Below are 72089 nucleotides of genomic sequence, written 5' to 3' on the forward strand. Positions count from 1 at the left end.
GAAGGAGACCCTTATCATTACACAAAATACATATATGATGATGTGAGGGAAAAAATGTGTCACATTAGATTGGGTAGAGAAGTGATGGGAGGGGAGAGGAGGGGAAGGGGGAAAGACAGCAGAATAAAATAGACATTATTATTGCTGTGTGTATATACGTGACTGGATAACCAATGTGATTCTGCAACCTGTACACTCAGAAAAATGAGAAATTATATCCCATCTGATTCAAATGTATTATATGTCAAGACCATTGCACTGTCATGTGTAACTAATTAAAACAAATTAATTTTTTTTTTTAAAGCACCTCAGGCCAGTGCTAGGTTTGGGCAGCTCATGGTTGAGCACATGACCTTATATAAGATTTAGAGGTTGCTCTTATTATAGATTGCTCCTGTCTGATATTTTCCATATTATTTCCAAGATTCTTTTTCACAGTCTTTGGGCTAGTAAGCTGAAGTGTCCCATACTGCCAAAAATTCCTGTGACGGTCTACATAGCAGCAAAGTAGTGAGAGAAAAGAAGAAAAATTACTGGAATTTTTCACACTTTTTGCACCACAGTAATGTCTTTTCCAAGTTCTTCTGATCAGAGAAGGATTTTATCTCATGGTTTTAGGTACCAATATGGCTACCACTGCTATCATTCCTATCCAAGTACAACTTCATTTCTGGAGCCTGCATTGGGTTGGGCTGGCAAAATTTTTTTTTAATTGAATATTTTCTGCACAACTATTCTAAATGCCCCTTTTATAAATATATATTTTTCCCCTTGGACATTTTTCTGTTCACACTGATTTGTGCTACCCTAAAACCTAAGGTGAGAGATATGGGAGAACAAAAGAGAAAATTCAAGACTACTGGTTATTCTTCATTTTTTAACTTCCTTACCAAATATGCTATTATTTACTTTTCAGTGTTTTCACTAGCAGCATTATGAATTTTTTTCTGGGGATTTTAGTTGTTACAAGTGGGAGAAAAAGGATGAAGTAAGTGTACTTCAATTTTATTGAAACTTCAGTCTCAAAGTGTTTAGGAGTTTTCCTAAATCTCACAAAAATATTGAGTATTAAATCATTACTGAGAAATTAGGGTCATGACTTTTAAGAAAATAAACAACAACAACAAAAAAACAGCAAGGAATAATTAATAGTCTTTCTTATTAGATTATTTCTACTTGGATGGCTGTGAATTATCCTGTAGTTTGAGTTCTTGTCATGCATTAAATAACTTCACTACTCCCTGACATAACAAGGACTTTTAAGTGTTCTGCCTGATGGATGATTCATTTAACCTATTTATGAATAAATGCAATTGTTTGGCATTTCTACTACAAAGTGTAAGGATCTCTTAGTTTTTCTTCCTAAGTGAAATGACTCTTTAAATGTTAAAGGATTTTTAGTCTTGTTAGAATTATTTCCTAGCAAAGTTTTAACACATTTCATAAATTATACAATGCCATCTGCATGCTCTTATGCACAACTTGTGAATTCTAACATGTTACAAGAAAACTGACTACAACACTATGATGCACTTAAAATAGTTCTTATAATGAAATCTAATTAAAAAAAAAAACAACTTTTCTCTATTCTGCCTGTCATTCCTGACCAAGTTATTTCACCTCTGTTGCAGCACATATTATAAAATTGGAATAGTCCTGCTACTTTACATGATTGTTGCTACGATTAAGTGAGGATAAAGTATCTGTAAAATTGACAGGCATACTAATTTGTAATTTTTAGAGCTTAAAAGGTATTATCTCTCCACACTATCACAACATCTTCTCATCAGCAAACTCATCTACTGTCAGTAGATGATATCTGAATTACTCTTTATATCCAGGGCTGCAAGAGGATCCATGTGGGTCCTATCAAGTAGGTGTTCTTTTAAGAATCCTCATGTGTTCTCTCTTTAAAATGTTACTGACACACTGTGTCAGTATCTAGTAACTGTGTTTTTTTTTTTAAGCTATAATGACAAGTTTTGTATTGGTATTATGAGGCTAAAATTAGTTAAAGGAACAAAAAGTTACTATTCAGGGATACAAAAAGAATTTTTGAAGAATTCAATATATATTTTCTGAAATCAAACTGTATTTAGAAATTAGACTAAGATCTACAAATCAAAAGGGGAAAAAATACCTATCCCCAAATTTGTGAAGTCAGAATTTCCTGAACTAGATTGTCAATCTTTCAGAATACTTTGTCCATTCGTCTTAAAATTCTCATATTTTTAATCTAACATATAAGGTAGCAAGTACCTCTATTCAATGAATGCATGAACCAACAATTATAATACAGTTCTAACAGTGTTATAACTGCATAATCTAATAAATCACCAAACTCACCTGTCAATCAAGACCAATTTATGAAATCTCTTCAAAGAAAATGCTCTGTGCTGGTGTGATGGCAAGTGCTTGTAATCCCAGCGGCTAGGGAGCACGAGGCAGGAGAATTGAAAGTTCAAAGCCAGCCTCAGCATCTTAATGAGGCATTAAACAAATTAGTAAGATCCTATTGCTAAATAAAATACAAATAAGGCTGGAGATGTGGCTCAGTGGTTGAGTGCTTCAGAGTTCAGGACCCGTGACCCCCTCCGGGCCATCCCCCCAAAATAGCTGTACCTCTGTGGTTTTAAATTTTTTTTGTTGTACATAACACAATGCCTTAATTTATTTATTTATATGGTGCTGAGGGATCAAACCCACCCAGTGCCTCATACATGCAAGGCAAGCCCTCTACCACGGAGCCACAACCCCAGCCTCTATCTTTGTGATTTTTCAGCCCTTTTTGCATTTATTGATATATGCATTCAATGCATTTATATATTAATTACTATAATGTATTACAAGTATTTGTTCCCTTTCTTCTCTAAGACATACCCTTCCCACTCTTGTACCCTAATCTCCAATAGAGAAAGGTCAGTCACAGTCTCCTTTAAAGTGCTAACACAATTGACAATAGGTGGCAATTCATAAGACCTACATAGATATAGAATAAATTAAAATTTTGAGTTTACACTTAAAGGAGACAGTGACTGTCCTTTCTCTATTGGAGATTAGGGTACAGGAGTGGGAAGGGTATGTATTGGAGAATACATATTATTATCAATAGTTGGCAAATCGTAAGACCTATATAGATACAGAATAAATTAAAATTTTGAGTTAACTTTCATGACTACTTTTTACTTTTAGTAACATCATCTTTAGAACACCCTGCACCACACTCCAATTATCTAAATAGAAAGCCATCATTCCCATGGATTTCTCTCATGACTAGAGTAACAACCAATATCTGGTCCATTTCCATTTTTGTTGGCACTGTAAGACAGGAAAAAAAACCAGACACACAGGTGGACTATATACTATACCAATCTAGTCTAAAGTAGTATTTTTAACTTTCAAACTTTATTTGAATATTTTTAGGGTCATACATTTCCTACAAACTATTCTGGTGATAGCATAAAACACCTCTGGTAGGAGCCAGAAACTCATGTCACCTGGCTCTTCTCAACCCCATAGGACATAATTTTGAAGTCTCACTGCTTGCAGCTGTGATGACTATCCTGATGAACAAAGTATCTTTTCTTCAGTGCCTTTCATTTTCTTAGGTAAAAATGTCATCAGAACATGCTGTTACTTTACCCAACAAAAATCACAAACCTTATTTGCTACACTATGGTTAAAAGCAGTGAGTTTGGTGTGGCACAAGAATTAATGATCCTACCTGCCTTAAAAGCAGCTGTACTCCTAGTAGATGTTACAAAATGTCATCTATTATGGGGGTGGGTGAGTACTTCTTTGGAAAATTTGCTTAAACCTGAAGGACAATAATGGATTCTGTTTAAGTAAGATGTTGTAAACCTAGTCACATCTATTCTCTTTTATAGCTCAAAGTTCTCCCCTGTATGCAATTCATACAAAGACAAAAATATAGAGACAAAGTATGCCCCATTGTGTAAGCAGGCAAACAATGAGTTTGAAATAGTATGGATTAAGAATATTTAGCATATTTAAAAGATTTAATCATTTTAATCTCTCTGACCAACACTACAGAACCACTGAAGTAGGCAAAACCCCATAGTTTAGGAGTCAATTGCTTAGGCCGAGTTCATTTACCATCATCATCTGTGCTTGTCCTTTAGTTCAGTAGTTAGGAAAGACAGTACATTTTCTATTATCATTTAAATGTTCCACAGCTGCATCATGGCAATCCAGCCAGGATCAATTAGGTCAAAGGTGCTAAAACATTAAACAGCTTGTGCCTCCAAATTTTCTCTCCCATCTATAATCTTCTAACTTTTGCTTAAGTACCCAGAGCTTTAAGTACCACATAGTTGTTTTTTGGTTATTTTGCCCATAATCTCTTATTATCTGTTGATGTGTTGGCTTAATAGATCACTACACCATATTGGAAGAGGAATTTTAAAGTCTTGCTTTGCATTTGCTGTTAGCTTCCCTGAAATATACTAAAATGGCAGCAATAAGAATTGCTTTCTTTAAATGTCTCAAGTTCTTGAAAATATTTACATATTTTTACATATTGCTCACACAGGGATATCTAGGTCTGAACAATAAATGTAAATGTTCAAGATGTCAACAAAGTCAAGCATCCTAAACTTAAAAATCTAAAACCTTTTGAGAACTAAGTGATTCTCAAAAAAATTCAGATTTTGAGCTGGGGTTGTGATTTAGTGGTACAGTGTTTGCTTGGCATATGTGTGGGAATGGGATTGATTCTCAGCACCACATATAAATAAAGATTAATTGACAACTAAGTATATTATTAAAAAAAAATTCAGATTTTGTAACATTTTGGATTTGGGGACTAAGGATGCTTAACCAGTAGTCTATGAAATACTCCAAAATCAGAAACACTTCTGGTACAAAGCATTTCAGATAAGGGATACTCAAATAGTATATCCACAGGTTTTGGGAACTAACTGCCACATCCACACTTTGGCTCTGCCTCTTATTGTTATCACCATGAGCAAGTTCAACTTTTCTCAATTATATAATACTGAGAACAGTTTTTATCTCACTGTTATTATGAATAAATATGAAAATATATACAAATGAAGTGTTTGATCAATTGTAGTTGTACAAAATAAATGTCCCCATTTCCCTTAATGTCTTCCCTCTAATTAAAGAACAACATTACTCACAAAAATTTAATATATTTGAGAATCTTCATAGTGAGAATATTTACAAGACAAAAACCAGGAAAGTACACAAGCAGAAAATTGTACCACAGGAAAGGAAAATCAGTACATAATGGCAAAATATTCAACCCCATGTTATTGTTAAAATGCTAGCTAAAATAGCAATCAGGTACCATTTTATAATTGCTTAATCAGAAATATTAAAATAAATAATACTGACTAATTTTGCTGGTATACTTTTTGGTGATAGTGGGAATGGATACTGCTATTTTGGTCAACAGATTAGAATACTTTTGTGAAAGGAAACAAACTCTAGGTCTGTTACCTGTGATACTGGACCTTCTGTAACTCAGTATTTATAGCTTTATCTCCTTTCCCTTCCACAGTAGACAGAACTCTCTCTAGATCAAATCCTTTCCAATCTGTCCCCAAATATCAATTATTTGGATATTATTAAAGCATCTGAGATATGTATAGAGAATGAAAAATGAGCAATGTTAAATCCGGGGTCAGGAAATATGAGCCTATTATCAGGGAAAGGATGATAATAACTAAAGAATTAAGGCTCAAGTATCAGGAAAGGATATGGCCCCAAATAATTCATCCACAATAAGATTAGATCACATCAAAATATGTAGGATTCATAGTAGAGACACTGTTTAGGCATTGTACAAAGACATAATAAAAAATATAGATAGTAGTCTTATAGTGTGTAATAACTTTCTTTTTCCAATTCTAAAGGAATTTAGCCTCACCTCTCTGAAATGGAAAGCAAAAGGCAACAAGAATTATGATAATCATCAAGCTCTTGAGTAATTTAGTAGGAGAGATAGATCTATTTATTCATAGTTATCAGACTCAAGAGAAAGATCAATTTGATTTAGTCCACTGGGTCTTAAACTCTCATTCACCAACAGGTCCTTGATTAGAATATTAAAGAGTACCAATAATCTCTGAAAATACATTGGGAGACTGCACATAAACCCACAGAAAGCACCATACAACGCACCTCTTTCCAAACTCCATTTAAATACTCATAAAGCTTAAAAAAAATCTACTATGATTGCAGAAACCAATTATTGTACATACAAAAACATGATATTTCAACATCATTAAAATGAGAAATCATTTCAAGATCTGTCTCCTATCCCAGGATCTGGCCTTGTGTCCATAAGAGACTATCCTCAAATAGCTTGGTGCATGCATAATAGCTTTGTGTTCCTTTTGTTGTTCAGCTACTTGCTTTACAATTTTTCCTTACCTAAATGATTTTTATCAGCAATAGAAAATACACTAATACTGCTTTAGTAATTAAACTAATTAAAAGCTGACTGTCAGCTATATTTATCCTGTAATTTAACTTCATCTTTTTCTTTATATTTTTGCTTTTACATATAGTATTTACTACCAACTAGGTACTCTCAGGCTCCCTAATACAAACATATTAAAAAAACTTGCACTAAGAACAAGCATTTGTTGATAGATATAAAATCACAACCACACTAATTGGACCAAAGTTATGTTAATTGTGAAAAAGAGAAATCTGCTCATTTATAAGTGATAATAAAAAGGAAGAAAAAATATGAGTTAAGTAACAAAATAACATTATATAAACAAATTATATCCCAAGTTCTTAAAAGATTATGTTTGAAAAAACAGGTCAAGGTGCAGGTTTGCATTTTAAACTTCCATCATATGCTCATTTGGGTCCTTTTGCTTTCGATTTTGTTTCCTTGGGAATCCTTCCATTTTGACTTTGAGTAAATCTGGCTACTGTAGAAACACCATCCACAAACTTGGTTTTGAAAAGAACATTTGCATTGTTGAACATACCTTCTTTTAGGGACACTACAATGAACTTAAGGGAAAAAGAAAAAAAAAGCCAGCATTAAAAAATATTCCTGAAAGAGTTCATCCCAATACTTGACTCCAAGAAAATGCATGCTCTTACATGCCAAGAAAAAAATATTGATATTAGACTAGTTTCCACATTTGATTTTAGAAGTCTCAATGTTATCCTGAGTACTTCGCTGCTCAACTTTACTACTTCCTGATGGTTGACAGCTTGTTGCTGCTTTTGTTCTGCTCCTAGATCTAACTGCCTTAGTAAAATTTTATTATATATACTTTAATAATAACAAGGCTACAAGTTTCCACAGCCCCATCTCTAACCCAAATGTAAACTGTATATAATTAAGAAAAGACACCAGTTTTATGTCCCAAAAATGCCACCATAAATAATCTATGACAAACAATGATAAATGAAGCCCCCAGAGTTGTACAATGCATAATTTATGCAACTGTATTTGGCAGACACACTTCCTATAGCAATAATACAATAAAAATAAACTATTCTTAGCTTCAAGGGACTTTTCTTCAGATTTCAGGCAGAAAAAAACAAAGTTACCCCACTGAATACCACACAATTTTCTGATTTTCCTGTTAAGGGTATACTAAGAGTTCTGTTCAGATTGTGTATCCTCTGTCAGCTAGAAACAGATAATAATTACATCAAGAATCAATTCTAAATTCCTTTATGCTACAATCAACAATTTTAATGTCTGGTTCTTTCTTTACAGGGACCCCAAAACTTTTTTCCTTCCATGACCATTGAACTCAAGCTTATTTAAACAGACATATAATACTTCAGTATCCTTCAAACTTAAACATCTCACTAACATTGGATACTTATTAAAGAATTTAGAAAACCAAATACTCAAACTATTATTGAGACTTTTTTTTTCCCTGATTGTTACCTGAGAATGTGTGAAATGAGTACGGAGCATCTGTCCAATATTCTGGGTATGAGAAAGATCCAAGGCTGCATCTACCTCATCCAAGATATAAATTGGAGCGGGTTTGAAGAGGAGCATAGACAATATTAATGATAAAGCCACTAAAGACCTAAGAGAAGATTGGCAGAAGAAAAGACAAACATTTGACCACTTTTTAGCAAAAAAGAAAGAAATCTGCAATCTAGTAATAGTAATATAGATTTATCTGAAAAGTCATACAAAAAAATCTTTAAGATTCAAATGCAACATTTTTTATTTCTTTTTTAAATTTTTTTCACTCAAATTCGTTACATATGACAGAATGCATTACAATTCATATTACACATACAGAGCACAATTTTTCATCTTTGATTGTATACAAAGTATATTCACACCATACGTGTCTTCATACATGTACTTAGGGTAATGATGTCCATCTCATTCCACCGTCTTTTTTACTCCCTTTCCCCCTTCCTTCCCCTCTCCTTTCCCCTGACTAGAGTTCCTCTAATCCTCCCATGCAGTTTCTATCAGTATGCTGATCTTCTGAGTCACTGTTAAGTTCAGAGAAACTTCCTTCAATTCCACATTTCATCTTTTCCCCAATATCTTCATTACTTTATGTAGACAGAAGGCACCATCTAATATCACTTTCCTTTTGCCCAAGAACTTCTGATAAGCATTAGCATAGTTTGCTGTACCAAATTATTTCAGCTTTTGTCTGAAAAAGTATTTAAATTGTCTTCAGTGTGAAGAATTTTTCTTTTATAATAATTATATAGGTTGGCATTTTCTTTCAGCACTTCATAGATGTTCTAAATTTCTGTTTTGCATAGTTTTAGAAATCTAAAATCATTGTATCCTTATCTTTATTATTCACAAATAATATGTCTTCTCCACTGGCTGCTTATAAATTTTTCTCCTAATCATGAGTTTTCAGCAACTTTATATATGCTTTGCTGTGCCACTGTGTGTATGGCTCTGTGTTCACAGATGTGTGGCTTTCAGAATTTATCACATATGGAAGCCTTGGGGCCTTAATTTCTTCATATATATCACACACACACAGGTTTCCGTCTTCATTTCTTTTTAAATTTCAGTTATATGTACATCAGGCATCTCTCCACAGGACACTGTTTTTTCCCTTTTGATTTGTTTATCTTTTTACAGTGCAAAGGATCAAATCTAGGGCCTTGCCTATGCCAGGCAAACACTATATTACTGAGTCATATCCTAGTCCTTTCTTTCAGTTTTTTAAAATTTCTTAGTTAGGTTGAATAAATTCTGTTGTTATGTCTTCAGGTTTGCTTATCTTTCTTTTATAGTGTCTAATCTGCTGTTAATCCCATGCAGTGAATTTTTCATTTCAGGTATGTTTGTATATACAGATATTTATCTTGATTCCTTTTAATAGCTTCCTTCTGTTTCTCAAGAACATAAGAAAAAAAATAATAATCTAACTTGTCTCATAGATACATACTTTCTGTCATTCCTGGGTCTGTTTCTACTGATGATTTTTCTCTAGGTTAGCATCACATTTCCTTGATTTTCAAGGAAACCTTGAGGTTGAATAGTGAGTTAATTTTATCGTCTTCCTATAAATGAGAACTGGACTTTGTTCTGACAAACAAATAACATGCAGATCCGATTGATCCTTTCAAGGTCGTTGTCAAGTTTTTTAGGGTCTGTCTATAGTGGCCTTCGTTTCAGGGACAGTCTAGACTTAATACTAAGGTGTATTCTCTTGGACTTCCCAAAATTCTAATTGATATCTCCTCAATTTAGTAAGAATACTGAGCTCTACTGGGTTCCCCTCCTTGCTTCTGATACCCAGAAACTGCCACCAAGGAGAAAGTCAGGGTAAGCACAAGGCTCAGTACTACAGCTTCTTCTTTCATATTTCATAGTCCTTAACTATTTATTCATTTTTCCCATGTTTGAAAAGTTGTTTTTCATATGTTATTTAGTTTTCTAGTTGCCTATTCTTTCTTCTCCTTTACTGCCTACTAATTTAATCAATCAGTCCAACCAAATTAATAATCTTATGTTAAGCTTCTTAAGTTCTCTATATAAAGGTAGTTAAGCAAATCAAAATTCAAATAAAATTGGAAGGTAATGAAATGAAGGATTACAATGAAATAAAGAGAATGGGCTATTATAATATTGTAAAGGGTTACTCACCTCTGACCACCACTAAGCTCAGTTAGGTTTTCTTTCCAGGTATTTCCTAAAGCAACCTTGAACTCGAGACCATCCAAAACAGTTTGTCCCTCTGGTGGTGCAAGCATAGCATTTGCACCAGGCAAAAGAGTAGAAAAAATAGACCCAAAGTCTTTGTTTACCTGGATTAAAAAAGTCATATTAAAACATCAGAATGCTTTCTAAGAAGGATTAATTACTTGTATATGTACATGATATTCATCAGGTCCATTTTGTTATATGTTATTTTAATTTAGAGGTTGGCTAACTATCTCACGTGACATCTGCCCATGTCCATTTATTTAGAAACTGTCTATGGTTGTTAGCACTATGGCAGAGACTGGCTGGCCCATAAAGACAGAAATATCTGGACCTGAACTAAAACAATTTACTAAGACATACCGTAACTTTCAGGGAGGAAATTATAGGCTACATTTCTACTTCTATTCCAAAGTTTTCATGCTTTTATAGAACACATTACAAGAATCCTCAAGAAAAACACAATTATTTCACATGGGGGAAAAACACAAAAGTTGGAGAAGCAAACACACAACAAAAAAATATTCCCTTGTAAATTTTTCCTCCTGTTGATTAATAGGGTAAGATGGGTCAAGGGTCACCAACTAAATACCTATGTAAAGCAAGATGAGGTCTTGGAGAAAAGAAGAAATAAAATTGAAGGACCAGATCAGTTGAAGATGTTAAAGGATTCTTTTCTATATCCCTCATCTCATAGTCAAAAAGGATAGGTGTGATGGGCCAGGAATAGCACTATATTCCAAAAGAAAAAACAGATGAGAAAACTACTTGGTATTCCCTTATCTTGCTACAGTAAGATACTATATACAGGAATTTAGAGACAGAATTCTAGTTTGTAACAGGAAAATTTTGTGCATACATACCTAATCAATGATTTGGGAATTTGGCCACCTGTCTTCAAAGACGTGATTTAATAACTGTTAAAGCAAATTTGAGGGTATACATACATACAAACCCATATTCCCCTCCTGCAAAAATAAATCTTCAGATTTTGACAGTCATGTTCTCTAGGGAGATCTCCAAATTCAACTATATGTACACAAAATTGAAATGTAAATATAATTAGGAATCTCTTGGTGACAAGCAGCACTTCTGAATACAGCCTTAACTAAGGAACAACATTTAAAGAGCAACTGCTCATCTAAGTAACATCCTACACAGTAGAAGTTGATAGTAGAAAGAGGCCACTTGTGAAACAGGCAGCTGCCCTTACCAATCCTGCAAACCAGTCAGATTACCCAACATCCTTCAGTCCCAGGAAAAAGATGCACAGGTTGCCACCCAGATTCCCTATAAAGTCAGCCATGCAGCCAACGGACACTGAAGGGTCCCCCATCTGGACCCACCAGTATGAGCTACTGAAAAGTGTCCTATTTGCTGTTGGGCATACTGTACTTCACCAACCTATGCCCACCTCATTGATCCTCAGAAAATGACAGGTGCCACATCTCTGATGCTGTACCAGCTGTGCCTTGACTAAAACTGCCCACCAGAGCAACCCTAAACATCCTGCAGAAACTGATGCTTATACCTACGGCAGGACACACTGTGCCCAGTCACCAGAAAAATCTATCTTACCTAGATGGGTTGCATCCCAGTAGTGAATGCAATCCCACAACTCCTGTAGCTTAGGTTACTGGACACCGACAGACAACACTTACACTGACTTCAACTGAAGAAAGTACACAAACAACAGACCAAGACACTCATGTGAAACCAAATTCAATACACCCTATCCTACTGACTTCCTAGAAACATTGCTAGGATAAAGTCTGACACTGTGAAATCTGCCCAATAAACTGGTATAGGCAATTAATTGATCCACCAGATGCACAAATATCAATGTACAGACACAGAAAGCATAAGAAAGCATAAGCTAGCATGATGGCCCCAAAGGAACATAATAACTGTCCAGCAATGGATCCAAAAGAAAAGGAAATCCAAGAACTAGTTGAAAAAGGCTTCAAAATGATTTTTAAGAAAATTTAATGAGATACTACAGAATACAGACAATACAACAAAATTAGGAAGATAATTCATTAAACAAATAGAAAATTTCAGTAAAAAGATCATAAAAGAAGCATAAAATAAACCTTGGAGAACTCAATAAATACAACATGTAGTTTAGAGTATAAAAAGCAGGCTAGACCAAGCAGAAAAAAAAATTTCTGAGCTTAAAGATAGGTCTCGTCAAAGAACCTAGTAAGACAAAAAAGAAGAAACTTTATGAGATTTATAGGACACCATCAAGTGAGCTACCATTCACCGTATAGGTGTTCCCATAGGAAAAAAGAAAGGAAAAGACACTGAAAACCTGCTTAACAGAATAGCTGCTGAAACATTCCAAGACAGGGACATCCAAAACCAGTAAGCTCAAAGGACTACTAATAGATTTCACCAGAATAGGTCCTCTTAAAAGCATAAGATAAAGAGAGAACTCTAAAACCAGTAAGAGGAAAAAATCAAGTCATTGAATGAAGAGCAGATTTCTCTGTTGAAAAAAAAAAAAAAAAAAAAAAAAACCTTATACACCTGAAGAGAATGAGATGATTTATTCAAAGTCCTGAAAGAAAAATTTGTCAACCAAGGACATTATACCCAACAAAGCTACTCAACAGAAATGAAGGTTATAATAGAAATAATACTTTTCGAGACAAAACAGAGGAAATTCATCACCAAATCAGACCTACAAGAAATGCTTTAGAGTTCAAAACTGGAAGTGAAAGAATGGGAAGTACAATCATGAAAACACAAAATTTTAAAACTTAACAGAGTAGATAATGTGATTAAAAAAACAAAAACAAAAATCTTACCAAACAGAAAACCACCGAACCACAAAGATGAACAATAAATTAACAGAGGATATACAAATGAACATAAAAATATTAACAGGAGTATAATGTCATTTATCAATAATACCTTGAATTTTTAAATGAATTTCCCAATTAAAATACTGACTGGCTGATGGATTAAAAAACAAAAACAAAACTAGACCCAATAATATGATGCCTTGAAGAAACTTACTTCACCAGTAAAGACACACAGATTGAAAATAGAGGGAAGGAAAAGGATATACCATACAAATCAAAACAAAAAGTAAGTGGGAATAGGTATACTTCTAACAGAAAACATAGACTTCAAATCAAAAACTGTAAAGAGAGACAAGGTTACTATATAATGACAAGGGAATCAATTTCACATGAGGAAATAACAATTAAATATACAAGCACTCCACACTGGAGCACCCAATTATATAAGGCAACACTTATTGATTGGATCTAAAACAGAGACTAATATAATAATAGATGGGGACTTCCACACTGTACTTTCATCAATGTACCAATCATCCAGACCAAAAAAAAAAAAAAAAAAAAATCAACAAAGAAACATCAGAGTTAAATCATACCAGAGACTGATTGAACCTAACAGAGAGTTATAGAAATTTCATCCAATAACTGCAGAAAACATATTCTTTTCATCATTATAAAGAACATTCTCCAGGACAGACCATATGTTAGGTCACAAAACAAGTCTTAGCGTGCTGTGATTTTTGGATTTGTTATCTTCTCTAACCATATACAATAAAACTAGAAATCAATGACTGAGGAAACTTTAGAAATAGTACAAATACAAATGAAAGAATTTCATGAATGATTAATGGGTCAATGAAGAAATTAAAGGAATACACCCCCAAAAAAATTCTTAAGAAAACTGAAAAATATAAACACATACCAATAACTAAAAGCAGTATTCAGAAGGAAGTTTACACAGGAAGTACCTACATCAAAAACAAACAAATACAAATTCCAACAACATAATGATGTGCTGTAAGGAACCAGAAATGCAAGAACAAACAAAACCCCAAATTAGTATAGGAAAGAAATAACAAAAATGGCAGCTTCTAAAAATAAAAAAGAAACTAAAAAACAAAAAAAACCAAAAAAAAAACCCAAAAATCAATAAACAAAATTGATAAACTTTTAGGTAGAAATCAACCAAGGTATGTATTGATGAATAAATGGAATATTAATTCAGCCATTAAAAAGGAATAAAATCCTGTCATCTAAGGAATAGGAGGACATATGTTAAGTGAAATGAAATAGGCCCAGAAAGACAAATATAGTTCTGGCTTTTATATGAAAGCTAAATCTGATCTCAGAGAAGGAAAGACTAGAATAGTGGTTACTAGAAACCTAGAAGGATATGGGTAAGGAGGGATGAAGAGAAGATTGTTAATGGGTATAAGGAGTACAGCAGGATGGAATTAATTCTAACATTCTATATACAGCAGGATAACTATGATTGACAGCAGTTATTTTAAAATTGCTAGTTTATAGGATTTTGAATGTTCCAACAAAAAGAAATATTAAATGTCAGAGGTAATGGATATGTCAATTACCTGGATCTGATCACTACATATTGTAATTATGTCAACTGAAAATATATTTTTAAAAAAACTGCTATGGAAACGTTTAAGAACTAATATTTGACTTGTTAAGTCTGAACAAGAGAAGCTGAAGTTGGTAGAATTGGAAACATCCTTGGAAAATTTCTGGTTTCAATAAGTAGAGCTGGGGCTGGGGATGTGGCTCAAGCGGTAGCGCGCTCGCCTGGCATGCCTGCGGCCCGGGTTCGATCCTCAGCACCACATGCCAAAAAAGATGTTGTGTCCGCCGAGAACTAAAAAATAAATATTAAAAATTCTCTCTCTCTCTCTCTCTCTCTCTCCTCTCTCACTCTCTTTAAAAAAAAAAAATAAGTAGAGCTTCGACCATGTGAAATAGATATTGACTATTTCTAGTTTCAAGCAGAAGCTGAGTGGAGTACAACAGAAATTGAATAGCATCCAAGGTTTCCTCCATGTGTTAAAAGCCTACAGACTCCTAAGAAGTAAAGAAAATGAATAGAATCTCCTTCAAAAGTAATACTGTCCTGGTAAATGAAGATAATAGTAAGAAATAGAGAAAGCTAGAAAATCAGGATTTAATACAGCTTAAGAACCATAGTACACGACTTGATGGAGTGACAAAAACAGTCAAGTTCAAAAAGATAAAATGCATTTAAAGTCTATTAAGTTTAAATTAAGGTGTAAGCATAGGCCTCATTTAAACACAATTAGTCATATCAAATTCCTCTTAGAATATATACCCAGTGATGACCCTTGACTCATACAGAATGAAAGAAAACATTTTAGGGCTCAAATACCTTTTGCCAAGCAATATTTAGAGCTTGGTTTTTCTTTTGGTCAAGGTCTTCTATAGTTGCAAGGATTTTGGATTTGTCATTTTCTACAATTCTCTTCTTCTTCATCAAGTCATTATACTGTGAGATTAAAAAGCATAATTTTTAAGCATATTTGGTAAATACAAAGTTTCCTCCATATTCTGAAATTCACTCAGGAATAAGAGGTTTCATTATTTTAAATATAATACATACAATCCTATTTACCAAAAGGTACAATGTACTAAGAATTATAATGCAAACCAAATTATGAGTAAAGTAAATATATCACCCAAATGTTTATAGTAAAATTCAATTATTAGAAGTGAGAATTTTTAGGAATATTTCTCAAAATATTTTAACCATTATTATTATATTATCTTCCTAGCAATCAAAGCAAAAAGGAAAATGTGTCATATGTAAACTCAAGTAAATGTTCTGAATAAAAAGGAAAAGTCTTAGAAATAACATAAGTAAAATTTTAATTCTTCACAATAATAGAATTTGGCTATTATTTATCTCTGATTTTAAAGCATCAGACTCTTCCCCAGAGTCTAGCAATATGTTTATTTATTTATTTTTTTCAGCTTCTTGAACATGATAAACTTATTCTCTTCATTGTTTTTGTTTTTTTTCCTAGAATGCTCTTTCCTGTATCTACATTATGGGTGCCTTGACTTGTAATTCAAACATCATCTCTTCCTTTGAGGGAGGCTGCAGTGGAATAGTTATATCATGAACAGCCTTAAAACATTCTAAAATGCTTCCTAACTCATTTTTCCTCTAAGCTGCACATTTCAAGGAAACTCCATATTCTCTGTTAGTAACTCCAGCCAGTCTTGTTCTTTCTCACTGTCCCAGTCCTTACCGGCCAACCTCCTCTTTGTATTTTTGTATCTTTTTTTTTTTTTTTTTTTTTTTGCATATGTCCATGTAATTTCTTACATGAACAGACCAAAAAACCACAAGAAAAAAAAAAAAAGCCATCTGCTGATCAACAAGAGAGTCTTCATCTCTGATAAGGAGAAAAGACCTGATGAATTCTTACAAAAAAAAAAAAAAGGCCTAGGTATAATTGTTCTCAAAAAGTATGTAAATTCTACAATAGTGTGCAGCTCATATTTAGATAAAATATTTCCTTCCACAAATATGCCACACTTTTAAAGCTATAATGTAAAAAAATGAAAACCAGCATTTTATAGAGAAGATCACAGCACCTGCACTATCATCCTGTTTGGTATGTAAAATAACAGATTGCTTGTATACAGAAATGTCACTAATATATTTTTTTAAAGACATATAACAAAATTTCTTAGGAGTAACCATCTCATACACACTATCACTTCTGCAGATCTCTCAATTTACTTTAATATACAATTTAAACAGAATTTTGTAGAATTAAGGAAAGTATGAGACATTAACACAAAATTTCTAAGATTGCCTCTTCCTACAGTGACCCAAAGAGTGGGGACTGTGGTTCCCACAGGGTTTTTCTCGTGGCAAGACTTTCCAAGTTCATTACTAGGAGACATTAAATTTCCTTTCTAGAGTTTTATCAGGAGTAGGAGAAATGGATAACTATTAAGTAATCAAGAGCATTACGACCTAGAAGATGCTGCTCGATTTAGAGAGTAGTAAAATAGTGGTTATGCCAGAACTAAGGAATTAATGGGATCTGTAAGTGTTTTTTACTTACATGTTTACAGCAAAGAGCAAAAAACAATGGAAATATCATGCAAGGTATAGCAGAACAGAAAAACAACTGGTAAAAAAATAAAGTCATCAGAAAAGAACAAAAGGGGGAAAAAGGGAAATAGAAAACAAAGTACCTAGGGCATTAAGCAAAAGTTGGATGAAATAACTTCATAGAGGTCATACAGAGCCATCAATGCTACTTCATTCTAATATGCTCAGATATCCATAGGAAATTGACTTACTCGCTCTTCAGCTTCTGTCAGTACATTCAAAGCTCTCATATTGACATTTCTTCCTAGTTTTTCCTTCATTTCTTGCAACTTCTGAAGTCTCTGACCAGCTTCTTTGGGGTTATTAGTTTTGAAATCATAGGCACTAGTAGGTTGGCCAAAGAGGTGTTTCTCTGCATTAATCCAGTCATAATCTTTCAACATTTTGGATACCTAGCCACATATGAAAACAGAAAGATCTATGATTGTTTAAAAAACATTTATAAACCAGTTTCATAAATATTTACTAACTTAAAATCAAATATTCGGGAGAAAAAAATACAATAATCATCTGAAAAATTGAGGTTCACCATTGACAGAAATAAGAATGAATATCTTTACCTAGAGCACAGGGTCAAGAAACAACAGATCTTATAGAAAGAGATCTTCCTATTACTTTAGCATTAGAAGAGGAGTCAACTCACAGAAATTTTTACAAGGTACAGATTAAGTATCACTTATCCAAAATGCTTAAGACCAGAAGTGCTTTTGAGTTTTTAAAAATAATTTGGAATATTTTTATATATACACAATGAGATATTTTGGGGAAGGAACCCCAGTCTTTAAAAAAAAAAATTCATTTATGTTCCATACATACCTTATATAATCCGAAAGTTAATTTTATGTATTTTTAATGTGCCTTTGTTTTGACTATGACATATTACATAAGATGTGGAATAATGTCAGATTTTGGATTTTGAAGCAATTAAGATTTTTGGATTAAGATCCTTAAAGTACATACACAGAATATCTCCATTAAAACAAAAGGTAAGTTAGATCAGGATCCTTTAGAGAGACTCTTTCAGATTTTACCAAACTGAATCTATTGCTTCAAAAAACAACTTGTGATGAGCTAAAATTCCTGCAAAATGCTTAAGTCACAGGTTTAGTAAAATCATGGAAGACTAATTCTGACTATGTAATAATTTTATCAAGATTAAAGTCTGAGGAAAAAAAAAAAAAGCCCTAATGTTGACTCTCTATTATTCCTGCTAGCTTCAGTATAATACTTCACAGTATTAATACCTCTTCATATAATACAATGAAAACATTTTCAAATTATAGTTATTAAAGGCTTTCTTCTATAAGAATTAAGATTCATGCTAAATGATAGAATCTAATCCTTATCAACTTGTCAACCATCACTAATTTCATGGGTATATGCTTATCCTTAGGCCCTAAAGCAAAATTATCATTTACAAAAGTCTATCATCTGTGCTGACTTTTAAGTCCTGTGAAAGTATTCCATAGGTGTTACTCATTCTTATATCTTCAGTGCCCAGTATAGTAGCTGTTATTAACAGGCATGCCTAAATGTTTTTCAAAGAAAATATGTTTCAAAGATTTTAGCAGCTCCACTGGCAAATACCTCCTTTTATCCCCTAAATAGCAAAACAGAAACAAAACAACAACCAAAACAAACAAAAAAAACCCAGCAATCACAAATACTAACATTTTCAATTACCAAAAACAATTAGTAGTAATACTGGTATTGGTAATATCTCAGTGATTTCAATACCACTAACTATTATGCTAAAAAGAAATCAACAGTAATGAAGTGGAAGATTATGATTTTTTTTAAGCCAAGAAGTGAACTTATATGGGCATCTATAATTCTTTCAGAAGGTGGAAAGACTATTTTGTATGTTCTTGATGATTCTTTTGAAGTTAAAGTTTTTGTACTTTCAGGATGCTTAAAAAGATCCCACGTGTGAAAAAAGCAGCAGGGTATTATACACTCATAGGAAAATATAATGGATGAATAGTTAAGACCATATGGATGTAGCCTTTCAACTAAACAAATTTCTGCAAAATTTTGTTTTCTTCTTTAAGGTACTGTAACACAGAAAGAAAGTTTTAAAAGTGACCAAAAACCTGTGGAATAATCTCAAAATAACTGTTTTTGTAAAACATCAGATTTTTTAATAAAACTGAAAAAAAACTGATCCTTTTATAAGACCATGTGAAAGGCAATTAATTCTTTTAACAATGCCTATATATGTGTCCGTGTGTGTGTATATATACATACATACATATATATACATATATACATACTTATTTCACTGAATTTTTTTAAGTTGAATTTGAAATAAAGTTAATGAAATATTTATCATTCCAGTACATTAATAGTTAGTTCTATCAATATTTAGGGATAAAAGCAGTTATTCACATGGGAAACCATTAAACATTAAATAAATACATCTTACTGATGGGAACTAATATCTGAAAATAAATTTAAAAATAAAACATCTGTGACATTTGTTGAAAGTAAGTACTGTTGAGAAGCAGTTAAAATAGTGTGTGCTCAAATTATGTTAGGCTATTGTTCTGCCTTTTATATAAAGGTTTTCACTGAGCAGTGTACTAGAATTTTTTCAATGACCCAGAAACAAAAACTTGATTATTAATGATAAAAATAAACACAAACATGCCTTTGCTGCAGCATCTTCTGCTTCCCTTTTATGTTTGCTGATATTATGGTCTAATTCCTTAATTTTAAGGTGAGAATCATTGTTTTGCTCCTTATGTTTTGCCACCTCTGCATATTTAGCTTTAATTACATGGTCTTGAGCTGTTATCACCTCTTTTTGCTTGGTCAACTCTTCTTGAGCTTTATTTACTGACTCCTAAAAGAAAGAAAAAATGTAAATGTTTTTATTTTACTAAAAGCTTGTCTGACAGACTTCTAGCAAGAAGTCAATGTGATTACAATCAGATGGTCACCTAATATTCTACATTTTATATCCCCATTAAGATGATAATGAATTGACACACAGGACAAAGGGATGATTACCACTGGAAGTAAAACAGGCTGGGGAACAATGTTCATACAGAAAATAATAGTTTTTGATGAATATAGTGTAGATGGAATTAATTGGGTAGAAGGAGGGACTACTGGAAGCTGACCTGTGAGGTCTCTCAAAAAAGTAATATTCTGGGTAGTTAACAAGAAGATAATGTAACAGACTCCCAGATGACAGGAAGGGCAAAGATCAGAGAAAAGAGAGGGAGGCTGGGTCTTGCTCCTTCTCTATTCTGTAATATAAAGCATCTGGATCTTACCAAAGGTAACAGAAAGTCACAGCATTTGATTCTAACGCAGGGGTCAAAACAGAGAAATGGAAGAGAAAGCAAAGCTGCTTTGGAAGGAAGAGACCTATGGCACAAAGAAAAAAATTTTTTTTTTATACTATTTATTGAACTCAGGAGCATTTTACCACTGAGCCACATCCCCAGCCCTTTTTTTTTTGTATTTTATTTAGAGACAAAGGGTCTCACTGAGTTGTGAGGCTGACTTTGAACTCAGGATCCTGCTGCTTCAGCATCCCAAGTCGATGGGATTATAGGCGTGGGCCACCCACACCCAGGGAAAAAATTTCTTGACCTGACTTTCACTACTATCATGCTTCCCAAAGTTGGGGCTGCTTAGCTTCTGAAATGCTAACTGTCCTTGGGATTTACTGTACCAATATTCACAAACACCTTTGCTTCCTCCTAGATCTTGAATATCCTTTTGGGTAAAGATATAATTCCAAAATCACACAAATGTGTATTTGAAACAACAAGAAAACAAAACACAACACCAACAGCAGAAAACTCCTAGTTCAATTTATATTTAGGTTGGAGGAAAAACAAAGGGCAAAAACAAATAAATAGAACGAACTGCCAAAAAACTCTAAGGAAGAACAGACCTCCTTAAAGTAGTTTACAAACACCAGTAAAAGTTCAGGTATTTTTTAGGCATACTTATCAGAAAACCAGATAATTTTAAGCAACAAAAAATGCTCCATGTCAGGCTCTTAAATGGTCCCAGTATGATTTAATTTCCTGCCTAAATTGTACCATTAGAGGTCTTTCACAGGAAGGCAAATTCTGGCATTCACCTTAAAACCTCAAAAGATATTTTAGCCGGCTGGGGTTGTGGTTCAGAGGTAGAGCACTTGCCTACCATGCATGAGGCACTGGGTTCGATCCTCAGCACCACATAAAAATAAAGATATTGTGTTTATCTATAACTAAAAAAAAGTAAATAAAAAAAAGATATTTTAGCTTTTTAAAAACATTTCAAGAACAAAAAAAGGAAGTGAATAAAACTCTGCTAACTAAAAGAAATAAAGACAAAGGGTTATTAACTAAAACTACACTTGACAAAAACATGTTTACAAAGATTATCTTTTATCTGGAGTGTAAAGAATATACAGCAGATTTGACTGCCAATCTTTTTTACAATGGCAGAAAAATATGAAGGAAATCTATCACTTAAGACTGAACAGAAATAAAGTTTCAGTCTTGTTTATCTCAATATGATTAATTAGTAGGTAGGTAGTTTTTGTTTTTTTAGCTTCCGACAAGTGTGATTATTTACTCCTATCAGCAAAAGGAAATAATTTATAATGCAGAACCTGAATGAACAACCTTTAAAAACTAAGTGAGAACATTTTATAGTTTTCTGTTAAAAAGAAACAAATACCCTCTTAATGGAATTATGTTCACATTTTGATTTTGGTTTTTAGATTAAGAAAGGAGGGGATTATTTTCACATTTCTCTTTGAAAACTAATACATCCTTTTTAAAAATTCTACAACATGATGCTGATGAAATGTTAGCAGAAAATATGGAGGGACAGAATGAGATAAAAAAATAAAATCAAAAAGTTTACTTTGAAAGCAAAAAAGAAAACTGAATAGAAATGGAAAAACATTAATCACTAACAAAACAAAGTGAGATGAATTGTGATTTTATAATCAAAAAGTGTAGTTAAAATTGTTATTCTATTGTTCTATTTATGCAATAAATGTGTTAAAAACAAAAAAGACATTGAATGTAGCCAAGACTAAAACCAAGAGGAAAATGCATTTTCCAAAACAATCATCTCAAGGGGAAAAACGTAAAAAATATAGAAGCATCTGACAAAAGGGAAAGTGTTTGTAAATGAACCAAAGTCCCCTGTTGACTGCCATGTACATTTAGTTCACATGAAACTCAAATGAGATATACTACTTATAAAAAATAATATCTATAGCTGATGAAAGAAACCTTGATAATGAAAGTGGTATTACAAAAAGGAAAGTACAAACGGAAATCAACAGAATTAAATATTCCACAAAAAGTGATAGAGCATATTCATTATTCATGAAGGGCAGTCTCTAATACAGACTGTTGTAATACTGACTTCCAGGTAACAGTATGTCTTTATAACATTTGAAATCCTCTCAACTCAAAATCTACCCTTCATTATCCTGCTTCTGAGAATGGAACATTTCTCCCTTCCCATCTGCAACCATACTAAGCCTCATCAGTAAATGTTACCATAAGGACAGTGTAGGAAGAAGGGACTCTGTGCTGGTTCCAGCATGCTTTTAACAAAAGCAGTTGCGTCTGGCCTCATAGCACGAGGCTTCACAAGTCTCCAGGATGGACACCATCTTGTGGCCAGTGTTCTAGAAACCCATTTCCAAGTAGGTACCTCATACATGCAGCACTTCACTGTGGACAGCTTCTGCTGACATCTCAGAAAACATCACCACAAGTGGGCCACAGCTATGCCTTCTGCAACTAGATCTGGTCCACAGCCCTCTGAGTGGAATGGGGCTCTTTATCAAATATGTTCCTCAGCCCTAGGGGCTATTTCCTCTTTTTGTTGTTTCTTCATTTTTTAAGAATTCTCTTAACACCTTAGTGATCAATTTCCACCATCCCAAACTTCTACTACAGTTAATAAGTTTTTTCTTTAAACTCTGCTTGTCCAAACTAGTGTGTATTTTGTATTCGGAGTAGACTGAGACTTGAACAATTATTGATGTTATTTCAGGGTTCTTTCTGGATCTATAATCGCCATTTTTTGCCGTATGCTCAAACCGTGACAAGAGTGAAAAGACAGAAAAACTAACGTGTATCTCAGTTTCTCCAATTTGATAAATCTTACCTTATTTTTAGCTACCTCAGCTGCCATTAATTCAATTTGACCTTCATAGGATTTGATAGCTTCATTTACAGCTTCAAGCTGTTGTTTACAGGATGCATGCTCTCTCTTGAGCTCTTCCAGCTCCAAAGTGATAGCTTCAACTTCCTAAACAAACACAATATATAGGTATTCACACAAGTAATTAACTGTTGACAAATAAATATAGGGCTAAAAATTAACAGTAGTCTCATTGTCAATTAACCCACAGCTTAGTTATCAACGACTCAACTACCAAAAGCACATGTTAAATTGCCTCCCCAGAAAAAGGGGAAAATGGAAGTATAATTTCATGTTTAAAAGATGAGGAACAAATTATAATTTTTATTTAAATTATAAATCCCTAATTTTTATGAATTTAAATAACTGTATTGATTCCTTTGTCTTTTTATTCATATAAGGAAAATAATACAAAATTCTACTTAACAGATGAATTAGTTTTTTTTAAACAAAATTATCTTAATTTTCTTTTTACCATTATAAACTTTCAATTCACTAGAAAATACTTTGTGCTGCTATTTAATAACAGAATCTTAAGTTAGGTTAAGAAAAATTGAAAGGTAGAGATGGATGGAAATGATAGGAAAGATTTAGTATTAGGAGACAAAAAGAGAGGTTCAAATTCCAGCTCTGATACTAATTCAAAAACTGTGAAGTACCACAAGTCTACAATTCAATGTAAACGCAGCACACTTTGTTTTCATTCATGTAATTACTTATGAAACAGAAACATCAACTTGCTGAATCTCTGATATGATACAGCTCCACTGTATCATAAACTCCTGAAAGAAGCAATTACTAAGAGGCTACTTTGTTCTTTACCTAAAATTTGTAAGTTAATGCACCCCAAACTCACATGAGACACTCAATTACAGGGTTTTCTTTGGCTTACAAATTCCTAAATAACACAACTCACTTTTAGATTTTGGGATCAATATTAATGAATAATGTCAATCCATGATGTTCTACCATTTTCTGCTTTATGTTGACTTTAAAAGATTGGTTCCATTTCAAGAAAGCTTACCTGTTGTTTTTCTTTCATTTTCTTACTAGATGCATCTGCCTTTGTTTTTGCACAATTCAGTTTTTTCTGAGCATCTTTTAGTTCTCTCTCTCTTTCAGCTTCTGCATTTTTCATTTTATTCTCCAACACTTCATATTTTTCTTCTGCTTTTTTTTGAATTTCTTTGGTGTTTTTTAAGGTCTCCTCACTTTCCTCTGGATCATAAAGTAGTTAAATTAACAATTATTGACAGACTTATAAATTCAACTTTTAATATAATAAATGGCCTGAAAAATGAGAAGCTAGAGTTTAAAAAAATTAACTATTATAACCATATTCTAAAGATTGTATAGTGAAACAAATACTATAAGAGCCATATTTCAATTATCTAAAGATCTATGAAATTATTTCTAATCAGTAACATCAACTTTACCTACAACTTACCTACTTTTAAGTTTTTGAGTAACTTACCAAAAAGATCACAATTCATATATACATACATATACACATGTGTATATGTGTACATTTACGTATCTATGCATACATATACATATAATTTACATATACAAACGTGTGTGTGTGTGTGTGTGTGTGTGTGTGTGTGTGTGTGTGTGTAGGGCCTCATACATGAAAAACACACATCCTAACACTAAGCTATGTCCTAGTCCCACAGTTCATATTTTTAATATACCTAATTCCTAAAACCAGAACTAATAGGACAGCCATGGTATTTTTCAGTGATTTTAAATGCCCACTTATACACATTCAAGGAACCTCTCATTAGAGAAACACTGTGAGAACATATCTAGGATAAAGTATGAAAAAAATATTAAAAAAATAAAAGAGCAAGATGGGCTTGGTGGCATATGCTTGTAATCCCATGGCTCAAGTGGCTGAGGCAGGAGGATTGTAAGTTCAAAGCCAGCCTCAGTAATTTAGCGAGGCCCTGAGCAACTCAATAAGGCCCTGTCTCAAAATAAAAATAAAAATAAAAACAGGTTAGAGTTGTGGCTCAGTGGTTAACTGCCCATGGGTTCAATCCCTGGTAACAAAAACAAGATAGAATGGAAATGTTAATGTAACAACTGAAACATATAAGTGTTAGGTCCTAGGTGCAAACGTGACTCTAGAAGCCATGTCGAAACAGTATTTTACACTACTTTTCATTGCAGAATAAAAATACTAATGGAGAAACAGGTGTGTGGATATTGTAGGAGGAATGACAAAAATAAATTTTCATATACAAATCTGATGAAAAGTGCAAGAAGGTTTGCACTTATTTAGGGGGATGGCCATAAATGAATACAATTAACATTAAAAACTTTTATATGACAAAAATACTATAAACAATGTTAAAAGATAATAAGCCAACAACATCTATAATGCACATAACTTACAAGAAACTGTAATTATGAGGAAAAAAAATACCTAACAGAAGAAAATGAAAAGAGTGAAACAGAAAATTCACAGGAGAAACCCAACAATGCAATAAACATACAATAAATATACAAAAATAGATCCCAAAATTAAATACTTATTAAAAAGCTGATGTGCTATCTCTTCCCAATCAGCAGACTAGAGAATTTTAAAAGTCTAGAAATGATCTGAAGAAATGAATACTTTCACATGCCACTGGTGGAAATGAACAGTGCTAAAAATGGACAGAATTCTGGTGACATATAATGAAGATGACCTAAGACCCTGAAGTTCCATATTGGATTTAATCTACAGAAATGCTCCTACATAAGCCAGGCATGGTGGTACACGCCTCTAATCCCAGAGGCCTGGGAGGCTGAGGCAGGAAGATCTTAAGTTCAAAGCCAGCCTCAGGAACAGTGAAGTGCTAAGCAATTCAGTGAGACCCTGTCTCTAAATAAAATACAAAAAAGGGCTGGGGATGTGGCTCAGTGGTCGAATGCCCCTGAGTTCAATCCTTGGTATGAAAAAAAAAAAAAAAAAATGCTCCCACATGTGTCTTAAATATAACTGAATCTTCAAAATGTAAAGTAAAGAATTTTAACATAAACATGTTAAGCTCAAAATATTTTGATATTACCAATTGTTCTTTTAAGGGCATCTAATTCTTCTTGTTGTTTGTGATATGAGCTTTGCTGAAGCTTGGTTTGTAACAAATCTGCCTCTTCTGTTTTCATCTCCCACTGTTGTTTTAGTTGGCGATACCTTAGAAAAAGAAGTTTGTAATAAATGTTTTTCCTGGTGTACAAGACATGCATTCAAAATCGGGTTCTCACCTAAAATAAACTCACATACATTATAAACAATATTAGATACAACTAGTTATCAAGAAAAGTTGATGACTTTCAAGATTTTGGGGCATCTACTCAAGTCTGATCTGGTCACTAAACTAGTTATAAAAATAGTCTTAATAATAATAAAAAAATAACTTCTGAATAAATAAGTTTTCTCACAAATAATCTCTCCTGCTGATTCATACCTAAAACTACCCACAAAATACTTACCACAAAAATAAGACAATTCCTAAAATTACATAAAGTTTCAAAAATATAGTTACCTACTTATTCCCATTTTTAAACAGTAATAATATTAATATTCCCCTTTTTGTAATGAGACAGTTTATGAAAACATGGAATACACCTTAGTCATCTGTAATGGACTTCCTTGTGCAAATCCTGTAATACTACCTTGGTTCTGATGGCTTAGTCATCTCTTTGGAAGATATTTGGCTATTTCAGTTGTAGTGAAATTTTAAGTTAATGAGTCACAAGATTACCGTGTCACTAGAAATTGATGAAGTTTGAGGGAAAAGGAAACAACTCATAAAATATTAACACTATCTTGAATATTTGTGATTGAAACTCTTGCTCACCAATAATTAAAGTAACTTCAAGACATGTAAAAAATGTGAGATGGACATTTGAAAAAAATGTACACTGATTTCCTAACACAATATGAAAGAATAGCTTTAGCTGATGCTTATAGTCTTATATTTTTCTAAATCTATTTTCTTTCAGTGCCACATTTGTCACAGAACAAATGATCTAATAAAACTAACTGAACAAAATTAACAGATCCAAGCCAAATGTAACTGAACTCATTGCCTTGAGAAAGATTCTGCATGGCACAGAAAAATTTTGTTGCATCATTCACACAGAAAAAGTTCGTTTACTCTCTTGTTAATTTTTGTTACTAAATGTAAAATGAAGAAGGCTTTACATGTTTGTGAGATCTGAAAGAGGCCGTTTTAATACTATCTGTATTTTGAAATGGCCAATTTGAATATGAAAATTTCTTTCATAATACAATATCTCAAGAGTCTTGGTATCATTTTAAGCTTTGATAACTTCAAAAATTAAATGCTATCAATGTACCCTTCCCCCAAATTGAACATATATTTAGATTTTTACATTTATTTAATACTGTGAATTCTGAATGTTTTTCCTATTTGTCTTCAGAGAGACTAAAAAAAATTACAATTAAACATTCAAACAATGCATTTTCTACATTTACAGTACTTCTGATGAAACTATAAAGTAAGTGAAGACGCTCCTGGATAACCACAGGACCTGTTCACAATTATTCTTCAGGTGTTTTACTCAATAGTCATGTTCATAGTGAGCTTTTCATGACCATCCAATCAAAATATCAGCACCTCTTTCCTTCTTAGATCTAACATATTTTACCAATTTATCTTATTTCCTCAACTATATGAAAACTAGATAAAGAGATATTTATCAGATTTACTGCTATGAAGAGTACATGGTACATATAGAAGGCATTCAACAAATATGTAATTGAGTGAAAATGTTAAGTGACAAAAAAAGATTACAAAGTGAAAATATGCATACACCTAAATTATAACTGAAAAGAAGTACTGCTGAGTATACATGCATACCTTTATCTACACTCACACGGAAGAAACACTGTAAGGGAACGTTTAAATCTTAGAGCTGACTCCTTGACATGAACTTTACTTCCTCCTCCAGCAACCTAGTGATCTTGGGACAGCCAGAATGCTGCTAAACTTAGTGCAGACACCTGATTCATGCTCCACTGTTTCGAGTAAGATAAAATCAAGAACTCAAGTATCCTATGATATCTGACTCCAGAATACCTAAGGGTTTCCTCAACAACCCCAAGAGTATACCAACAGTGTACATCAGTAGGGAGAGCAGAGTATTTCACCTTTATTTCCTCCTTTTGCTTAATTAAAATTTGTAAAACATTCCTTTTGACTCTCAATTTATTCAAATATTTTAAACAAAACCAAAGTTATGAATTTGTTTAAACAGAAGTAAATTTTGTATCATTTTCTGCCACACAAATCTTTGAGATACATATATGGCTTAATAAAACATAAGTCTTACTTTTCAGCAGTGTTTTTAAGACCCGCCAATTCTTCCTCTAGAGCCTGTAGCTCGCTCTCCTTAATTCTCAGCTCATCTTGAACATCTTTGAGTTCTTGAAACTTGGTTAAAATAGAAGCTGCCTGGGATCGAGCACCTGATAGAGGCAAAATGAAATAGTTTATTAAACAATAAAGTATTTACTAAGAGAATTATAATGGAAAGAATTCAACAGCAAATCCTTCGTGAACTTACAAAGATACAGATTTCATTCCATCACCAAAACTGAATAACACATACAACTGATAAGAAACAGTTCTAAGTAGATGTGGTATATTATTTATTCTAAATAACCACTGCCTATCCTACCAAGGCCCACTTTCTACCTCACTGATATTGGAGTTGGTAATGTGATTTGCTCTGGCCAATATAATGGGAAATAAAAATAAGCTTTGAAAAGCAACACATAATTAACCACTTGCTTTCCCTCTGCCATGAGAAAAGCATGTTCAAGATAGGGACTACTTCTCTTTTAGTATGAATCACAGAATGAAAACAACACACAGCACAGGGTAAATGTAATATGATTATGGAATAAACTATTGTAAGGTATTAAGATTTGGGGGTTATTTGTTGCCACATCATAATCTGGTCTAAGCTCTGATACAGCACAGCAAAAGAGTACACTGAATTTACGTTAGTGTACAAGCGCCCATAATCATCAGTCTTGAATCATTCCATTGATAAGAAAACTGTTGGTTTCACGGAAGAATGCTAAGGTCAACTAGTAATGCTATTACCTTAATAAGATATGGGATTACATACTTGCCATCTATTAAGTAGGAACTTTTAAGAACATCTAAATAAATGAGATCTAAAAAGTTTCTCCTGTTTTAGATATTTAATAAACATACCAAGTTTATCTTCCATTTACAGAGACAAGTCATTTCAATGTGCACTGGATGTAGAAATATCCAGTGCCACAAGGAATCAGACACATAGTCAGAAGTAGCTCGGCAAGGTGAACTTTACTTCTGCAAAAAAGTATACTACCGGGCTGGCGATGTGGCTCAGGCGGTAGCGTGCTTGCCTGGCATGCACGGGGCGCTGGGTTCGATCCTCAGCACCACATAAAAATAAAAAATAAAGATCTTGTGTCCACTGAAAACTAAAAAATAAATATTAAAAAAAATTCTCTTTAAAAAAAAAAGTATACTACCAAGCTAAGTCTGGCAAATATAAAATTATAAAAATATAATATAAAGGGAGGGCAAATGGTAGGGCTATACAGGCTGGGGAGCTCAGAATGGCTAACTGGGTTATTTAAGGAATTTTATTATACCTTTATTTGTTCCCACCTCCCTTGGTTCATTGTGGCAGGAAAGTCTTCTTGAGGTGAATGCATTCTGACATGTACACAGCTCTTACTTCTTTACCTAAGTTACTATTTCTCAACAGAGAGATTTCTCTCTCTGTTGGTTACACTGACCCCTTCCTCTATTTCCTGTTTCTCAAGGTGCTGTTCAGGTACATGGACTTTGGATCTGCCACATCCATAGGCTATGGTGCTATTGTATAACTTTCCATCCTACTCTATTTCCATTCTGGCTGCCATTCTTACATCCCAATTTTACATTTAAGGCTAAATGCTACATTCTGGAAATAGACCACCAGCCTTTTTATTTCTCACATTGAGGAATCTGATACTTGAACATGGAATTCATTTAATTGGCTTACTAAGATAATAACTCACTGATATCTCAAGAGGCATTATATTGCCTACTGGGTTAAAAGTAAAAAACACAAACTGTGAAATCAAACTTCCTGAATTAGAAAACCAAGTTTTGCTATTTATTAGCAATTTATTTAATCACTTTGTCTTAATGTTTTCAATTGCATTTTGAAGATGATAGTAATATGCCCACCTTATAGCTCTTATTAGAGATTAAATGAATTATTTAAAGCCCAAATAATAGGGTTTTATAAAGTGATAAAAATGTTCAATATACGCATAGTCCAATTACCCATTTACAGTTTGTGGTTTCTGAGCCCTTGAAATGTGACTAGTGCAAGTGAGGAAATTATTTTAAGTTAATTAACATAGAATCACATATGGCTTGTTGCTACTGTACTGGAAAACAATATGAACACTGTCTAATACAGAGTAAGTATTATTCCCTGTTTCTTATATTATCACTTCATACAGATATAGAAAATCGATACGACAAATATTAGAACAAGAAGATATTCACTAAGAATTGCCTTAGGCATTAAGGAACTATGTTAAAGGTTTTTACTTTTAACAGGAACAGTGGCAGCATTGATGTGAGTTAACAAGTTTCCTAAAGAAAGTGGTTAGGCTAAAAAATTAATTAAAGGACTTCATTTTCCTTGAGTGCAGATGGGCAAAAGATAAGAAGCAAGCAAGCAAGAACATCTTAATATCAATATTCCAGTGACTGAAATACCCTGATAAGACAAAAAGCAAGAATAAATAGGAATAGATTTGACACAAATAAGTTATAAAGTTGATTAATACCCAAAAGCTCCTGAGGAGTATGACACTGTATAATTTCCCAATATCACATGGTCAGTATTTAAAGGTTAAATTTGATCCTTGGATTTATATTAATTAAGGCTTTGGAAATAAGTATATATTTGATCTTAAGTGTTGAACCTAGATGCTAGAATTGGTTATAATCAAAGACTGGGAATAATCTCAATTCTACTATTCCCTATTTTAAAAATAAAGGGTGGGGGCAGCCAGAAAGCCCCATCCTATTTACTATACAGAACTATAAAAACAAAGATACAAAACTTACCTCCACTCAATGTTCCATGAGGATCAAATACATCACCTCCTAGAGTTACAGTTCTAGTCATTATCCTTTTATCAAAGGCCACTTTTTTGGCGTTATCCATACTGTCACAAACTAATGTTGTTCCAAAGACAAATTCCATTGCTTTCTGAAGTTCTGGTTTGTAGTCAACCAGGGAAAGAGCCACATGAACATTATCAGGACCAACCTATGAGCCAAAGAATAGATATGCCATATAGACACCCTACTATTTTTCCTTTCAAATATTATTCTAGAAGATAGTAAGAAATACTATATAGAGATTTAAGTAATACAAGTTTAGTAAAGTAACTGTAGGGCTGGGGGTATAGCTCAGTAGTAGAATGCTTGCCTAGCATATGGTTCTGGTTCAATCTCTAGTACTGTCAAAAAAAGGAAAAAAAAGTTTAAACACTGAAAGATCTATTACTACATAAAAATCTTTAGCTAAACTACCAAACATTAGGAGAATTTCTATCAAGAAGGAACCAATACCAAATTCCTAAATCTAAAATGCACTAAGTAAACACAAGTTTCTTAAACTCTTGGATCAATACAATATATAATGTTTTGTTTTCCATCATTAGTAATCTGGTTGGTACACAGTGAATATTTTTTCATTCAAATTAAACATATTAAAGTAGCTAATGACCACTTATAGAAATAAAAACATATTTAATAAATGAGAGTAAAAAAGAAGGATTTGTCAGTCTTCTATTTTGATCCAACTGCCTTTATACAATCTTTGTTGAGAATGTCAATCTCTGGGGCTGGGGATGTGGCTCAAGCGGTAGCGCGCTCGCCTGGCATGCGTGCGGCCCGGGTTCGATCCTCAGCACCACATACCAACAAAGATGTTGTGTCCGCCGAGAACTAAAAAATAAATATTAAAAATTCTCTCTCTCTCTCACTCTCTCTCCTCTCTCACTCTCTCTTTAAAAAAAAAAAGAATGTCAACCTCTGCTCATCTTTAAAAAAAAAAAAAAGCTTAAATCCCTTACTAACAGCTGCAGAAATGACAACAAAGACAGCAAAGACAGCTCTAGTTAATATTGTGTTCACTTATTTGCTTTTACGTAGTAGCTACCATTCAACAGGTCTGGCTATATAGGATCTGAGAAGTGTTTTTGCTGTTACATGAAAACTCAATTAACTTTTAACATAAGAACTTGACCTACGGCTAAGCTTACTTCCTAATCCCATGTTGATTTGTTTTTAAATAAAGAAAGTACAAACCAAAAAACATTATCTTTCAATTACTCTGCATTCATCTTTCCTCTTCTGAGAGTACACTTTTCAATATAGCAACATTTTCAAATAATTTTCATTGAAAACTTCTTGATTTCAATAAGGACAGTAGATATCCACTTAATATCTTAATTACAAATGTTATTTATAGGTTTTATAGAACTGTCTTTTAAACTCATGCACTTCAAATGCCTGTTCAATAACAAACTAATTTTGCTGCTAAATGTTATTGATTAGCTTCATAATTAAGTATTATACATCATAACAACTTTTTAAATATTTCCTTATACATATCTGTTTTCTTATTAACTGTCATCACACTTCAGATCTACTTTAGCAGTTGAATGGGCTGAATAGCAATCTAGAATTATGGATGCCTTCCATAATGGTTACTATCATGAGCAGATCACATCTTGGAGAATTTCAGAATTTTCTGAAAGTTCAAATTCTACCCATTCAGAAACTAGGAATGCAATTTTCACTATCACCTAATAGTCATGTGACTTAATACTAATTTTTAAAGTATCAAAGGGAGTTCCAGCCTTCATTTCTTCTATTCTAGTGTCTTCATTACTTTTCTTGACATCTAATTGCACATGAGTCAACAATAAGTCTTCTCTATCTTAATTTTTTTAAATGGTAACAAAATTAAAATGTTGTGGTTCTGTATGACTATATCCTCCCAAATTGATGCCTACGTTAAAAAAAGATTAAATATATATATATGACATAAAATAAGACTCACAAGATTCTGAGCAACCCTCAGAGTTTCTGGAGCAATACATCTGGCCGTAATTTTATTGAGTGGAATTATAGTGTAACATCGCTTCAATTCTCCCTTTTCTAGTAGCTTTTTACCAGTAACCTAAAACAAGAATTTGAAATTTAAAAAAAAATTAATGAAAGAAAAAACTCATTAAAATAGAAAGAATACAAGTTTAGAAATCCATAGTGAAGTAACAGTTTAGTATATTTGATAATAATTATTAGTCAAGTTCTACAACAGGTTGCAGAACTATCTTTCACACTAATCAGAGAAGCTATAAGTCCTTTCACACAATTTCTGTTCCAGTTCTTCTCTGGATCCTTAATAGAAAAGTTGAGAAAAATTAACATATTAAATCTTCTATCTCAAATGAAAAGATTAAGAATATATAAAATGAATTATTACTCAGCCTTAAAAAAGGAAATGTTGCCATTTGCAAGAACATGAAGAACCTAGAAGAATTTAAGCTAAGTGCTACAAGCCAGACATGGGAAAATACTGTGTAATTTCTAGATGTGCAAAATCTTAAAATAAAAATAAAACAAAAAAGAAATGTAACTAATTAGAGTAGAATAGAAGGCTACTAGGGATGGGGAGGGGAGGAAATGAAAAGAAGTAGCTTGTAGGCCAAAGGGTATATATTTGCAGTTATACAGGATAAGTAAGTGTAGAGATTTAGAAATATAATATACAGCATGAGGACTATAGTTAATATTATATTGATTGTAAAAAACTGGGCAAGAGAATTGATTTTAGGTGCTCCTACCACCATAGGAAAAACAAAAAGGCAATCATGCAAGGTGATAGATATGTATGTTTGATTATAGTAGCACTATGCGTATGTATCAAAATATGTTACACATGTTACAAATACATCAAAAAACATAAAATGTAAAAAACACAATGAATTATATTTGATAATAATTATTATGAAACACTGACATAAATAAGAACATTCTAAAGAGAAAAAAAGAGAAGTGAAAAGTGCAGGTAAATCCAATGTAACCATGATATGGGGGTGGGTGGATGACATTAAAAAAGGTTATTCCTAGATCATTTAAAAAATTTAAATCAACACAAATTTGCACAGGGGAAAAAAAATTTAAAAACTATGATTGGCAATGTGCATTCTGAGTTCCTGAGTAAACATGAAATTTTATCAAGAAGTCACTGACTTAGCCAGGTATGGGGGCACATGCATGTAATCCTAGTTATTCAGGAGGCTGAAATAAGAGGACTGCAAATTTGAGGCCAGCCTGGGCAATTTAGGGAGACCTGTTTCAAAATAAAAACTAAAAAGGGGTGGGAATGCAGCTCAATGGTAGAACACTTGCCTACCATGTGCAAGTCTCCAATACTTAAAAAAAAAAAAAAGTCATTAATTTCATCATATAGATATAACTGACCTGAGAAAATTTTAAGACATCAAAAAAAAAAAAAGTCCAACTATTGTAGCAGTATGTGATTCTTCAAGCAAAATACCTATTTCAAATTTTACTTTAATTAAAATTAATTTACCTCTGTATCCACTACAACATTGTAGAGTCGTTCTCCAGCTACCAGTTCTAAAGCTGTGGTTGCAGAACTATCTTTAACACTAATCAGAGAAGCTACAAGTCCTTTCACACAATTTCTGTTCCAGTTCTTCTCTGGATCCCTAACAGAAAAGTTGAGAAAAATTAATCTTAGGCAACAAAATAGAAAAATTTAAACTTTCCTAGTTAAAAGCTCTTTTGGGCAGCATATTAAACTAAAATGAAAACAAATTACATTTTTACTAAAACAAAAAAATTTAAATGTCCCAGGTGATAGTCAGCCACTGTTTTTAAATCAAAAAGTCTATTTCAACTAGTTTTCAATGTAATTAAGAATTTTGCTGTTCTAAACTCTGTAATATATGATTACTCATTAATAAAACCCTTGTAACAAAACAAATTATAAGACATAAATGTATATATTTAACAGTAATGACAGAAAGACATTGAATTTATATTAAATTCCCTTCATTTGAGTTTTAATTCAAGATTAGTGAAATGAGTAACCATTAAATTGCCCAAGAATTCCCCCCCACAGATGTGTGAAACATTTTAATAAATGTTTAAAGATACAATACCAAAAAAGAAAATGGAATTTATAAGAATTTTCATACAAAAATCCTGGTATTAACAAAAGTTTTAGGTGGTCTTTCAGCTTAAATAAAAACATATCTTTGTTATTACTGTACTAAAATACAAGGTCTAAATCTCTTACTTGTATGCAAATCGAAGATTGGGAAATCTGGCCAAGAGAGCGTCATATGTTTCTTTCAATCTACTGATATCACGAGACAGTTGCCTGCGCTTTTCCAAAAGCCTTTCCTCCTTATTTTCTGAGTAAATCATAAGTACATTAATACAAAGTTTTAGAAACTCTTCAATGTTAAGGAAAATATAAGCAACCTCTATTTCCAAAGCTTTCTAAAAAGCGAAATATACATTTCGGATAAATATTAAATAAAGAAGCATTCTTAACATTCAAATTTCTATCAAATGTCAAGTAGACATTATTTCCAACAATAAATGATGCAATTTTCATTTCAAGAAACAACACATGAATTGAATGCTTACTAATATAAAAATACACAAATGACATTTCTGAGTTTCAAGTGACTGAAGCAAAACATTCTCCATACTGAGTTCTTGAAAATTCAAAGGGATCTTTAATACTTGATTTTTTGTGATTGTATTTATAAATACTTATACTAATACCTGTTAATACGGTAAAAAATGTTTTTTACTTGCTTATTTCCTTTAAATCAGTTTCTATTAATATTCACTACCTCCTAATGATTTGATTATCATGTCTTTAAAACAAACCTTCATAATTTAGCTTCTTCATTTCAGTTTCAAGTTTTTCTTTAAGTCTTTTTACAGCTTCTAAAGCTTCTTGGTCCTTCCTGTAGCCACTATCCATCTTCTTAACTTCTGCTTGTTTATTCTTTAATTCTTGTTGGGCATGTTTCAACTTCATTTGGGCCTGTCATAGAAAAATGTAACAGACTACATGAGGTACACAGTGAGCTAGCAATCAAATGGCCACGGAGTTCAACTAGTTCAATCAAGAGACCTTAGCACTGAAAATGTAACTCTTTGGTGTCATGAAATAGTATTTCAAAAGATCAGTCACTTCCCAGTATTTTCTCCTCAATTACTTGGAGATAGTATCATTAATATAAGTTATTAAATAATTTCTAATTAAAGTCTACATTTTTAATATTTATAAAATATGACAAGAGTGTTAATAAAGTTGACAAATACTGTTAGTAACTGGTTAAATTAAAAATATATCAGAAAGCTAGAAATCTTAACTCTAGTTCCCTTCCTTTCCACTTAGGTGTTCATATTTGTATTTGTGTATCTCTGTATTGTCTAGTAACAGCAAAGGAGCTGCATTGAGCAATGAAAAATATTTTATGAACTAGAAATGGTAAAGCAGCAGAGAGAACAGTTTTGTTTACCTTTTAAAGCTTAAGACTTAAACTTTATGATGTCAATAAAACAAATAAATTACAGCCAAAAAAAATGAGAAATGACTAACCTTCAATATTCCAAACAATGCTATAAAATGAACAGTTATTTACTGCACTTACAAATTCAATTATGGCAATTCATGTCTTACAGTAGGTTGAAAATCTGAAATCATCAATATTTAACAATCAACAAATTTAAATTTTGTTGTAATAGGTATACAAAGTGATTGAATAGTGTAAATAAGTTTCTTGACATTGAACTGAGTATTTTCAACATTTTTTAACATAACAAAGTGCTTAATGTCTTTACTTACCTGTTTGGCCTCTGTCTGAGCTTTACTTATATCATTTTTACAGGCCATCATTTGACCAGCAAGAGTTGCTTCTGCTCCATCTTCATTACTGGACAAGCCAGCAGACACAGCATTGAAGTGTTGCTGTGCAGCAGCCAAAGCTTCAGCATCTTTTTTACTTGCTTCTTGAAGGTCATGCAGCCCATCTGTTATCTTCTTAACTTCTTTTTCCTTTGCTGCTAAAGTTTTAGAGTCCTTCAGGGAAAATTTCAAATTGAAAAATATTGTTATTTTAAGAATATATTTATACACAAATACTCTTACTTCATTAAATTTTGTAACAAATTTAATAACAAGGAAAATCATTATAACTTTAAGTACTGAATTCCCATTCTGAACTTTGCTGTTTGGGGGATGTAACTCTTCCACTCCCTGAAATATTTTCATCCCACATGTAATAGTAAAATCTAGGCAACAATGGGCTAAAAAATGATTGCACATTTAAATAATCTACTTGAAACTAAACATAGTCCTTAAAGTTTTAGAGTTGAAATAATAGCCATCCTACACTAAGGTTAAAAGCAGAGATTTTAGAAGTAAGAGTGTATACATTAAAATACTTTATAAAGTATTAAGGGAGCACACAATTTAATTATTAAATAGTTGTGGGGAAAGAACTACTAAAACCTCTCTTAAGTGATACTAAACAGACATCTGACATGATGTAAGACAGCAATAGCACTGAAAAGTCTAGCTGTCTTGTTTACTAAAAATGACCAGGAATTTGGGGCTACTTGAATAGTTCATAGTTCATAAAATATTTATTAGGTGTTTACTATATACCGAGTATTGTTCAAAGATATTTAAAACACAAACTAAGACCCTATCCTCAGGGAGCATATATTCTAAGGTGGAAGGCATGGCAAAAAATAAAGCAAAGTCAAGGGAAAGAAACTGAGGGCAACTATTAATTTAAGAAAAAGGGAATCTGCTGACATTTAAATAGAAACTAAATGAAGAAAAGTGATCATGTAAATAGCTGTGAACACTGTACCTGTAAGCCCTGAGAACATGTTTGGGCATTTGAAGAACTGCAGTTGCAGCAGAGAAAAAGAATGTTAAGAGGGAGCCAAGAGTCATAGCATGAAGAGTATATAATAGCATGAAACACATAATACAGGCTTTATATTTAATTATACACATGATTTTGATGGAGGTGATAAAAAGTGCTTGTATTTTGCACATACTTTAGAGTCAACAGAATTTGCTGATGAACTCGTTAAGGAGCTTCAGAGAAAAAAGGAAATTCAGAGGGACCCTAGGATTTCTGGCCTAAGTGATTAGGTGATTATGGTGCTATTTATTGACATATGGAAAGTACAGTAATTCGCATTTACATTGGTGTGGAAAATTTATATTTATATATTTATATATATAACATATCCATTGTGGATATGTTAAATTGTATACTTTTTGTTACTCATCTGAAAAAAAAATATTAAGTGGCTAGTTGAACAAATGAATCTGCAGTTTATAGGACAATTCTCCAGGTGACCATGGACTGATCCAGTTCAGTTCCCTTTCTCAGATGTAGCTCTCAAAAATAACCATAGAATGTGTTAGAACAACATCATCCTAAAATAGGTAGGAAAGGGCCTAAATAGCCTATGCTCTATTTTAGTCTCCAACCCTCCAGCCTAGAAATGAAATATCTTTAATGCTTTAACCCAGCAACTCATGTCACCTTGTGGCGATATGATATAAATTTCACCCTGATATAAATCTCAAGGCAAGCTACTTTCCGGGGTCCCTTAGATCTAGGTTGAGTGGGGCATGCACATGAGATTCCCATCTGCCCTTGGCAGCTTTCCCACCATGAATCCCAGGATTCTGCTGTCAATTACTACCCATCTGTAAATAATAAATTTGCTTTATGTAACTGTATGAATATCTATTATGAATTATATAATATCTACTATAAATTATTATGAATATCTACTAAGTATATGACTATTTATTGAACACTGAGAAGTTGGTAATCAGGTACACAATAAACCTGTTTCATAAAAATTGGCACAATTCAGTAGGGTCCAGTCTATATTACTGCCAAAGTTAACCACTCCCAACCCCTCAAAACCCAGCTCACAGCAGAGATGCAAGCCAGCTGGCAGAGTAAGGGGAAATTTAAGAGCTGGACATACACCTGGATGTTTTATGGGAAAGGAGGCACAGTAAGTGGGACACAGGTCACTTCTTATAGATGGGAATAAGCTGGCTGCATGGATTAAAGCAGAGGGAAATACAGAAATGAGGCAGTTCAGTACATGATCCCCTGATTTGGGGGTATTTATGAATTGTTCATGCCAAGTGACAGAGACCCCAGGAAATGGGTAATCGGATGAACCCTGAGGCAGGTGAGAGGGAGTAAACAAACAAACAAACAAAAAAATGCAGGCCTTCACAGAAATAGATAGTATATTGGGGACAGATATGCAGAAAGGCTGGGAACCCCTATACATCCTGACTAAAGTGTTGATTTGATAAAGGTACACTATAGATCTAAACCACTAAACAGTACAGTTTAGAGTGGAAGCAAGATCTCCAGAGGCTTACTGGAGGACAATGGCCTTATACTCCCGTCAAGAAGATAAGGGAATTCCAACTTTTCAGGGTTTCTTGTATACTGGAGACTTATGACAGTATTTCCAGATCTCCTTAGGGGAAAAATTAAATTGATTATATCAGGACATGTTCCCTCATAGCCAAGAACTCAAGTCCTAACAATGAGGCATAATCACTTCTGAAGCTAGCAAAGACCCAATAGCAAAAGTGCCACCACATGCTAAGTAGAAAACAGGGCATAACTTTGTTAATTCAAAATCTGCTACAGACAAAAATATTACAAACTACTCTATTACAAAGCACCAGCTAGTGTCACTGGTCAAAAAGGGCTTCAAGGTATGGAGACTAATAAGTCAGATAAGTATCCCAAATATAATTTAACAAGAATTTTTCACCCTGATGGCACATATAGGAAGAAAGCCTAATGGCTGATATGCCACTTAGGCATAGCACAACTATGATTAGGTGATTATGGTGCCATTTATTGTGATTAGGTGATTATGGTGCATCACATGAGTATTCTTTTGACCACTTCAGTGAAACTGCCAATATTGAGCAGGACTCTTGGAAGCAAGCCTTGTAAGTAGTTCAACATGTCATGGCCCAAGTGCTGCTTTTAAAACCTTTAGCTGGCCAGCCAGATGGAATTACAAGTTACCTTCAGTCTCCATGTATGCGGACTGGGGTCTGTGGCAAGACAAAATTACCACAGGGATTTGCTAGCCTACTGGATTTTGAGACATATAGTTTGCATGATGCAAATATATATCCCTTTTTGATGGGTAACTTGCTTGCTAACATGCACTCTTGAAGATTAAACACCTTAAATAAATACCTTAAAGCTGAATTACCACATGTGACTGTGAGACCTGAACTGCATGTTCTTACTTGGGTTCTTACAAACCCCATCAATAAATTTGGCAGGCTCAAGGTCAATTTTCAAATGAAAATGGTATATTCAAGATCAGGCCAAGCAATCTCCATGAACTAGCTTACAGTTAAGCTTACCAGAAGAGACCAAGTGACCTATAGGGGAATGTTTTGGCTCCTCCCCTGGCTATCTGGGGACTAAGTTTGAAGATAAACCTACTAAGAGAATGACATGGTTTACTGAAGGATCTGTGAAACAAAGCCCAAAGGATCTACAGGATGGTGACCACCATTAGGCCAACAGATGGCCATCTTCTGATTAAGACTGAAGTCTGGATATTCTGCCAATGAGCCAAACTACAAGCAGTAGTAACATCCAAATCATCCTGCTATATTTTCACCAACTCATGGGCTACTGCTATTAGCCTAGCCATCTGGTCAGGAGAATGGCAACTGAACTATTAAAGGATCCCCTATACGGGGACAAGGACTACATCAACAGCTTGCTGCTTGAAGAAACATGTATCTTATTCACATGGACAGTGAAGGCTACCATAGCCATTCATCTTTGAAAAGAACTTACATTATGTTTTTGAATACCCCTTCCAATGTCAAGTCTGACCAAGGAACATACCTGACTACACAAGCAAGATGACAACAGGCACTCTCTCGCAGAATATTAATGGACTTTCCAGGTACTCTGTCATTCACAAGTAATGAAACAACTGACTAATCGGACAGATGACTTTTGCAACAACTGATAGACATCTGGATGTCCTGCTAGTTAGTATGACCTTCTGACTAAGACAGTATGAACACAAGCACTCCAGCACTAGAGAAACACAACACTGCAGTGCATGTTGAGAAATACTGAGCTTAATAGGAGTAGAGCGAGACCAGGCAACAACTGATTTGGATAAATCTATAAAATCCCAATCTGTTTTACCAACCATTCTCTTGCACCTATGAAATCTCAATATTAGTGTTGCTAACCAGTTCCCTCCCTTTTCACTTAGGAGTAAATGTCCCAGGCATCATGTGTGGTTTATGGGATTAGGCTGCCATATTACCTCAGAAAGGGGCTCCTAACTAAATTGGCAATGCTTCCCCAGGGGTGCCTCCTCTCCACAGGATCCCATAGGTATAAGGGATAGGACCAAGTACATCTGATCCTTTCAGTTGAATAGAGCAATGTGATCAGACATATCAAGTTTGTATAGTATGTGATCTCCCCTAATGGACTGGTGACCACCATTAGGCTAACAGATAACCATCTTCTGATTAAGACTGAAGTCTGGATAAAGCCACATGGGCAATGGTGCTCATAGAGGTAGTAGCCTTAGGATAGGGGCACATAACTATACCAACTCAGCTTAACCCCTGATAGGCAGAAAACACTCAAGATCGTGGAGAGTAATGGGGGTGGAGAGGCAGTTAAAATGCTTTTTCCACAGGAGGCAGCTGCACAGAACTAAGCTATGGCCACTGCAAGTACCTAACAAAATGTTGGATATGCTATTGCAGACCTTCTTCTGTCACAGACCTTAGTGACCTACAAGTAGTAAACTTTACCAGCATTCTTAACCCCATAGTGTATACCAACAGACTCCATACCCTGGTTTACCAAGAGAGATTATATCACCAGTTACATGGAAAGGAGCCAGAAATAATCCATTTTAACTTAACTGACTCTGTAGCAAAATGTCACAACCCAAACTAACAAAATCTTAAAGGGCTGGTATTTTAGGCCACGCATGGTGGTGCATGCATACAATCCCAGCAGCTTGGAAGGCTGAGGCTGCTGGATAGCAAGTTTGAGGCCAGCAACTTGGCAGCACTCCATGATTCACCAAGATCTTGTCACAAAATAAAAAGGGCTGGGGATGTGACTCGGTGGTTAAGTGCCCCTGGGTTCAATCCTAGGTACCAAAAAATTTTAAAAAATTAATTAATTAATTAAAAAATAAAATAAAAAGGGCTGGTATTTTAAGGCAGAATGCTTAAATGGTTAAATATCCTAGTAGTAATGACAAAAACAATAACTGGCCTTGTGCTAATCCCATGTGCAGGAGCTTCATGAACAATTCTGTATGAAGGAAAGTGAGCTTCTGCAGTTAGGTCATGAATGAGGCCCATATCCATATGTGGGCCACTGAATAATAAAATGGAGATAAAGGGTGTATATCCCAAATCTACAGCTTTCTCTGTGGTCAGTCTAGGGGTTAGCCAAACCAATGATGTTCAATGGCATGTCTGGAAAGCTCACAGACAGTGGGATTCTATACACTGGGTGTGGTTGGGGTGCCCTTAGATATCACCCCTAGGAATGAGAAGCAGTATTGAGTCATCAGCCTAAGATGAATGTCAGGCTTACAAGGGGACCTACCAGGAAGTATAAAACTACTCTGGGTTTATATGCTTTATCACACACAGAAGTAATTCTCATGAGAAAATAAGAAGAAACCTATCCTCAACCATGGCAGATATTGCCTTCACCTCTCTCCCAGCCTTGGCAGTCAAGGAGACATCTCAACCGCCTTTTAGACAATCTAAACTTTTTATTAAGCTGAATGAAATGTATTCAAGTACCAGCATCTCTTAGTGTATCTGTATAGAGACCTCAGATATTGTAGAAGCTCAAGTAGAAGAGACCCAAAAGCAAGCCCACGGGCTGCAGATAGTAGTGTTACCATCAGGATCCTTCTTTGACCTCTTCAGCAACTCAGTGCTTAGATTCCCAGGATCTAATCTGGGTCAGTGCTCCATCCAGCCCTGATCATCCTGCTTGTTGCAGTCTCCTAATGAAATGTATTCTGGCTATGGCTTCACAATGTTGTACTGTGTATTAGTTAAGGTATTACACATCAACTCAAAGAGACAAATCTCCTCCTCCTCTAAATTTTGGGAGATCCATCGGCATATGAAATGGACTAGCTTTGCTCAGGGGGTTGATTATCTGGGTCAGGAGGATTGCATGATGGTTTTCCAGGTTGCCTTGGACTAACTCAATTTTCCTCTTTCTGGCTTATAGTTCTTAAGAATGTGATGGTCATGCAATGTCCTGATCTGGGAAGGGACTGGCTGGAAAATTCAGGGCTTTGTTCCAATCTGTCCCCAGAAATAGAATGTCTTTCAATTCTTTAGCCCAGTCCCACGCATCACCCTAGGACAGGCTACTTCCTAAGGTGGCTGAGAGGTGGATAAGATCCCATCCACTCTGGGGAACCTTTATTGAGCCTTGGGAACTAGTTCACAATAAATTCTAGGCTTTTGTTGTCCACTGCTGACTATCCATAAGCAATAAACAAACCTCATATAGTATTTTGTGTATGAGTGTGTTCTTTCAGGACTCAGACAAGCTGATAAGTAGTGCACAGCCTGCTTCTTCACGGCGTTCAGGGAAATAGTTAAGTCTAGTTTAGATTTGGAAGGCATCAACTTGTAGACAATGTCTAGGCTAAAATGAGACTGTAAGAAGTAAAGATGTCTGTACTCCAGGCTGTGGCATGCTAACATTGAGAGATCAAGAAGAATAAAAAGATACAGAAAAGGAGATGAAAGAGGAACAATCAGTATATCTATCTGAAACTTAAGGGCCTGGCAAAATTAAAGAAAAATCAGCCAAACCAAGGCAAGTCCACATATTTAGCGCTTTATAAGCCTGATTAGAAAAGGAAATAATGAACTGATTTCAGCTACTGGAAGCCAAAACAGAAATGCTATGTCACACATTCACACTGCTTTGACAGTTTGTCTAAATTTTTATCCCCGTGTTTCTTAAGTTGATAATTGTATTTACATGAAGCAATACCTAATATTACAATAAAAATAAATATTTTATTTTCAAATAAGTTAATTCTTTCCCATAGGAAAGGCAAATCATACTTTCACTGGGACAACAGAATCACACTTAAGAGAACTTCCAAAAGCTCTATCACACACTTATTCATCTGCCTGCATGATAGTACATACTGACTCTTCTTGTGTCTGGGAATGACCTATTTCTGCCCCTTGCAAAGGCTACCTGTTCCAACTGCACACCAGTTTCTATCCTACTCTCACCTACTGAGGGAGCTTGTTTTAAGAATTTAACAATTTCTCTCTCCTGAATCACCAATGTTGCTTTGACTACCAAATTTTTTCCCATCAATGTATAATTTATTCTTTATAAAATCAAGCCCAAAAAAGCTTACTTCTATATTACCCTTCAGTAAGCTCCTTCTTTATCCTTTTCAGAAAATTTTTCAAGAGTTTTCTATATCCATGAATGTATTTTTCTGCTGTCATTTTGTGGGAGTATGAACACACTCTATCAGGATCTCAGGGCTATTTCTCCTTGAAATATTTTTTCACTTGGGCTGTAGGTCAACTTATCGACTGGCATGATTTTCTTTGTATCTTCTCCATTCTTTGCTCACTCTTCCTCATGTACCCTAACTTACATGTTGAATTAGTACACTGCCTGAAGTTTAAACTTCTTCTTTTTTTTTTTTTTTAAATATTTTTTTTTGGTTTTCGGCGGACACAACATCTTTGTTTGTATGTGGTGCTGAGGATTGAACCCGGGCTGCACGCATGCCAGGCGAGCGCGCTACCCCTTGAGCCATATCCTCAGCCCAAACTTCTTCTTCTTATACCTTTGATAGTTTTATCCTGCCTTATGAATTTAAATATCACTTAGATACTAATGATGCCCAAATCTGTATTTTAGTCTGGATTAATATTCATATATTTTACTACCTAATCAACATCACCACTCAAGATTTTTAACAGGAAATCTCAAGCCTTTTATGCTCACTTATTTTCCTCATGTAAACCTGTTCTTTCTGTTCTCCACCGTGGATAATGGCAAGTTCATACTTTAATAGCTAGCCAATTTAAAATACCACATTATGTCCTCCTTCCCCTGAACTCCAAAATTTCTCCTCTACTTTGATATTTTTTCCACATCAGTTACTGCTACATAACGTGCTATATATTTTACTTACTTATTTCATTATAATCATTTTCCCAAATGGACCCACAAGGCTGAGAATTTTAACCATTTTTATCACTAGTATATCTCCAGTTCAAACAATTATTTTTAGCTCATAGTAGACACTAAATATTAACACAATATTAATAAATATACATTAGAATTATATTAAAGCTTTTTTTTTTTTTTTTGCTTACCTCAATCATATTTTTTTCTAGCTCCTTGTGTTTGTTTTCTTCACTTGCCAGATTTTTCTTCTTGAGGTCAAATGCACTTTGAGATTTAGTATTAACCCGTTGAGCCTCTGCAAGAGCATCTTCTAAAGATCGGAGTACACCTCCAACTTCCTATAATCAAATAAACACAACTGAAATTACTTAAAATATATTCATGCTTTAATTTTCTTGTATTTCTATATAAAATATTTATTATATAAGCCATTTTATTATCCTACATTAAGAACAATGCCTAATAAATCCTAAATAGCCACTAATAGTTAGACCCTGTTTCAGAATAAAAAATAAAAAGAGGTGCAGATCTGGGTCAGTGGTTAAATACCCTGGTTCAATCCATAGTATATTAAAAAAAAAAAAAAATCTTAAATAGTTATTGTACATTTTTTTCAGAGTAATTTAACAATTTATATGTTCTGACCTTATCTTTTCTTTTCTCCAATTCTTCTATTTCATGATTTAGTGCATTTATTTTTTTATCATTTTCAGACAATGCTTCTTGAAGTTTTACAACTTTATCCTGCATTTCTTTTAACTCCTCAGCTGAGCGCTCTTTAGTATCTTCAGCCAGTAAAAACTGATAAGCAATGTATAAACGACTCAAATGTTCTATTTCTCTTATTACTTTTTGATATTCCAAATAGGAAGATCTTTCCTGAAAGAGAAATCATAATAAATAATTCAAAATTCATAATTTTCAAAACAAACTTGGAAAGAATCAAACTACAGCATCATGTTTCAAATTTCCCATTACATGATATGATAAATTTTTGTCTTAAATGATCATGGCATTTTAGTTTTAGGAAATTTTAAATAATATCAAAACTCTTGACTTTTTAGATAGCTTCATACCATTTCTAATGAATTCCATGTGACCTATTTTTTTTTAATATAACATGAGGCAATTGGAATTAACAAGGAAATATGGACATATGGTTCAAAAACTGGCAGTAATAAGAATTCTATACACAATCTAGAAATTCATCAAGTGATACATAGTTAAGTACCTAATGTGCAGATGAAGAAACAAATTCTGAGTGGTTAAATGGCCTGTTCATATTAACAGATATAGAAATATTATCCATATCAAGGGGATACCTTCAAGATCATAATTTTTCAGTTTTTCCAGTATCGATTATGTAAGTTCTACTTTACAGTACTATAGTACTACATTTAATTATCCAGGAAAATCACACTTGCTCCTCTTTAATAAAACATTAAAATCTAGCATATCATTTTCCAAGGCAATGGAAGATTATTGTCCAAAATCATGACTTAAGAGATGCAGAATACATACTTTCTACAAGCAGAGGCTGTTATGGAGCACTTAAATTCCTTATTTCTTCTCAAGGAAAATCCCCAAGAAACAGTATACACTTCATCCCTATTTGCCTAATTTTGGATACATCACCAATTTTAAGAGACATTCTAACTGGCTCTCCTTATATACAAAATACATACCTCTTTTAATTTTTGAATGGTTGGAGTAATCTCTTCTTCGAGTATCTGAAAAATGGAGGAATATCAGTATTTTCAGTTTGTCAAATACCATTTAACAAAACTTTAAAAAGTAGACTGGAACACTGAAAAACTGATTAGAAAAAAATATTTCCCTCTTTACAGCAGAAACTCCAAATGCAAAAGGGTACTCTTTTCCAAAAATGTTTTATACAAATTTAATTACCGTCTTAATTTCTTTCAGCTTAGCCTCCTTTTTTTCTATAGTTTTCTGGGCAGCTATTTTTTTGTATTCATACATTCTGGTTCCAGCTGCTTCTTCAATCATAGATAAAATCTGGAATGACAATTATAATAATGTCATAGGAGCCCCAAACAATGCATCTCACTGGAACTTACATGAATTATATCATTTGCAGACTGACCTCCCTAAGCATCTTACCAAAATAAGAGCTTAAAAAGATCATAAGCTATCAGATAAAAATGTAGCTATTAACCACAACTCTTCTATTCAAGAAACATTTCTGGCCTCACTCCTATTCTAAAGTCAAACCTGCTATACACTAAGTTTCCAAGGTTTCTCTCTTCTGAAATTGAAGCCAATAATTCCTCCTTTTCCCTTCAATTACACACTTTAAAAAAAGTAAAAAATAAAAGAACACCCTTTCTTCTTTCATTTTAGGAAGTTTCTATTGAAAATTTTTTCAAGTCAGACTTCAGCTACTTTGCCAACAAGCCTGAAGTATGGCACAACATTAGCCTTCCAATTGTGGCACATGTGTTAACGACTACTACATATAAAGTAATTTCCTCTGTGCTTCAGTTCTTGCCTCCAGAGTACTGACAATGTCTCACAGCAGCCTTGAGAATTAAACAAAACAATGCTGTGAAAAGCACAGTGAAAAAGGAAAATATGAATCAATCATAATTTTATAAGATGGTAATTTTCCTGGAACATGCTACATAACATATATTTCGTAGATTTCAAATTAGCAATTTTCCCCCTCAGCTGTTATCTATGGAAAATAAGCATGCCCTGTACTCAAATAGACTAGTATTATCCATTATCCATCTTACTGGCTCTTCTCAATAAAATTAAAAAAAAAATCTGAAAAGCCTTTGTTCATATATATATAATATTCACTCCTTCACACCAACTGTTTCAAGGTGGTTCCAAGAAAAAATTAAGTCTCAGTGCCCTAAATAACCTATTCTACAAAATGAACTAATTGCAAATTAATCTTTTTTCTTAAGCTTTTCTTTTTTTGGGTGGGGGGGTGGTTACCAGGGATTAAATTCAGGGGCACTCAACCACTGAGCCACATCCCCAGCCCATTTTGTATTTTATTCAGAGACAGGGTCTCAATGAGTTACTAAGCACCTTGCCACTGCTGAGGCTGGCTTTGAACTTATGATCTGCCTACCTCAGCCTCCTCGTAAGTCGTTAGGATGACAGCCATGCACCACCATGTCTGGCTCTTTCTTAAGCTTTTCTATAGTATTAATCCTGACATGGAAGATGAATTGAGCAAGGTTGCTTTATGCTGTCAAAACTCTTTTAATATTGAGTACAGTGCTAAATATTCAACAAACAACTTCCTTTATAATCACTAAACAATGTTTCCAAGAATTTTAATGCATAAAATTATTTTTAAATTTTGTTTCCTAGAAGATTAAAACAATAGCTATAATTAATTACTACCCACAAATGGTACTTTTACCTCAGGAGGCTTCATATTCAATACTTTTGTAATTCGACCCTGAAAATAAAATGACAAAATTACTACAATACTAACAAATTATAAAATGTGAACTAATGGCATTCAATATTTATCTGTAGGAGGGCTTCTTTATATCTCAATATACCAACTGAGGAAGTATTTTTTCATGAAAAGATGTTATTTTTGTTAGGCATAACACTAAAGGAACTTTATAATTCTAGAATTTTAAAAATGTGCTATTGTGGAATATTATATTATCAGTGATACAAATTACCTGAGTTATTAAATGATACAACTAAATTAACTAAAAATTAACTGAAACACAGTTAATTCAGTTTCAGTTTCACAGTTAATTCATTTCTGAGATAGTTAATATTAAAATTATAGGAGTATACAATTCTACAACAGATTAAGTATGTATATAGATTTTAGCAGAGTTGTGAACGTTTCTAGATTTTTTGATAGCCCTCACTAAATATACAACAAACCTGTACACCTCAAATAGAATATTTTATTTCAATGCCAGAACATTAAATCTGTTCATTACGAAAAGCAAACAAAACAAAAATCTGCACATCCAGTTCTCCCAGAATTGAATTTGTTAGGATACATATTCACAAGAAGTAAATTTTCAGCCTTGAAGCTAATATGTAATGAAACTATTTTTATTTTGGTCTACAGTTTGAATATATTCCCCAAAGTTTGTGTGTTGGAAACTTATTCCCTTAAGCAACCCAGTGTTTAGAGGTAGGATGTATTAAGAAATAATTATGTCATACTTTATGTTCTACTATGTTCTTATGAAGGAATAAATGATGTTGGGAGGATGACACAGCCCTCACCAGAGGCCTGTGCCCTGCTCTTGGACTTCCCAAATAAATTTCTATTGTTTATAAATTATCCAGTCTATAGTATTGGTATAGCAACATAAAATGGACAAACACATGGTTCCATTAGGGTCCTGCCAGTGACCTTGCTAGGACGCTCTCAAAAGACAGCTAGATTTCAAGTGAAATGTTAAGTGCAAGATAGTATCAGCCTTATTTTTCATTTATATGAGTTTCTAAACAGAAAAATTATTCAGATTTTTATACCATAAATATTAAGATGCTTTAACCCAATAACTTAAAAATACACAATGATAGCATTTCTACCATTAGAGCTATTGTCCTTAGAGTAATAAAATAAGTCAAGAAAAATAATTTCTAGACATTCTTTAAAATTCAAATGTCCATAGTATGGTAGAAAACATCACTAACAATTAACTAACTGCATTTCTTAAAAGGTGCCCAAACACAGTAAATAACAATTCTAAAAATGGAAATAAAAACAATAAACACAAATAAAAAAAGAAAGGCACATCTGTTGCAATAGTTAAAAATAGTAAAAACCATTACGAAAGACATAAGGACCACAAACAAAATACCTGCATGATGAGAAAGTGAGGGTTATTAACATTCAAACCAACAGAACAGAAGAGATCCTGTACTCTGGTGTTGTTTGCATTCACTCCATTGATTAAATATTTATTTCTGCCACCAATAACCACCTAAAAAGGAAGCATTTTTAAAAACATAAATGTATATACTCAACTTCTTCTAAAATGATAAATTACAAATATTACCTTACATTTATTTGTTCTATCCAATTAACAATAAACAAAATCAATCCCAAGTAAATGGTAGAAAAGTGTGTCATGGTCAAAACAATTACTAACTATATTCAGAACAACTAGATTCTAATTCGGGGAATTTTGCTAACTACCTATGTAATCATGCACAATTCTCTTAACCTCCCCTGCATTGAACTGTCTCTAAAATCACTTCTACCTTTATGCTTCCATGAAAGTATAAAACATGCTTTCTTTTCCTGGTCTTCCTTCTGTTCCACACTCAAAGGTGAACTCCTCTTCCTCTACTTTTCAAAGGGAAAAGAAGTCAGATACTTTTAAAAGCTATACAAGTGGTTTGGCATCATTTTCTGACAAAATTTTTAAAGGAATTAAGACATGTATTTTGGCCACTTAAAGACAGCCATGGAGCTTCAAGATGGCTTCATTAAGAACAAGGCATGCCAGAAACTGGCTTGTTCATACTTTACCATAGCATTTAAATTGTTATGTTGGATATGATTGTTTCACCCCCTAGATACTGAGGCCTTTATTCAAGATCTTTATCTCATATTTCTTTATGTATACTCCAATGTATTCAAGAACATTCAGTACACATCAAGAAATTAATAAATACTGAATAAATGTTAATACATATTAAATAAATGTCTTTCCTGACAGGATTGTTAGATTGATAGTACATATATTAATATATCTGAACAACAAACTGAGTATGCTTGCTCCTAAGTAATTTGGCAAGGACTTTAGGTAAATTTTGGTAAAGACATCTGAATGAGGACAGTTAAAATTAGGTAGATTAGTATTAAATTTAAGAACAATTCCAAAAGGGATATTATTTGATGAATGCCCAATAACAAAGTAAGATTCTGCCCCAATGTAGTCAATTTTTTTTTTAAATCATAGGCATTTATCAAAATAGAGGAGAGTATCTACCAGTGACATAGTTCTAAGATAGAGAATAAGTGTGAATTAATGGAATTTTAAAAAACAAAACTTTGACAAGCTGAAAACACTGACCACCTAAAAAAATAAAAAAAATAGGTCAAATGTAAGGTTCTTATTAGTCTTAAAAAAAAAAACCTGCATATATGCAGAAATGGCAGCAACATAGCACACATAAAAAATTTTATAGTGATTTCAAGTAAATTTTATGAATCCACAATTTATTATGAACATTGCAATGTCAAATGGGAAAAACAGAAGTAGAGTATTGAAATGGAAGAAGTCTTAATTCTGCTCTTACTAGACCAATTCTGGCACACTGTCTGGAGGTATCATGCATTAAAATATATAATAAAAACAAAAAGAAAGATTGAGGAGAGAGGGAGACTAATTAATATTTGATGGGATCAGGCAAGGGAAGGAAGTAGAAACAAACATCAAGTGAAAGACCTGGTGAGATTCTCCTAAGAAAACATTTGATTGGCAGATTACTTAAATATAGAAAATATTTAAAATAGAATAAACCTAGTTTATTCTAATAACAGAGTAAGATTCTGTCCAAATGTAGCCATTTTTTAAAAAATCATAAGTATTTATCAAAATAGAGAAGAGAATCTACCAGTGACATAGTATGAAGATAGAGAATGAGTTAATGGAATTTTAAAAAACAAAACTTATGTTTTTAAGCACCAAGATTAAAGTACACAACTATAAGACAGTTTCACATTTCCATCAGATTTTTAAATAACTTTTTTTTAACAAGACTGGTTCAATGGGTTATTTTAGAAGATAGCAAGATCAGGTTTTTGGAGTATTTAAGTATATAGCCAGAAAGGATTGAAGTATGGTTTACAATTCAGATATGGTGAAATTCTTATAATGGATGAAAGACTTTCCAGATCTCTTTCAATCCTCTTAGTTAATGGTGGAACTTGCATGATCAAAATTTTAATACCATTAAGAATCACATGACTGGGGATACTTTCTGAGAGATGCATCATTAGACAATTTTATCACTGTGCAAACTTCAGAGTGTACTAAACTAAGTCAGCTACATCATCATTAGGTGATATAATCTTATGGAACCACCATCACATATGCAGTTCATCACTGACTGACTTGACATTATGCAGTACATGACCTTATAAGGAAACTACTCTTAAGGACTTGTTTCAGTATCGATGCATCAGTTTTGCTCATAAACCTTGTCTCCAACACTTTCTCTGGTATGGGGATTGAACCCAGGGGCATTTTACCTCTAAACCACATCCTCAACCCTTTTTTTACTTTGAGACAGGGTCTTGCTAAGCTGCTTAGGGCCTCACTAAGTTGCTGAGGCTGGTCTTGAACTTTCGATCCTCTTGCCTTAGCCTCCCAAGACACTGGTATTACAAGCATGCATTTCTGCACCTGGCTTGTCTCCAGCACTTTTTGCAAAGTTATATTGACAAGTAATGCATCAGACCACCAGAGTTCTTATGGTATCCAAATATTTAATAATCACTCACCTGCCTTGTTACTGTGATTTCATCATGAACTTCAAATCCTAAAGGACTTTGTTTTTTGTCAGAATTATCAAAGGTGATCGACACTGAGGCTTTGGTAATTCCAGCCTGCCCATTTTTGTAAACTAAATCTTGTAAATTAGAAGCCCGAACCTGTAACAAAAGAAAAAAAGTGTATCAACTACAAATCCCTATATTATATAAAGCAGCACTAAAAATGGGTTCCCTACAGTTGGAAAACCCACTCATGAATAAGGATAGGCAGTAGCATACACTGGCAAGGAAAGGAAGGACAATGGGCAACAACTCAATGAGTGCCTTTCCTGATTGAACTCTTTGAACTTTCTAATTCATTCTTAACAAAAGTTAACTTGCAAGATTGAAGGGAAGACAGTGCCTATGAATTTCACTTGTCATTCAATCCATTAGTATGTCTTTAAAAGGCATTATAACACTAGAGGGGACAAACAGAAATTTTGGAGTGATACTGCCTTAAAGTCAAAATGCCTGAGTTTGGGTATTACTACCAAACACATTAAGCAACACCTGAGTTTCCATTTTCTCTTCCAACAGAGTAATAATGCTTTCCTGAAGGGGCTTCACTAACATATAATTCACATTAAGTAAAACAACGCAAATGAAGAAAACATTGGCAAGAGTCTCCAAAGTTGCGTGAGGATTCCCTTGCCAAACTTAAATTCACGTAAATCAGAAAGTTTGCACTTTACCTGAGACAGGTTGGAGATTCCCAGCAAAAAGCAGATGGAGTCCAATATGTTGGACTTACCACTACCATTTAAACCAGTGATAGCATTGAAGAGGGGGTCAAAACCATTAACTTCAGTCCTCTGAGCATAGGATTTAAATCCCTCCAGAATGATTGATTTAATATGCATTTTCAATACCGTCTTGCGCCAGTAAACCTCTGTGATGCATCAAACAAACCACAAAACCAGGTCTGTACAAAACAGAAATAACACCACTTAAGTGAACCGCAAACCTAGAATTATAATGTGTGAGAGAAACTAAAACAGGTATGACAGGGTAACAGAAATAAAACAGCTGTCAAACCACCCTATCTGATAAAGGTATCATTCTCCTACTTTAAAAGATAGTTAGTCTCTACTTGGAAATTAAACCATTTAAGCTGTTAATGACCACTAGTACTTACTTTTACAGCTTGCCTTCCACTTTCATCATATTCTAACAAGGACTACTGATTCACATCCTTCACATCCCATTCTCTTTACCCACAACATACTTCTCTGATGGTGGCATGGTTCACTCTGCCCTTTATTGCCATCATGCACAAATATTACCTTACTGGGTGGAGTCCTTCCTATGTAAAAGAGCACCTCTACCCATCCTGTTTAGGCTTTCTTTTTCCTTCATAGCGCTTACAGTTAACACTTAAAACAGCATTTGTTTACCCAACTAATCACAATTCAAGGTTCTGTAGCATGTTCGCCTAAGTCCATCACTGCATATCCGAATAGTGTCTGACTCTGAGGGTCGGGAAAATCAACAAGTATTTACTTTAACAGGGTAGATAAATCTCGCATCTTCTAGCTTCTTGCTTTTACTCAGATTGTTTCTTCTCCTCCCGACAGCTTTTTTCTGCACCTCCTAGCCCCATTCCAAGCCTAGATAGGAACCAGTCTTTAGCCCTAATTATCGCTGTGGTCCCTTCTGGCCACTCGCCCTCCTCCTGCTCCATCTCCCCCAGGATACCAGGCCGGGCCCAACCGGCCGCGCCTACGCACCTACCTCGGCACTGCCTCAGGCCGCCTGTGCTTGGGGCGCCACCAAAACTCCCTCGGATCACGAAGACGGAGAAAGGGGATAACCGCACCAGGCTTTGGATGCTATGAGGCAAACTCTACCATAGCAGGTACTATCCCAAAGCCTTTTACAGCACCCGCGCCGGAACTATTTAAGCCTTTGAATTTCGGCGCGAGCAAAGGACCCCATCTCTGCGGTTTATTTCCTCTGCTGGCGGCTAGGATCTGCCTGAATTTGGAGTTTCACCTTTTTCCTCCACTCGAATGATCAAAGTGACAGGGCGATAGGAAAGAGAATCTCGACAGTGCAATTTATGGCGCGTCAAAGTCGTTGAGCCCGGGAACTACAGGACAAGGAGGTGTATATTCACACCGGCGTCCGGCGCACTCTGGGCAGCCCCAAGCCTCTGCCTGGGGGCCTCATGCTTCTCCCGCCCCGCCCCGCCTCAGGCCCCTTCCGCCCCAAAGTTGCCTCCTGCAGACTCCGCCTTCTGCGAGCGGAGTTTAGCGGGATTCGGTAGTACTTAAGTCTGAGAGCTGCGGCGCAGGGGAGTGAATCGTCTGTTGTCATTCTATGTTACAAGCCTTAGTTTCTCCTCCGATTGCTCAGCTTCTGGGAAGATGGAAGCTGTACTTTGTTGGGCCACGGAGGCGCTGATCTTTTCGGGCCTCTGGTTGACTTCTGAATGGCGAGCCTTTTCATCTGAAGTTTCCATGTCTCCTGGGGAATCCAGTGCTCACGGACTCGATCTGAGCCCGGAAAAATTGTATGAGGCGGTAGTAGGTGCTAGGCCTACTGTTCAACTCCTTACCCTGAAAAACTATGTCATCATAAGCAATGGAAGGCCTAGCATTTCAGGAAGTTTTATTGGAGGTCCTTCAGTACAGCTGGCGCTTACTGAGTTCAGTGTGTCAGGCTGTGATCCTCCGCGTTTAAAAACACGAATTAGCGACTCTATGCAATTCCTGAAACTGTTTTAATTGAACCTCAGGGCGCATTTTCGGCAGTATTTCGCTAAGATGCTGAGGGTCTCAATTGTTGCGGCTGGCCTGAAACTTGTGATCCTCTTGCTGCACCTGACGCGATGGCTGGGATTAGAGGCCTGCACCACGAAGCCAGCTTGACATTGTTCTCATTTTGCAGATGTGTAAACAGTCGCAGAATGGTTAGTCAACTGTTAACCGAGAAATGGATTTGTTCCCAGGCAGTCTAGCTGCAGAGCAAGTGTTCTTAAATATTTACAGAATCCAGTACTACTGGTAAATGATACTGTTACAAGTGTATACTGTTCTTTACTAAAAACAAAAAGCATGGTTTTCAGCTGTACTCACTTGAGCACATTGACGCTAACGAATTAGAAAGGGCTTAGATTAGAAATGGTCATGGTGCTATTCAAGGCAAGGTACAGAAAAATGGCCAACATACTATTTTGAGTGCCTTAGTTCTTTTGAGCTGGTATAACAAAATTAGCTACTTTATGAACAACAGAAATTGATTTCCCCGCAGTTCTGGAAGCTTGGGAAGTCAAGAACTAGGAGCTTATAGTCAGTGTGTGGTGAGGAATGCTTTCCAGTCTTTTTTACTGGTGCACTTTCCACTGTTATTTTGGAAGTCAGAATTTCAATATATGGACTTGTGGGGGGAGGGATAACACATTCATTTAGACCATGTATTTTAGAACATGAATTAAATTGCCTTCTCAGCCCTGAAATGGCTTTGCAATAATCTCAACCAATTTCAAACTACCCAAAACGAGCCTATGTTTTGAAATTGTTTTTCAGTTTAAAGAAGTAAAATAAGATTTTTATGTTTTGTTTTTTTAAAAAAGAACTTAGGGAACTGGGGCCTCCGTGGCAGAGCATTTGCCTACCAATGTGTGAGGCGCTAGATTCCATCCCTAGCACCATATAAAAATAAACAAATAAAACAAAGGCATTTTATGCACCAACAACTACAAAAAATAAAAAATAAAAAGAAAGAACTCATTTATATAATTTGATGTACTACCCACTTGTGCTAGAATGTCAAGGATGGATAGTGGCCTAATATCAATTTAATACACTTTGTCCTCCCTGATTCTTCCATCTCCACACCTATTCACTTATATTGGCTCTATTGAATCTTATACATCTACTTTCAGCTCTCTACATTTTCATTACTTTTCTGAATAAAGAATTTAAACCTACTAGCATATCCTAATGTAGATTTTAATACTGTGAAATAAACTATCCTTTGGAATAAAAATATAAATCAAGACAAACATTATTAGCCTTTACAACTATTTTGATAGATTAATAGTAACTGATCTCCTTAAGTCAAATGGATGAAGATTTATACTGAAATGCACTTTTGCTGGATAAGGACTTTTGTGTATTTTAAGAATGCACACATCTAAATGCTCCCATCAAAACTATTAAAATTGCTTAAAGAGATATCTATTTTACATATAGTACATGCTAGATATGCTAAGGAATTTCTGCTAAATATGGTACAGAGGTACTTGAGGAAATCACTAATAGCTGACTTATGACTGGATCCTCAGATATCTACAGGTAAGTAAAGAACACAAAGGCACAAAGCCAGTGCTACCTGCTGGAGTGAGGGTAGAAACAGACTGTAAAATAGATGCAATTCTTGTTTCATTATCATGGATAAAAAGTTTTGGAAGCCTCAACACTGGCAGGCAGTAGTTAAACTGTCAAGAAATCTGGGCAGCTAGTGGAGCCTTAGTTGTTATGTGGGAGTCAGCAGCAATAACAAGGACTTGGATAAAGCTATAAATCAGGACCTCAGAGAAAAATTTGGTCTTCTACTCCAGGGCATTAGGAGGGATTCCCTTCTTCCCTGAATACGTTTTTATAATTTTAGAGTGCTGAAGTAGCTCTTATATGGTCAGGAGTCAATCCTCTCCCCCTGAAACTTAACACAGAAAAAAAAAAAATGAAAGGACTTGCAGAAAAAGGAAAGGTTGCTGCATTTGTGGAGAGAATATTTAAATTCAAGGGGACGAATTGCTAAATGATGGAAAGTTTATATTTTTAAAGTGAAATGATTAGCACATTTTGAATATTTCATTTCTACTACCATGTTGTCTGACCTTTGGTTCTTCAAAAATAACCTGACAAACTTTTAAAGAAACACAATGAAGCGTAATTTAAAATAAGGAATAGGAAAGGAGGAGATTATATCTGCTAACACATGGGATCTGATTAGAACCATGCATTTTAATTTCAATGACAATACTATTTTCAATAAAACTATGTGTTCTCCTCTTTGTGAAGCTGCCTATTTTGCCTCTCTAACCAGGTTTAAATACTTAGTCTTCTTTTTCAGGTGGTTCGGTTATTCCTGGTTTTTGAATTCCTAAATCTCCCTTTTACAACATTTTCTAAATCTTTTTCATAGTGATTTATTTCTTCATGTGGTGATCTTCAGTGGGGTTGTTTTGTTTATGGAAATCTCTTATGCCTTGAGCTGTGAAAGAATCCCTTTTGAGAAATTGTACATTTATTTCTGCCAAGGTTCTTTGGCTCTTAAAGATCCTGAAGCATTTTTAAATTATAAGTTCTCAGCTCAGGTTTTCTGAATTATGCAGATGTTATAAATCGAGATGAGTTGCAAGAGTTTTGAAGTTTTGTATTCTCACAGGTACATTTTAGAGGATATTCTCCCTATCTGAAGTAACAAAGTCCTTTGCCTTTTATCTCGGCTAAATAGGTAGCATATCTATAATATCAGTAGCTGACACTTCTTTAGGGCCTGGTTGCAATTCCTCTGCCTCATCAATGCTCAAGGACTTGTGTTTGAACATAAAGCCTAGCTACTAGCTGTTGAGAGTGTACTTGAGCTGTAAAAGCAAGAAGCTCTGGGTTCAATCCTCAACACCAAAACAACAGCAACAATAAAAATGTCGGTATTCACCTGGTAGCTCCTGAGGCTCATAACATAGTGAGAAATGCTTTAGAAAGCCACCATAGTGTCAAATTCTGTTTTCTACTCCAATTTTTTAATTTTCTTCTGTCACTGACAATTCCTTTTTTATTATTTTTTTAGTAGTTTAGGTTTATAGTTTACATAACAATAGTTACATTTATTCCAGCATTTCTGAGTTTATAAAGGGAGGTCGAATCAACCACATTAGAGGAGGTCTTCTCATTTTTTTCATAGAGTATCAATGATCTTTGTTTTGTTCCTGCTGATTCTTGCTTATACTTCTCACATTCTATATTCAAAGTAGCTTTTTCTAAAAACCAGTAATTACTTCTCTAAAGAAGTACCAGCTCTTAAAATATTTTTGTACACTATTCATGAAACATCTTCATATTATTATGTATATAGTATTTATTCTTTCAGTTTTTCCAGCTATCCTTGGCTTATAGCCAAAGTTACCCATTTTCTCTCTCTTTTGCTTTGTCTTATTCTTTTCTTTTATGGGAATGATTATTAGCTCCTCATTCAAGTTTTATTCTCATGTTGTCCACACTGTCATAGTGTTTCCTAATTATTTTTTATTTCAAAAACATGTATGCATGTCTGATCCTCCTCTAAATGGTTACTTTTTTCACCTAATCCAGCTTTTACCAGATAAATAAATGCTTCACTCTTAACACAAAGACAAATAGAGAAATACTATTTGAACTTGTCTCCAAGCAGTTTAGAGTAGAATGTAAAAGACATATATGAAGACAATAACCAGAGAAAGAGAAAAGTGAACGGCAATCTAGCCTAGATTGCACAGAAAATGGAATAGAAAATAACATTTAATGAAGCAAGAATTAGCAAAATTTTGTCCAAGAGATGCACAGAAGTCATCTTAACTTTACCATCTTAACCTCCTAAGGTGTAACTTAACTTTGTTACACCTGAAACATTTATCTCTGCCTTTGCACATTCTGCACTTTGAAATGTTCATCCATTATTCCACATCGCCCATGTGTATTTCTATTTCTATTTTAATTCCAAAGTCTGACCCATTCTGAAAAAAATTATAGTCTCTTCTGTAATTCTTTAACCCTTTATCCACATTCTTCTGACCTCTATTCCTATTGTGACATATCTTTGTAATACACCTCAGTGCCTCACATAGCAGACAATAAATATTAGTTGAATATGAATAAGCTCAGTGGGTTCATTTGCTACTTTCTCATTAAGTTGAAGGAAAAAAAAACAGTATAGAAATGAAAAAAAAGAGTTAAAAATGCTGAATGCTAGGATGCACAATATATTCCAGAAATAATCAATATTTTCAGGTTCAGTAAATTGATGGGAGTGATCATTTCTCATTAGTCTAACATTAAAGACTCTAAAAAGAACTTCCAGAAAAATATTTTTATTAATTCTTTTTAGTTATACATGACAATAGAAGTCAATTTGAAGAAAAATAATGTTTGTATCTAATACCATCACTACTGTGAAATTCATAAGGCTGAAGAATGTACCATGAAATACATCTTCAGGTCTATGCTTCATAGGGTTCTCAACACCATATAATTTTTCTCAGGTCATGTTTTTTTCATTTGTTTGTGTTTCATGTTTTGTTGTTGTTGTTTGTTTGTTTTGTTGTTGGACTATAAAGTACAAACAAGCTTCTGATATGATATAGGAGCAACTTTAGTTTCAAGTTGAAAAAACTAGAATTCAGGTATCACTCCCTTAGTTGCTGTCAATGTCCTTTGTGCTCCTTTATTACGTACACACACTCATTCATGTTTGCCTGTCTGCACCGCAGGCATCTTGACATCATTGCTCAAAGCTTCCTAGTATCTGGAGATCTAGCATCAAGTCCAGTTCCCAACACAGCTGTGCTCCATCAATGTTATTAAAAGGATGAATGACTACAAGAACATTCAAATATAGAGTTGGTTTTTCTTTCCAAACCAGAAGACACCCATTCTCCAATTTTTTTCAGATGAAAGTTGTTTTTCAGATAAAAGTTGATAATCGTTTTGTTATTTATTTTTTGTTGTTATATTTAAATTCCTAAGTAATTACTTGCATACTCCATCAAATATATTAACATGAATAGAAACTCAAGGATTACCTTGATTACTAACTCCCTTCCCTTTTCCTTTCTGTCCTCTCCAAACATTGATTTCCACTTCACTATGGGTAGGTGAGCAATGGGAAATTCATAAATTGCTGTCTGTTACTTTTTGCTTTCCAGTCTGCCTATACTTGGAAATCCCTAAGGCTTTGATTTTTCCTTTGAGTCCCAAGGGTCTTACAGACCATAATAGATGGCATCTATACATATCCAAGAGATTGAGGATTTTGGTTTTTTTCTTAACTGGCATTTTTGGGTTGTTCACTGTGGAGTTCAGGTGGGACTTCAGCAATCCAAGTCTGATTCTCTTTATGTATCTTATCTATAGGCGATGAAGATCACATGTCAAAGACATTTCTGCCATTTTCAGGTACCTTATCCCAATCTCCCACAGACAATTTATAAGAAAAATACATACTTTATAAAGATAAGTAATAATATATAAGCACAGTATGGTCTAGATACATACATAAAAAACAAGTGATTTTTAAATGTTTTTATTAGTGCATTATAGTTATATATAATATTTGGGTTCATTTTGACATAATTATAACACGTTGAATACAAATCATTCCACTTTAATATCAAGAATTTCCTCTTTCACTTCCCTCATCCCTTCCCCTGGTCCCCTTCCTTTAATTTACTGGTCTTCCTGCTGTTTATTTACGGTTTGTTTAAATTAGTGCTTTATAGATATAAAGATGAAATTCATTGTGGCATATTCACATATGCACACAGAATAATTTGGACAATTTCATTTCACCCTTTCTCCCTTTTTCTATCTATCCTTCCTTTTCCTTAAGCTTCTACTCTACTGATCTCCCTTCAATTTTCATGGGATTTATGCGAGAGCGCACACACACACACACACACACACACACACACCATCTTATTTTGGTCTATCTTCTACAGACAAAAGAAAACATTCAACCCTTGACTGAGTCTGGCTTATCTCACTTAGCATGAAGTTCTTCCAGTTCCATCCATTTACCAGCAAAATGCATAATTTCTTTGTTCTCTATGGCTGAATAAAACTCCATTGTGTATATATACCACATTTTCTTTATACATTCATTTGTTGACAGGTATCTGGGCTGGTTCCATAACGTGGCTTTTGTGAATTGCACTGCTTTAAAAAAAATGATTAGAAAGAAATGTGATTTTAAAACAAATAGACTACAACTATTTACACTAAAACCAATATATTATAATATTAAGTGGTTTATTTGCTGCTACATGACAGAATATTTCTACTGCAACAGAGAACTATTTCTGTATGTTTGTATAAACTTGAGTATCCATTCAGATGACTTTGTGAAAACAAGCCTTTTTGTGCCTAAAAGTTAGGGGGAAAAGAACAATGCATTTTACATTTTAGGGGAAAGAACAATGCACACATATTTTAAGCAGTTTCCCTTTCATTGCTCTTCAAGGATCTAAAATAATGTTTTATTTTAAACTTAACTTGAGTTATATTATTTGAGATTATTATTAATAGTAATGATTTTATTGCTTAAGATATTGACATATGGTGTACCAAATTCCACATTTTTCCCTGAGTTACTTCATGAAATACAAGTTTGTTATTATTATAGATAAATAAGTTGGATCTTGACACTAGACTTTAAGCATAAAGCAGAGGTAGGACCAAAGTCCATCCATTCAACAAATCATTGAGTCTTTAAAATGTTAGTGGACAACACCTCAAATTTCTGCTGTATGAAGCTTATATTATAGTAGATATCAGCTCTTGTTGATTATGAAGCATATTTTTACAGTAATCATATACAATAATTGTATAGGAGTAGCTATCAGTCTTGATGCCTGAAGCAACTGTCATTCCCATGTGATTCCTGAAGCCCTTAAGTCATTGAAACCCCAGCTGACCCATTTCACAGATGTTTAGATATTCTCAGTCAAGTTTGGATTTATAGTAGGTACTCAGGTTTCAGGCAAAAACATGAAATTTGAACCTCTATAAGTAATACTCATAAGGAGTGAATGCTTAGTGAAAAATCAATGTCCATTAGGAGTAAATAGGAAAAAAGGCAGATTTGCAAATATTTATTAAAACAGATTGGATTAAGCATAAGTTGCAGTGCTGAGCAGGGGGAACAGAAAGAGTGCATGCATCATAGTGAAGTTCACCTTTAAGTATATCTGTAAAGCACAAATTTAAAAATAACTATAAATAAATAGAAGATCAGTAGAGTTGAGGAAGAACATAGGGAGGTATGAGAGGAGGGAAAGAGGAAGTATTGGGGACTAAAGTGTAGCAAATTATATGTCAGTTATATATGATTATGTCAAAATGAACCCCAATATTATGTATAACTATAATGCACTCTTGTAGTTCTGTTTAGTGGCATCTTTTTTTTTTATACAAAGAACTGTTGCCAACAATGCTACTTGGAAGACTAATTTGAGGTAATTTTTATTTTGTATATTTTTTATTTGTTAATGGGATCTAGGAGTATAATAACCTGGTGAGAATTTCTCTGCAAATGGCAATCAAATTAGTCTTATTCATGAAACTAATAAATAAGCTATAATTCAGCATTTATGTGTAGGGAAACGAAAACTGGGATCATGCTGTTTAAGAGGATAAGGGAATTTAGCAAAACACTGGGGGACTCATAACAGATTTATGATGAAGACATATCCTAACTGGAAGCTTAATTGGGATTTAAATTACAGGTCAAGCTGTATAATGTGTTTTTCTGTTTAGAGGGAAATCTTTGGGGAGATAGAGTATACGTGCTTAAAGAGGAAACAGGAAGAAATGAGAAAACAGAGTACATTTTTTTTTCTCTTAAAATTGCAAGCTGCTTTAAGTCAAATTGCCCCTGAGTTCCTTATGATTGCCTTTGTGAAATTTCTCTTTGTTTTACTTTGAGTTATTCTGGTATGTCAGAGTAATAATTTTACTTGATGGTAGCAAAAAAGGTATTTTAGCATGTCTGTCAGCAAACTAATATGGAAACCAGAGATAAGGTATTCTCAACCTTTACAAAATTGAGACATCCCATAAAATTATCAAGTTCTGCAGATGAAGGGGCCCTGGCAGAATTAATGGCCACTCAATTTGCAAATGGGCAAATTAAGGTTTCTTGTGATTTTCCTAAATTTATGTTTTATCTCTAGTAACTAAAGGTCTAATGAGAAACCTCTGTCGAGGTTAACTCTGTAGGAAAATAACAGTAAAACTTGACAACCCAGACTCTGACTGCCTAATATTGCCTTCTCCCTTGGTAAGGTTCCTCAAATACTAATACTATGACTACCATGCAGACTTCAGCCATGAATGGGGATAGAGTCAAGGGCAGGAGACAAAAGCTCTGAGAAGAAATTGAAATGACCTGATAAAGTTCTGAAGCAATGTCATGACAAGAATAGCATTTTTAAAAACTACTAAAGCTTCAAGAATAATAGTGGGGAAATAATCTATAAATTATTGTGAAAAGAGGAAGAATCTGGCTTAGAAGACATTGATGGGACTATAAAATACTCTGGGACTCAGAATCCTAGTGTTAACCATGTGGGACTCCAGAAAAACAAAAGAGACCTACAGTGTCCCTATCTTCAACCTTCAGGTTATCCTTTCTCTGACCCTACCATCTTCCATCTTAGCTTCTCTATGCCTCAGATATGAGGAGCAGCCCCACAGCCATCCACTTAGAGGGTCTTGTCCTCACGGAAAGCAGCCTATAAAACAGAATCAGTGTATAGTGCCAAGAATGTCCACAGAAGAAACACCCTGGGAGGATTTTCTTAGATGATGTTTGAGTGAATCCTTAAGGTGAAATACGCTTTTAATAGTTGGAAACAGAAACAGCAGTTCAAGTGGACAAATCACGGCAAACAAAAACTGAAATAATGGTTTCAACCGAAAGTTGACCATAATTTTATTTGGAAATGTATATTACTTATATAATAGATGTCGTGTTCCCTTATGTAGAATCATCCTCAGGACAGAAATAAGTGTCCTCTAGGCAGCAGGTGTGTTGGCTGCTGATGTCACCCACCAATGACTCCCTTCCTAGGCATTGCCCTCCACTGAAGAAGGCTGCCTATATGAGTTTCATGGCTCTCCTATGGTAACCCATATCCAATAACTGGTTAAAGCAGAGACACAAAAGCCTAAGCCTTTACCTTTAACAAGAACAGCTATACAAGGTTCTCCTAACAGCTCCCTACACCATCAACTGAGGCCTTTGTTCTGACTGCATCATGCTTCAGCTTTCCCCTCTGACAAATTATGTTTTCTGAACTAGATCACAAGTATTCTGGATGGTACTCCAATTAAATTTTGTACATACTAATGTCTGCCTTGAAATCTTTTCTCTGAGGAACTTACCTATGACAACTCTAGAATGTAACTTGAGACACAATTTTAACAGAACTTACTGTGGAATTTGAAGAGCTTAAAGAGTGCATATGATTCAGTCATTAGAAGTGCTGGCTTGTGGTTTCTATGGTAACAATTTGGTATTTCAACTTAAGTGCTGAATTACTAAAGCAATTTAGATTCTACTGAGAAAGGGCTGGAAAGGAGAGAAATTGTACCTGAGCTATGATTCTTCTGTTCTCAAGCTTGTCAAACTTCTCCATCAGTTCTGGCCACTAACTAGCCTTATCGGTAAGGCTATTTCAGAAAGTTATGCTTTAGGGGGCATGAACATATCTGAAGGTTGTAAAAGTAATCATAGTTTATTTTTCTTATTGATGCCAAATGTCTGTTTCAGGTCAGAAGAGGGAGAAGGTAATTTTGCTTATAGTCATGAAGGAAGCCAGACTAAGGAACCACTACTACTTAGAATCTTGCAAATCTCTTCCGTAAGGAACAAGAATTTTGGGAGGGCTTAAAACTGTAATTTTAATGCTCCACCCAAATCACTTAAACTTATAATTTACCACAACTGTTCATCACAAGGGGTTCAGAAAGTTTAATCCCAATATGTGTCTACAAGGGCAGGGGAACTGGAATATGTGACAGATTGCACTAATAAAGACCAAGGGAAAATCTTGGAACTTATGGAAAAAAAATGAAGAGAAAAATCAGGTTAAATTGGTAGTGAAGTTTTCAATATTCAATTCAATTAAAAAATAGCTTAATAATATATAATCATTGGTCCTCTGGTATCTTTCAAGACTTATTTGCTCTCTTTGGAGTTTATTTTATAAACATGTGTTGATTATCTTCTATTTACAAAGTATTGTAATGGTTACTCTCAAGGCATAACTATGAAGAATTCCTGAACTGTTTGTTTAATGACATTTATACTAGTTGGAAATACAGAAACTCAAAATATATAAAGCAGAGAACAAAGAGAAGAGAGGGTAGGGACAATGTTTAATGCGTGTAAAAGACAGCATTGTTGAGAACCAAGTTTCTATGTTTGAAGTGAGAAAGGACCAAGTTATGCCTTCTACAAATATACTTCTACAAATATACTCATATCCACTTGATATGAGCTGTACAGAAAAGATAGATCAAGAAAGATAAATATTACATTATTGCTTTTAAATCCACTTGTTTTCCATTTTCCCATTCCCGTTCTAGACCCTTCTATTTACATTTTGTGGTTAGGATAAATTATTATAAACTGAGAGATAATATCGTTATTCCTTGAGATTAGCAACTGTGCTTTTTGGTATTCTATAAAATCTGTTCAAGCTAATGAGGATTTATGGCAGTAATTATAATAAATTGCACCTCTAATGCCTCTTGCAGCTTATAAAGCAAGTTTACATATACTATTAATGTTATTTCCATAATATGCTAGTAAGAGGAGTTCAGGAGGTTTTGGTAAAATATTTCCATATCATAGAGAAATTGAGACAGAAAGAAGTAAACTAATTTAATCATTGCTGCAGTTATTTACAGCCATGAACAAATCACCCTAAAATAAGGGCTTTAAAAAATAACTTATTTATTTTACTCACCTGAGGATTGCCTGGTCTGGTTAGTCAATTCTTGCTTAGGGTCTCTTATGTAGTTGAAAGCAGGTGCTGGCTAATGCTGAGGGTTCCTCAAAGGCTCCATTCACATATTTGGTGCGTGGCCCAGAATAATGCAAACATCTGGGAGCTAGAACAGCTGGAGCTCCTCAGGCACAGCCCTCTTTATGGTCTCACAACATGGTCTATGTGAAAGCTTCAGGCTACATGGCAGCTGGGTTTCTTACATGGTAGCAAAAGTCTTCCAGAGTGAGTTTCCAAAAGGGACCAGCAGAAGTCACATGCCCTTTATTCCCTAGCCTCAAAGGTCGAATACGACACAGAATCCTTTTCTGCCACATTTCTTTGTTCATTGAATCATTATAAAGCCTCACTAATTTTACAGGTGGGGATGGAGACTCTACCTTTTGATAGAAGAAGTGTCAAAAAGTTTGCTCACCTGTTTACAAGCAATCAATAATGAAACTGAGAATTCTGGTTTTCATATTGTGGGTTGTGCTCCCTGACAGCAGGTACCGAGACAGAACTCAGAGTGCAGGATGTTTATTAAGGACTGCCCTTGGCATCAACACCTGTGAAGGTGAGCATGGCAGCAGGCCTGAGCAGAAGGACAAGCTGAGCTTTGATCCAGGCCTAATGACAATCAACCCTGCAGAGTGATCTCAGATTAGACCTGCCTGCCCCAGCATTTGCATTTCCACATAGATCCGTCATTGGATGTGGGGCCCCTCCAGAAGGGATGTGACCTTGGAAAGATGAATCTCTACTCTACAATTAAGTCAATCCTGGGGGCGCTGACAGCTGAAGGTTGTCGGTCAATAGGACTTCTAGCCCTTGAAGCAATAAGATCTTCATTGAAGTAGGATCACCACCCTTAGTTCTAAATCCAGTGCTCTTCATTATTTATACCTCACTGTATCCACAAATCCTTAGAACTCAACAAGTTTTAATTGTGAAATTATAAATTGAAAATTATCAATAATCACATTGGGACACTGTTAAGCAATCTTACAGCATTTTTGCTTGTGCATCTGTTATCCAAACATCTCAGACCTTACTAATTCATAGGTAGTATCAATGAAATCACATCAACATTAGTATTCAATTCTTGCTAGCTTCAAGTTCTCCCATTCTTTTTCAACAATTCTAGTTTCTTTCGGAGCAGCCTGCCCTTAAACATCAGCCGTAATATCTAAGAGATGGGATATATGTACTGAAAATCAACTCAGGCAATCACTGACTGCCTGCTTTTATTTTTATTCCAGGCGGCATCATCAATACCCCTACCCCCAGTTCAGTGCTTGTTGTAATGCAGACTCATTACTGTGCTCCAACTTATCTATCAAGCTCCAGACTACTGTGTACAGCTACCTAATCCACATTTCCATCAATATCTTGTCAGCATCTAAAGAATTTTCTTTTCTAAAAGCAAACACTTAATTTGGGTGCTTTTATGAAACACTTTGGTTTCCATATTAAATGGCACCAACATGCATCAAAATCTGAAAGTCATCCTTGATTCTTTTCTTTCAGATCTTTTTTAGTTTTGAATACCTGAAATTATGTAATTTATTTACTTATCTACTTAACTATTTTCTCCTTCCTCCTCCTAAATTTTAGCTCTGTCAAAGCAGAAAATTCATTTGTTTACCTAGTGTTCTACAACACCTAGAAAAATTTAGGACCACAACTTGCATAGAATAGGGACTCAGTATATTCATAATGAATGACTCTTTGAAGAAATTAGTTAATGAATTAATTGTATCAACCCATTCAGGATCACACAGCCACCGAATTCAATCGTTCTTCAGAGATGCTGCTTCAAGAAGATAACAGTCTGCTCTAAGTAGAGACTGCATTCATTGGCTGTCAATGATTGGCAATTAATCCACTTCTATCTATCATACCTATTTACTTTTTACCAGCCCCTTTTTGAACTTTGCTTATGTCACATCCACTGTCACTAATCTGATTGGGATTTCCCAGCTGAAAACCTCCAGAACTACTTATAGGATTTGATATTATAATGGCACTATTTCCAGTGGCTTATAATGGCATGAGCCAGCATCACTGCCAGCATGAAAACTCTTCTTCACTTATGAAGCATGGCATGTGCATTTGTAAAAAGAAGCATTCCAAAGCAGTTAATTTATTCTCCCTGAACCTGTGTACAATCATACCTGGGTTGGGATAAATAAAACTAACAACTTCATGTGGAAAGAGTCCAGTTTCTTTTTTGTACAAATTCCTTAAAGAAAATTTCTTGCAAAAGCTCAAACATTCCTTTCTATAGTCTGACACTACTTTATTGGAAGATGTGTGTGTATCTTAACTCCTACTGTAAATAGAGTTGGACTAAACACATACAGATGGATAGGATGCACAATTTTCTGCTTTAGACAGGCTGATATCTGAATAAGAAATCAAATTAAACCACAGACATAATTTTCTTTTGATATATATCACTTGATTTATATATATATATATATATATATATATATACACACACACACACACACATTTATATGCATATGTGTGTGTGTGTGTGTGTGTACATATATATATTCTTCTGAGATCTAGCTATCTATCTTAGGAACTTTCATAACTTAGGAATTCTAAGAGTATGTTAATTATATTTTTGAACCAAGAAGGTACTTGAGTTCTCTCATTCAGGAATGGCAGATACTATGTGGAAATACTGCCAAATATTCCCAATTCTCCCCACCTCCAATCACATGGTAACATTGTATTTCTTGGCCCTCTTGTGGTTGGATGGGGCCATGTGAATACTTCCGACTAAAACATTTGTTTAGTAAAAGTGGCAAGTGTCAAAAGTGGCAAGTAGAACATTTTGTTGAGGGCATGAAATACTTTTTTGTTCTCTGTCCCTTTTACCCAATGTTTCACATGATGGATTCTCTATCAGCTAGGTTGCTTGGAACCTAAAATATATGGTTTCTGTTGGCTAATACATAATGAAAAAACAAGTAAGAAATAAGATTGATTTGTATTAAACAACTGAGATACATATTACCAAAATGCCGTCTTTAGCTGTATGAACTCAGAAAAGTTACTTTTCTTTTTTTATTTTTTTATGTACTTTCTTTTTATTTAGTTTTTAAAATATTGGTTCTTTTTAGTTATATGTGACAGCAGAATCCATTTTGATATAATTATACAAGAATGGAATATATCTTATTCTAGTTAGGATCTCATTTTTATGGATGTATATATTAGTGGGATTCACCATGTTATTTTCATTAATGTTTATATCAGGTCAATTAACAAAAGCTAAGCTATGGAGCCAATCTAGGTGCCCTTCAACAGATGAATGGATAAAGAAAATGTGGTATATATACACAATGAAATATTACTCAGCCATAAAGAAGAATGTCTTTATGGCATTTGCCAGCAAATGAATGGGTCTGGAGACTATCATGTTAAGTGAAATAAGCTGGTCACTTTACATTTGTGAACTTCACATTTTTTCATCTTTAAACTAGAAATTAAGATATTTAGGTCATTTGGTTCCTATGAGATTTAGCAAGGAATGTATTTGGAAAGTAATATTGAAGACAGAATTAGACAGGAAGTCAGCAAAGATAGGTAAATCAGGTCAGGAATCCAATTTTGAGTGAGTCCCAGAAGTGTTGAAGACTGTCCCCAAAGTATTGAATCTTTTTTTTTTCTTAAGTAGTGCTGGGGAATGAACCCAGGGCTTTGTGCATTCTAGGCAAACACTCAACCAATTGAGCTGTTTCCCCAACCCCTGAAATGTTGATTCTTTCAGAGCCCTTCCTCTACCCTTAATAAGAACCTGCTCCTGCTCCAATCGGTTGCCAAGGTAAACTGTCCCAGGAATTGACCTCCCCTACAGGGAGCTAAAGGATTGTTAATGTGTCCTTGGCTGCACCATCTAGCCCTTCCCCCTTCAGCCCACCTGCTTCCCACCTTTTGGCCATCCCAGGAGCATTTCTTAGGTCTACTATGCAGGAAGGAGAGAGATAAGGAGAAGAGGGCAGAACAAAGGAAGCCTAAGACTTATAAAAAGGGCAGAATACCAGTCTCTTGGGATACTAGGGTACCAGCTATGGCCCCCTTCTCCTTCCTGGGAGAAGTCTGTCACCCCTTTTAAAAATAAACCCTGCTTTAATGCTTGCCTCCACGTGCTTCTCTAATGTTCAGACTTCAACATGTGAGGAAACAGAACTTGCCACCAATAACCAGAGGTGTCACTATGACATTTCAAAATGCTACACTGATGCTACTAATTATATTAGGACAAAGGGGCCACAATTAGTTTCACAATGTTTTGGATTTGGCCTGTTTTTTCTTAATTCTAATTTTTCAGCTTTTTGTGCAATTATGTCTATGAATAGAAAAATATTGGTAAACTTGCTCCACATAATTTCAAAGGGTTGCTTCAAATCTACATGAGATGGATGTATTATTTATACAACACCAAACATTTACTTGGTTATTTCCTCCAACTTTCCAGTTCCCCTCCCTTACTTTCCTACTACCTCCCTCCTTTCCTTCCTACCTTCCCCCTAACTGCCCCCACTCCCTTCTTGCCTTCCCTCTTTCTCTCTCTCCCTCCTTTTTATCTGCAACACGTATTCACAGAGCACCTATTTATTCAGTAGTGGTTAAACAAAGACAATAAGACAGAGTGTCTAATCTCATGGTACAGTTGCACACATGGAAAAATATGTATCTTTTTTCATGAATCATGGAAAAATGCTTCAGGATTATGACGAATATATGTTCAAGCTATAATGGGTCCTAAAAATAGGAGTGGTTAATAAAGTTTTAATTTAGGAGGAGAAACAAGTTGTGTCTAGAAATATGTTTAGGTGATAATGGAATGGTGGAAGGCAAGAGAGACAAGGAGACACAAGGCAGTCAGAGCAACACAAGCAAAAACAGAGACATGTGGCCTAACTTGTGACAAACTATAATGCAATGATTCTGCCTAAACTGGACACCCTAAGATTTGTCTTGGTCATCAGTTAGAAAAGATATTTAGGGTACAGTGGTGCACATCTGT

General features: G+C 34.4%; 1 protein-coding gene across 1 annotated transcript; it reads right to left on the bottom strand.

Annotated features, from left to right (window-relative positions):
• Positions 1 to 5185: 5185 nt before the first annotated feature.
• Positions 5186 to 55190, bottom strand: SMC2 (structural maintenance of chromosomes 2). The gene is made up of 25 exons (XM_081282180.1): positions 55021 to 55190; positions 53982 to 54211; positions 53257 to 53406; positions 50603 to 50725; positions 49177 to 49215; positions 47682 to 47792; positions 47459 to 47503; positions 46419 to 46652; positions 45962 to 46111; positions 37319 to 37552; positions 36352 to 36511; positions 35747 to 35864; positions 35015 to 35153; positions 33476 to 33595; positions 31468 to 31672; positions 28667 to 28802; positions 26377 to 26501; positions 24342 to 24535; positions 23282 to 23425; positions 19788 to 19982; positions 17329 to 17529; positions 15377 to 15493; positions 10115 to 10275; positions 7916 to 8063; positions 5186 to 7017 (listed from the first exon to the last, which is right to left on the bottom strand). The coding sequence occupies exons 2-25, from the start codon at positions 54147 to 54149 to the stop codon at positions 6859 to 6861; spliced, it is 3576 nt and encodes a 1191-aa protein (XP_081138306.1). The 5' UTR covers positions 54150 to 54211; positions 55021 to 55190; the 3' UTR covers positions 5186 to 6858.
• Between the last annotated feature and the right edge of the window lie 16899 nt (positions 55191 to 72089).

This window comes from Spermophilus citellus, assembly GCF_964194105.1.
Source record: "Spermophilus citellus genome assembly, chromosome: 2".
In the NCBI taxonomy this organism is placed as follows: domain Eukaryota; kingdom Metazoa; phylum Chordata; class Mammalia; order Rodentia; family Sciuridae; genus Spermophilus; species Spermophilus citellus.

What these genes read in the sequence shown, in the direction of transcription:
- SMC2 (XM_081282180.1), bottom strand. Translation starts at nt 54,149, where the DNA reads ATGCATATTAAATCAATCATTCTGGAGGGATTTAAATCCTATGCTCAG. An exon ending in ATGTTGTAGTGGATACAGAG is followed by an intron (nt 33,596 to 35,014) that starts GTAAATTAATTT and finishes TTCTTGTTTTAG; the next exon opens with GTTACTGGTAAAAAGCTACT. An exon ending in TCATGGAACATTGAGTGGAG is followed by an intron (nt 28,803 to 31,467) that starts GTAAGTTTTGTA and finishes TGCCTCTATCAG; the next exon opens with GTGCTCGATCCCAGGCAGCT.